The following is a 72,089-nucleotide window of genomic DNA, read 5'->3' as shown; positions in this document are numbered from 1 at the left end:
GTGGTGACAAAAGGCATGCTTGTCTTGTTCCCATTCTCAGGGGGATGCTTTCAGAATCTCTCCATTGAAAACGATGTCAGCTTTTGGTTTTGTATAGATGCCCTTTATTATGTTGAGGAATTTTCCTTCTATTTTATTGTGAATTTTTAATCAGGAATGGGTGTTGGGCTTTATCAGACACCTTTTCTGTGTCAATTGAGATGATCACGTGACTTTTTTTTTTGTCATGTGTATGTGATGGATTACGTTGATTGATTTTCTAATGTTGAACCATCCTTGCATGCCTCATATGAATCTCACTTGGCCGTGGTATATATATATTTTTTTTTTGATATGATGGTGAATTCTTTTGGCTAGAATTTTGTTGAGAGTTTTTGCATCTATGTTCATGAAAGATACTGGTCTGTAGTTTTCTTCTTTTGTGGTGTCTTTGCCTGGCTTTGGTATCAGAGCTAAGTTGGCTTCATAAAATGAATTTGGGAGTATTCTTTTCTTTGCTCTGAAATATTTTGAGTAGTACTCGTGTGAACTCTTCTCTGAAGTTTTGGTACAATTCTCCAGTGAAGACATCTGGACCAGGACTTTTATTTTTTTTAATTACCTCTTCAGTCTCTTCTCTTGTTATGTGTCTGTTCAGATTTTCTATTCCAGTTTGTTTTAGTGTAGGTAGGTAGTGTGTTTCTATAAATTAGTCCATTCCCTCTAGGTTCTCAAATTTGGTTGAGTAGTTTTCATAGTGTTCTGTTTTGATCCTTTTTATTTCAGTTGGTTCCATTGTAATGGCCTCCATCTCATTTCTTATTTGGGTTATTTGCTGCTTCTCCTATTCTTCTTTTGTCAGTTGGCTAATGGTTTATCAATTTTGTTAATCTTTTCAAAGAACCAAGTTTGGTCTTGTTGATTCTTTCCATTGTTTTTCTGTTCTCTATTTACTTCTGTTCTATTTTTTTTTTTTTTTTTCCTTTCTCCTGGTGCGTGTGGGCTCCTTTTGCCATTCTCTTTCTAGTTCTTTGAGTTGTATGGCTAATTTTTTTTATTTTGGCTTGTTGTTTTTTGCTGTGTGTGTTTATTGCTAAAAATTGACCTCTGAGCACTGCCTTAGCTGTGTCCCAAAGGTTTTGGAATGGTGTGTTTTTATTCTTAGTGATTATAGGAATTTTTGATTCTCTCTTTGATTTCTTTTATTACCCAATTGTTTTTAAGGAAGGCATTATTCAGTTCCCAGGTATTTGATTTTTTTCCTTGCCCTTCCTGCTATTGAGTTCTATTTTTATGGCATTATGCTCAGAGAATACTTTTTATTATTTTGATGTTTTGGATTTTATTGGGGGTTGCTTTGTGGTCTAAAATGTCATCTATTCTGGAGAGTGTTCCATGTGTGTTGCTGCTGTTGGGTGGCTTTTGCTATATATGTCTATGAGGTCAAGCTGGTTTATTGTGATCTTTAGATCTTCTATATTTTTACTGAGTTTCTTTCTAGATGTTCTGTCCTTTACCAGTAGTAGTGTGCTGAAGTCTCCTACTATTATTGTGGAACTGTATATATCTGTATATATGCCCTGATCTTCCTAAGTTTGAGCCAGTCTTTTATTATTTGATGTCGCCTTGACTTTCTCTCCATTTGAAAGTTATATACCTACATCACTTATCCCCACTTTTTATTGTTTTGATATTGTCTCCCTGGTTCCCTATTATAAGTCTTTTAGCTTTATTTTATTATTGAGAGTTCTTTACTTGGTTGGTACTTGGCTGATGCTGTCCTTTGTGCCAGACTCAGGTTGTTGTCTGATGGTTCTCTAATAGAATGACGTCCTTTAATATTTCTTGTAAGCTTGGTTTGTATTTTATGAATTCTGTTAATCTGAAAATGTCCTAATTTTGCCATTGTATCTGACAGAGAGTTTTGCAGGGTATATTTTTCTTGGTTGGCACATTTTTTTCTTTCAAGATTTTGTATATGTCATTCCATTGCCTTCTTGACTGCACAGTTTCTTCCAAGTAATCAGAGTTTGCCCTTATTGTTTCTCTTTGTAAGTGACTTTTAGTTTTTGACCTGCTCTGAGGGTTCTTTCTTTGTCTTTGGGTTTGGTTTTGGTAAGAGTGATTGTGATATGTCTAGGTGATGCTCTTTTGGGGTCTATTCTATTTAGGGCTCGTTGAGCTTCTTGGATGGTCAGCTATTCATCTTGCAGGTTATTTGGGAAGTTTTCTGCCAATAAAATCTTCAGCAGTCCTCTCTGTTTTCCATTTTCTCCCCGTTCTGGAACTCTGATCATGTGCAAGTTTTTGCTCTTGATTGTGTCCCACTTAAATCTTAGGTTTTCTTTATTTTTCTTCATTCTTTTTTCTGATTTTTCCTCAAAATGGCGTCCATGGATTTGTCTTTAATGTCACCGATTCTGTCTTCCATTATTTCCAGTTTGCTCCTAAAACCTTCTATAGAGTTGTCCATCTGAAATTTTGTTGTTTATCTTTTGAATTTCCAGTTGCTGTTTTTGTGATTTCTGGTTCATTTATTTTGACGTTTTGTTCTTGTATTATTTTCCTGAAATCTTCTATTGCTTTGTGTTTTCCTTGATTTTGGCTATGTTTTAATTGGTTTTCTCTGTGTGTTCTATGATTTTGTCTGTGTTATCCTCGATTTCTCTCCTAATCTCTTGGAAGGCCCTAAATATTAGTCTTTTGAATTCCATATCAGGTAGATCTGTTGCCTTTTCTTCTACCAGAAGGTTATCCGATTCTTTGTTTTGGTCACTTGTTGAAGCCATCATATTCTGATTTTTCATATATTTTGATACTATATGCTGTCTCTGAGACATTAAAATATTATTTTCTGTATTTATTGAGTGTATGTTCGTTTCATTCTGCTTTTTTTAATATGTCACAGTAGTGAGAATAGGGGAGGTGGTATGTGGTATGTGGGGCTGGATGGGAGGGAGAAATAAAGAAAGAAAAATATAAAAAAAAAAAAGGTAGAGTGGTGGGGACCAGGTAGAGGAATGTTGTAGACCTGGAACAGCAGTGGGCTGGTGTCTTGGTGGCACTCTATCTGGGATCGCACAGCAAAGGCTGGTGGAAAGGAGGTGAGGTGGCATATGGGGATAGATGGGAGGAGAAAGAAAAGTAAGAAAGTAAAAAAGAGAAAAAGATGGTGGCATGGTAAGAGCTGGTGAATATGGGTGGGGTGGACCCAGGGGCCAGTGGGAAGGGTGGGGAGGTATTTTATGGGAGTAGGTGGGAGGGAGAAAGGAAAGAAAAAAAAGAAAAAAAATGGTAGCGTGATGGGAACTGGTAGGTGGGAGTGGGGTGGACCTGGGATCATGGGCTTCTGTGTTGGTGGCTCTCTAGCCACAGTGGCATGGTGGGAGCGGGCAAGAAAGGAAGAAATGTTGTGTATGGGGCTAGGTGGGAGGGAGAAAGAAAAGGAAGAAAGAGAGAGGAAAAAAATGGTGGTATTGTGTGGGCTGTCAAGCGGGGATGGGTTGGACCCAGGGCTTGTGGGAAGGGAGGGGAGGTGACATATGGGACTAGGAGGGAGAGAGAAAGAAAAAAAAAGAGAAAGAAATGATGGCATGCTGAAAGCTAGCAAGAAGTGTGGGGGTAGCGGAGAGCTGCATAGGGGCCTAGGTGGGGGGGTGGTAAAAGAGGAGAAAGAAAGAGAAAAAAAGCCATGTGATGGGAGGTAGTGGGCTTGGCTTCAGGAGCGGGGGGCTTGTATTGCGGGTTCCAGCAGTGGGGGCTGCCAGGATGGGGGTGTTCTTGCTGCTACTTACTTACTGGAAAGGTGAGAGGTGGGCAGGAGTATTTCTCTGGTTACCAGGTGCTCTGTCTTCTGTTGGGAGTTCCACGAAGTTGCCTTCCCATTCTCCCTGTCCAGGGTCATTTTTGGCTGTGTTTCAAGAAGGCCACACAGTGCCACATTAGTTGGCATGGGACCTCCACTCCGTATCTCTCCTTGTTCTCTGTTTTCCATTAATTTCTTCTTCCATTTGGTGTTTGATCTAGTTCTTTATCTCTTCATTTGATGCTTAGGATTCCAGGATTGATGCTTGCATCTGTTTTGCTTAGATTTTTTTGTATCTTCACTGCAGACGGATGGCGTGGTGTGTCTGTCTAGGACACCATGTTGGCTCCACCCCTTCTGAATTGAATTTTTAAGCCCTTTCCTTACTTTGTAACTTTTATGGTATTGCATTGTCAGTTACTTCTCTTAGAAAAAGCCAAGACTTGAAAAGATGTGAAAAGGTCTGAAGTAAGAATGGAAACACTACTTGGACAATGCTATTTTGATGGTCTTTTGCTGCATGAGAAGAATGACTGAAATATACAGCCTTTATTTCATCAAAGTTCTAACACTAACATGTTTCTGGATTTGTACCAATATGAAAGACTGTCTTTCATCTCACTGTTTTTGGGTAGTATTTTTGCTTTGAGGGTAAAGAAAAGCAGCAATGGTCTAAAAACTAACCCATAAAGTTACCTGGAGATGTTAATTGGGCTATGGGGCATTGCAGCTAGGAAGAAACAACGGCTCTGGATGCCTAAATATGGCTGCAGACATAGAAAATCCTGCTAAGGAAAATGAATCTTGGATCTTACATCATCCTCCCTTAGTGGAATGTGGCTAGACTGTAAACATCCCATGGATTTTGTGAATTCTCTGAAAAAAATTTAAAGGAAATATATGGTTTGGCTACTAATACATAAGTTTTTGCTTATTTGAAACCATACTAATGAATTTTTTATCATGCTTACACTGACCATCTACTAGATGTTGCTTTTCTTTTTGGTGGTCTTTATTGATTATTAAAAGCTCATCTAATTTATAGAAGGAAAGACAGTGTTTACTATCTTCCCAAGTTCTCACCAAGAGAAATAAGCACATACAGACATCTGAAATGGTTCTTTTGGGGCTAGAGAATAAACTTCCACAGGCCCATGACAATCTGGGTTCTTTGATTTTCAATAATTATTATAAAAATGGAATCACGAGCACATTTTTTTTCTAGACTGTACACTTCTTGAGAGCAAAGGCCATGTTTTATTCATTTTATAGCCTGAGGGCCAAGGAGAGTGTCTGGAATCCTATAGACTTATAATCATATATATTGAAAGGATTCAATGCTTTAAAGTTAATTATACACCAGCATTTTCTGGCCATGTCTTAATGCTAACTTTCCTAAAATCATGAAAACCTAGAAATAAGGCCACTGAGATTTAGTGGGTATTAATTATTTTCAGTGGGTTTAAGCTCAAATTTATTTTTAGCTCCATGGCAATGTTTTTAATTTTTGCAAAGCCCTAGGAGCTCATTATTTCTAATATTTATCTCTAGACTTAAGCTCTACGCTTAGAGTTAGCGAACTGTGCTAAGGGAAGAATTTCTATCAGCTTGTGAAATCTTAAACTGTTTTTTCTTAATTACTTTTTTGTCAGCTACCTCTTGAGCTATTAAATATTATGTTACTCAGTCAAAACTGTCAAGCTGTCTTTGTGAAGCTTGTGGGATTGTGATTGTACACATTTACAGACAGGATTTACCTCTGCAGAAGAGAGAAAATAACAAGGTGCAGAATTAGGTTAACTTCACTGTGGCAAAATATAAGCAGTTGTCAGCGGGTAAGAGAAATGTTCTTGTCACATTGTAAAAACACCTGGATCACTGGACTGTTTAGAGCAGTTGCGCAGACCCTCCCTACCTGTAAAGAGCACTCAATATTCACAAGTTCCTCATGGCTAAGTATTGTTTTTGCTGTGTCCCAAACGTGACTTCACTCAGCAGGATTCACCTTACACTTTACCTGTTCAGTAGTTATAAACATAAAACATGCAGCTTGTAAAATACCTGTAGTGGTTGGAATTCTTTTTTTTTTTAATTAAAAAAAAAATTGTGCTTTAGTTGAAGGTTTACAGGACAAACTAGTTTCTCATCAAACAGTACACACATTGTTCTATGACATTGGTTAACAACCCCACGACAAGTCAGCACTCTCCCTTCTTAACCCTGGGTTCCCTATAACCAGCTTTCCTGTTCCCCCCTGCCTTCCAGCCCCTACCTCAGGGCTGGTGAACCCTTTAGTCTTGTTTTTTTCTGTGGGCCTGTTCAATCTTTGGCTGAAGGGTAAACCTCAGGAGTGAGTTCATTACTGATTTGAAAGGGTGTTGGGGGCCGTACTCCCAGGGTTTCTCCAGTCGCTGTCAGGCCAGCAAGTCTGATCTTTCTTTTTGAGTTAGAATTTTGTTCTACATTTTTCTCCAGCTCTGTCCCAGATCCTCTATTGAGATCCCTGTCAGAGCAGTCAGCGGTGGTAGCCGGGCACCATCTTGTTGTATTGGACTCAGTCTGGTGGAGGCTGTGATAGATGTGGTCCAGTAGTCCTTTGGACTAATCTTTCTGTTGTATATTTAGTTTTCTTCATTCTTCCTTACTCCCAAAGGGGTGAGATTGGTGGAGTATCCTAGGTGGCTGATCACAGGCTTTTAAGACCCGAGATGCTACTTACCAATGTAGAATGTAGAGCATATTCTTTATAAAACTATGTTATGCTAATTGAGCTACATTTTTCCAAGATCACGGTCCCCACAGCCACCAGTCCAGCAATCCAGTCCCTCAGGGAGTTTGGATGAGTATATGCAGCTACCATGAGCTTGCCTTGTAGAGGTTGTGCTGGCTTCCCCAGTATTTTGTACTGTCTTACCATTCACTAAAGTTGTGGTTGGAATTCTTATGGCTAATTTTTTTAAATTCCTCAAATAAATGTTTATTGAGCACCTAATATGTGCTGCTTACTTTTATAGGTGCTGGGGATAAAAGATATGACATGGTCCCTGCCCTCTAATGGATAGCACAAAACAGGCAATGACAAGACCCAGTGAAACACTGGACTAGGTGCTCTAAAGGTGGTATGTACAAAGTGGAGGGCACCTGAAAGTAAATCAATGTTACTTGGGTAGCTCCAATCATTCCTATGGCAAGTTAGAAGATTTAGTAAAGTATTCTGAAATTGCAACTGGGAGACCCAGGGTTTTTTTTTTAATTGGGTGAAAATATACACACCAAAATATTTGCCAACACAACTTCCACACTTATAATTCAATGACATTTATGATATTTTTCATGTTGTGTCACCATTATCACTATCCTTTTCCAAAATATTTCACCATCCTTGACGTAAACTTGATGCCCCCCCAACAACCCCCTCCTATTTCCCTTCCTTCTCATCCCTGGTAACCATTAATAATCTTTGGTTTCTATATATTTGCTTATTTCATATAAGGGGCATTATACAGTACTTGTCCTTTTAGAACTGACTTATTTCATTCAGCATGATGTTTTCATGGTACATCCGTGTTGTGTGGTATTCATCAGAACTTCATTTCTCTTTATGGCTGCATAATGTTCCATTGTATGTATGTACCACATTTTGTTTATCCATTCATCTGTTGGTGGACATTTTGATTGTTTCCACCTTTTGACTATTATGAAAAGTGCTGAAATGAACATTGGTGTTCAGGTTTCTATTCACATTTCTGCCATCACTTCTCCTGGTATATAGCTAAGATTGGAATTGCTGGGTCATATGGTAATTCTATGTTTAACTTTTTGAGGAACCGCCAAATTGTTTTCCACAGTGGCTACACCATTTTACATTCCCACCACCAATGGATGAGGGTTCCATTTTTTTCCCCACAACTTTGCCAACTCTTGTTGTTTTCAAGGGTTTTGAGCATGGCCATTTTAATGGAGGCGAGGTGATATCTCATGTGATTTCCATTTGCATCTTGCTAATGGCTAATGATGTTGAGCATCTTTTCATATGTTTGTTGGCCATTTGAATATCCTCTCTGGTGAAATGTCTCTTCAAGTCTTTTGCCCATTTTTGATTGGGTTGTTTGTCTCCTTGTTGTTAAGTTGTAGAAGTTTTATGTGTTTTTTGGATATTAGGCCCTTACCTGATACAGGTTTCTCAAAAATTTTCTCCCAGCCTGTAGGTTATCTTTTCACTTTACTGATAAAGTCCTTTGATGTACAAAAGTATTTCGTTTTTACGAGGCCTCATCTATCTATTTTGTCTTTTGCTACTCCAGCTTTTGTTACCCTGTCTAATAACACATTAAACACTGTGCCCCACAGCTTTGCCCCTACATTTTCTTCTCAGAATTTTATGGTTTTAGTTTTCACACTTAGGTCCTTCATTCCTGGCCAATACATCTCATGTGCAGCTACCATGCATTTGTCAGTGAAGGCCTGCTTGTTGTTATGATGCTGAATATGTTTCAGTGAAGCTACCAGACTAAGATGGACTAGGAAGAAAGACCTGGATATCTACTTCCAAAAAACCAGTCAATGAACATCCTGTGGATCACAATGGTCGATCCACAATTGATCATAAGGATGGGACATGACCAGGCAATGTTTTCTTCCATTGTGCGTGGGGTCACCTTGAGTTGTGGAGCTGACTTGACAGCAGCTAACAACAACAAGAAATCATCACATTGTCCCTTTGTTTTTTCAGTTTCTTTAGTATGTGGCATAAAAAAAAAGTTCCTGAGTCAATTCTGACTCATGGTGACCCCATGTATGTTAGAGTAGAACTGCGCTCTATAGGGTTTTCTATATCTGTGATTTTTCAGAAGTAGATCACTAGGCCTTTCTTCCAAGTTGCCTCTGGGTGGATTCGAGCTTCCAAACTCTTGGTTAGCAGCTAAGTGTGTCAACTATTTGCAGCAGTATGTGGAATAAAAATAGCCAAATTCAAAAAAGCCATAAACTTAAAGGACATGCTTCCAACATCATATTTTCCATGATGCATGCTCTCAACCTGATATAGAAGAGTTTGAGCTTCAGCAGTACATACAGGTTATCCAGTGAGCAGTGGATTAACTGCAAAATACCTGTGTGTCACAGAGGAAGTAATGGCATTGGTTCCAGTTCAGGTCCAATCAGGAAGTTACCCTGGAAACTGGGAGCAGAAGAGAGAACACAATGACACCAGGAAAACACAGGCATGGCACGGACAGAGCTTGGGAGACAGAGGCAGTTTTGGGGCCATGCCTGTGAAGAGAGAGCCAATCCTAAGGAAATACATGTAAATATATAGTGACCCTACAGTACAGAGTAGAACTGCCTCACAGGGTTTCCAATGAGAAGCTGGTGGATTCGAGCTACTGACCTTTTGGTTAGCAGCCTGAGCTCTTAATCACTGCACCACCAGGGCTCTGAAGAGAGAGCCAATCCTAAGGAAATATATGCAGATACGTAGCAGAAAATTTCAGTGGAAGAGAGATCTTTTATAAATATAGTTGAAAAGGATTCAGCACTTGAACTTTGAGCAAATGAAAATAGAATAAGAATGTTTGTAATTCTGTTCTAAGGAAGCCACATTTTTGTAGATAGGAAAACTTATTTTTGTCTCTGTGTACTGCACAAAAGTCAGAACTCCTCTATATTCTTTCCTGTGAGCATTTTAGGAAAGAACTGTCCAGCTCTCAGTGACTTTCTTTACTGCTCCTTCTCAATCCATGGGTAGGCTACCAGCAGCATGTGAATATAAAATGACTCAGCCTTCTCCACACACCTGTCAGAGAGAGGAGAGACTGGGGAAGGAGAGGGCCCTGTCTGGGTTTCGAGTAGTTTTCCAGTCTCTGGACCCAGTTCTTCTTGAAGCAATACTTGTCCCTGGCATAGATTAGATAACCCTGCACACTTACCAAAACATCCATTCTTTTGTACTACAGAGGACTTAACAAAAATGGCATTCATGAGTGATTTAACTGCACAGTAAACCCTATTAATGATTTCCTTAATCACATAATAATATCTGTTGCCGTTTATCTATACCAGGCCCTGTGCTCAGTGTTTCACACAGGTTATTTATTCTCACAAAAACCACATGAGGAACTATCGGTGATTATTTCCCTTTTACTGGTAAGAAAACAGGTGCCCAGAAAACCTAGGATCCTCAGCTAGAAAGTGGTAGAGCCAGGATGCAAACCCAGTTCTGTCTGGCTCCAATTTTGTTCCAGTTTCGTCACCACAGAATCCGTCCCACAGCTGGGGAGGGAAATATGCCATAGGGGGTCCCTCTGTTTCCAGCTGAAGCTTTAGTCTGTGCTCTGAGCCACTCCAAAGTCTGCCTTCTCTTCTTTTTCTATTCCAGATTTCTTCATACCAGTAGCTGGTTATTGATATTGGTATTGCTTTTCTTCCCCTGAGTCCTATGGGGTTATTACAGCAGAGGTGCAGTGATACCCTTGGAAATCTGGAGAAGAAGAAGAAGAAGAAAAAAAACTCTTTAAATCTTTCATGCTTTGAAAATCCAAAAACTCAAGACATTGAGTCCTGAAGACAGCAGACAATATCAAAACATACAAAAAAATAGGACAAGATGGTTCCAGTAGGCGTCCAAAGTAAAACACCAGATGACCTCCCAGCAGAAGAAAATGTGCTGGAACTACCTGATATGAAATTCAAATCTCTAATACTCAGGGCTATCCAAGAAAAAAAAAAAAAAAAAATTTTTTTTTTTTTTAGGCGAGGGAAAAAACAGACAAAAATGAGGAAAAAATAGAAAAAATCATGGAAAAGATGGAAGAAACATTGAAAAAATTCAGGAAAATAATACAGAAACAAAATGTCAAAATAAACTCACAACTAGAAATCATACAAAAACAGCAATTAGAAATCCAAAAGTAAACAACAAGATTCAGAAATAGACAGTGTCATAAAAGGTTTGAGGAGGATTTGTCAGCAAAATTGGATACCACTTTGAGGAAAAAATTAGAGAAAAGAAAGATGAAAAAAGAAGAAACCTTCAGAACGATGTGGATACAATCAAAAGCAAAATTTGCTAGTGATTGGAGTTCCAGGAGAGGGGGAGAAAATGGAAAACACAGAGAGGATCATTAAAGAATATCTGACAGAATATTTCCCTAATATTATAAAAGATGAAAAGCTGGCCATCCAAGAAGCTCAATGAACCCCATATAAGATACACCCCAAAAGAAAATCACCAAGACATATAATAATCACGCTTATTAAAATCAGAGACAAAGAAGAATCCTGAGAGCAGCTGAAGAAAAAAAGAAAAGTCACATAGAGAGGGGGAACAATAAGACTAAGCTCTGATTACTTTGCAGGAACCATGAAGACAAGAAGACAATGGCATGACATATATAAAACATTGAAGGAAAAAAGTTGCCAACCAAGAATAACATATCCTGCAAGACTCTTGCTGAAATATATGGTAAAATTTGGAAATTTCCAGATAAATAAAAATTAAGGGGATATATAAAAAAATAAAAAAAACTTATAAAGATTATTAAAGAGAGTCCTTCGGTACAGAGTCAACAACGTCAAACAACAGCCTGAATGTAGGATGCAAGACTGCATCAGCCAGATACAAACCTAGGTAATGAACTCTCAAGGATAAAACAAAACTAAAAGATTTACATCACGGAACCAGAGAGGTTAATCTGTAAATGATAACAACGTCACAACAATAAAAGAGGGAAGTAAATACCATAGGTATAGAACTTTCAAATGGAGAGGAAGTCAAGGCAATATCAAAGACAGGATGAAACTTAGGAAGATAATGGTAAATTTCAAGGTAACCACAAAGAAAGTTAACAAACCTAGTTAACAAAGTAAAGAAGAAAAACATAAAGTCTCAGTAAACACAGAATCTACAAAAATGAAAGAAATTAAAAAAAAAAATCACAAACAAAAGGAATTCAGCACAGGAGAGTAAGAGCAACAAAGGAAATATTGGCACCACAAAAAAATCACAAAAAATGACAGCAATAAACTCACACCTATCAATAATTACACTGAACATAAATGGCCTTAATGCACCCATAAAGAGACAGAGAGTGACAGAATGGATTAAAAAAAAGGATCCATCAATATGCTGTCTACAAGAAACACACCTAAGAAATAAAGACATAAATATATTAAAAATCAAAGGATGAAAAAAAAATAAAGAAAATGGCTACCAGAAAAGAGCAGGAGTGGTAATACTAATCTCAGATAAAATAGATTTTGAAATAAAATTCACCATAAAAGATAAAGAAGGGCATTATATGATAATTAAAGAGACAATCCATCTTGAAGACATAACCATAATAAACCCAGGTGGCGTAGTGGTTAAGAGCTTCGGCTTCTAACGGAAATTTTGGTAGTTTGAATCTACCAGGTGCTCCTTGGCAACTGTATGGGACAGTCCTACTCTGTCCTATAGGGTCACTATGAGTCAAAATCATGGGGTTTGGTTTTTTGTTTTTTATGGACCCAATGACAGGGCTCCAAAATACATAAAACAAACACTACAGCACTGAAAAGAGAAATTGACAGTTCCACAGTAATAGTAGGACACCTCAATACACCACTCTTGGTAAAAGACAGAACATCCAGAGAGAAATTAAACAAAGATACAGAAGATCTAAAGGCCACAATCATCCACTTGACCTCACAGACATATATAGAACACTCCACCCAACAGCTGCAACATACAAGTTCTTTTCCAATGACATAGAACAATCTCCAGAATAGACCACATCTTAGGCCACAAAGCAACCCTCAACAAAATCCAAAACATTGAGATAATAAAAAGTATCTTTGCTAATCACAATGCCATCAAAGTAGAAATTATAAACAGGAAGAAGATGGAAAAAAAAAATCAAATACATGGAAATTGAATAACACCCTGCTTAAAAACCACTGGCTAATAAAAGAAATCAAACATGAGATCAGAAAATTCCTAGAATCAAATGAGAATGAAAACACATCATACAAAAACCTTTGGGACACAGGAAAGGCAGTGCTCAGAGGTCAATTTATACCAATAGATGCACATATCAAAAAAGAAGAAAGGGACAAAGTCAAACATAAGCTACACAACTTGAACAAATAGAAAGAGAACCACAAAAGACACCCACAGCCACCAGAAGAAAGGAAATAATAAAGATCAGGGCAGAAATAAATGAAATAGAGAACAGAAAAACAGTAGAAAGAATCAACAAAATCAAAAGTTTTTTTTTGAAAGGATCAACAAAATCAACAAACCGCTGGCCAAAATGACACAAGAAAAACAAGAAAGGATGCAAATAACCCAAATAAGAAGTGAAATGGGGGACATTAGAAAAGACCCAACTGAAATTAAAAAGGATCTTAACAGAGTACTATGAAACACTATACTCCAACCAATTTGAAAACCTAGAGGAAATGGACAAATTTCTAGAAACACATTACCTACCCAAACTAACGCAAAGTGAAGTTGAAAACCTGAACAGACCCACAATAGAGTTTGAAAAGGTTAAAAAAAAAAACCTTGCAACAAAAAAAACCCCTGGCCCAGTTGGGATCACTGGGGAAGTCTACGAAACATTCGGAGAAGTGCTTACACCAGTCCTACTGAAACTATTTCAGAACATAGAAAATGAAGGGATACTTCGGAATTCACTCTATGAAGCCAGTATAACCCTGATACCAAAACCAGGTAAATACACCACAAAAAAAGAAAATTAGAGATCAATGTCTCTCATGAATATAGATGCAAAAATTCTCAACAAAATTCTAGCCAATAGAATTCAGCATCATATTAAAAAAAATACACCATGACCAAGTTGGATTCATGCCAGGTATACAGGGATAGTTCAACATTAGAAAATCAAAGAACGTAATCCACCACATAAATAAAAAGAAAGAAAAGAATCACATGATCATCTCAATCGACACAGAAAGGACATTTGACAAAGTTCAACACCCTTTTCTGATAAAAACTCAATAAAATTGTTATAGAAGGGAAATTCCTCAACACAATAAAGGGCATCTATATAAAACCAACAGCCAACATCATTCTTAATATACAGAGGCCAAAAACATTCCCCTTGAGAATGGGGTCAAGAGAAGGATACCCTTTAACACCACTCTTATTTAGCATTGTGGTGGAATTCCTAGCTAGAGCAATAAAAAAAAAAAAGGCAAGAAAAAGAATTAAAGGGCATCCAAATTGGTAAGGAAGAAGTAAAACTGTCCCTATTTGCAAATGATATGATACTATACGTAGACAACCCTAAGGACTCCCCAAGAAAACTACTGGAACTAATAGATTCAGCAGAGTAAAAGGATATAAGATAAAAATACAAAAATCAGTGGGATCCCTATACACCAATAAAGAGAGTGATGAAAAGGAAATCAGGAAAACAATACCATTTATTATATCCCCTAAAAAAAAAAAAAGGAATAAATCTAACGAGGGATGTAAAAGATCTATACAAAGAAAACTACAAAACACTACTCCAAGAAACAAAAAGATAACTACATAAATGGAAAAATATACCATGCTCATGGATAGGTAGGCTCAACATTGTGAAAATGTCAATTCTGCCCAAAGCGAACTACAAATACAGTGCAATCCTGATACAAATACCAACAGCATTCTTTAAAGAGATGGAAAAACTAATCAGCTTTATATGGAAAGGGAAGAGTCCCCAGATAAGTAAAGGCCTATTGAAGAAGAATAAAGTAGGAGGACTTGCACTACCTGACCTCAGGACCTACTATACAGCTATAGTAGACAAAACAACCTGGTATTGGTACAACGACAGATACATTGACCAATGGAATGGAATTGAGAACCCAGATGTAAATCCATTCATCTACAGTCACCTGATCTTCAGCAAGGGCCCAAAGTCTATCAAATGGGGAAATGACAGCCTTTTTTTACAAATGGTGCTGGCAAAACCGAATGCCCAGCTGCAAAAAACACGAAACAGGACCCATACCTCATACCATATTAAAAAAAATAACTAATTCGTAAAGAATCAAAGACCTAAATATAAAGCCCAAAAGTATAAAGATCATAGAGGAAAAAAAAAATAGGATCAACGCTAGTGGCCTTAATATATGACATTAACAGTATACAAACAATAACTAACAATATGGAAACTCCAGAAGATAAGCTAGATAACTGGCAACTTCTAAAAATTAAACACGCTCATCAAAAGACATTACCAAAAGAGTAAAAAGAGAACCTACAGACTGGGAAAAAAAAATTTGGCTATGACAAATCTGACAAAGGTCTAATTTCTAAAATCTACAGGAAAATCCAGCACCTCTACAACAAAAAGAGAGATAATCCAATTAAAAAATGGGCAAAGGATATGAATAGACTCTTCACCAAAGAAGACATTCAAGTGGCTAATTGGCATATGAGGAAATGCCCATAATCGCTAGCCATTAGAGAAATGCAAATCAAAACCACAATGAGAGACCATCTCACCCTGACTTTACTGGCCCAAATCAAAAAAAAACAGAAAATCGGTTCAAGATGGCGGACTAGGCAGACGCTACCTCAGATCCCTCTTACAACAAAGACACGGAAAAACAAGTGAATCGATCAAATACATAACAATCTACGAACCCTGAACAACAAACACAGATTTAGAGACGGAGAACGAACTAATACGGGGAAGCAGCGATTGTTTCCAGAGCCTGGAGCCAGCGTACCAGTCAGGTATGGCACAAGCACAGAGAGCGGCTCCACCCCCCTGAACTAACCCCGGGAGGGGGACCAGCCGGTTCCACGGGCGGCGTGGGACGCAGCCGATAGGAGAAGTCCCTGGGAGGCAGTGACTGGTCTTGGAGCAGAAAGAGCAGCGTCCGAGCCGGGGTACCGTCCCGCAGGGATTTGGACTGGACGCAGGTACGGCATAAACACGGAGAGTTGCTCCACCCCCCTGAACTAACCCCGGGAAGGGGACCAGCCGGGTCGCGCGGGCGGCGTGGGACGCAGCCGGTAGGAGAAGTCCCTGGGAGGCAGCGGCTGGTATTGGAGCGGGGAGAACAGCGTCCCAGTCGGGACACTCGGTCACGGCACAAGCACGGGGACCTGCTCCACCCATCTGAACTAACCCCGGGAGGAGGCCCAACTGGTTCTTGGGGGCGGCAGGGCCACGTGGCTGGAGGGACGAGAAGTCCCCGGGAGGCAGCGACTGATTTTGGAGTCGAGAGTGCACCGTCCCAGTAGGGGAGCCTCGACGCTGGGCGTGGGGCTGGAAGCGGAGGATCTGACCGTGACTCCAGCGGGCCAGACCCCCCGGGGGCAATCTCCACACAGCCAGCACACATAGGCGACGCGCCTCGCGGGAGTCTCAGATATAATAGTCATTCCAAGCAAGACAAGCAACTCTGGCTATATTCTGAGGTCCTACTCTCCTATCTCTCTGTTCCCTCCCCCACCCTCCCCAGGCGGCTTCATTAACATCTGAATAGCCTGAGCCAGAGGGAGAACTCTGATAGGGATCTGACTGCATTTTTTTTTAGCGGATTTTCTGGAAAAACTAGTTTCCCAGTGATGGCTAGGAGACAACAATCCATATCAAACCACTTAAAGAAACAGACCATGACAGCTTCTCCAACCCCCCAAACAAAAGAATCAAAATCTTTCCCAAATGAAGATACAATCTTGGAATTATCAGATACAGAATATAAAAAACTAATTTACGGAATGCTTAATGATATCACAAATGAAATTAGGATAACTGCAGAAAAAGCCAAGGAACACACTGATAAAACTGTTGAAGAACTCAAAAAGATTATTCATGAACATACTGGAAAAATTAGTAAGTTGCAAGAATCCATAGAGAGACAACATGTAGAAATCCAAAAGATTAACAATAAAATTACAGAATTAGACAACACACTAGGAAGTCAGAGGAGCAGACTCGAGCAATTAGAATGCAGACTGGGACATCTGGAGGACCAGGGAATCAACACCAACATAGCTGAAAAAAAATCAGATAAAAGAATTAAAAAAAATGAAGAAACTCTAAGAATTATGTGGGACTCTATCAAGAAGGATAACCTGCGGGTGATTGGAGTCCCAGAACAGGGAGGGGGGACAGAAAACACAGAGAAAATAGTTGAAGAACTCCTGACAGAAAACTTCCCTGACATCATGAAAGACGAAAGGATATCTATCCAAGATGCTCATCGAACCCCATTTAAGATTGATCCAAAAAGAAAAACACCAAGACATATTATCATCAAACTCACCAAAACCAAAGATAAAGAGAAAATTTTAAAAGCAGCCAGGGAGAAAAGAAAGGTTTCCTTCAAGGGAGAATCAATAAGAATATGTTCTGACTACTCAGCAGAAACCTTGCGGGCAAGAAGGGAATCGGACGACATATACAGAACACTGAAGGAGAAAAACTGCCAGCCAAGGATCATATATCCAGCAAAACTCTCTCTGAAATATGAAGGCGAAATTAAGATATTTACAGACAAACACAAGTTTAGAGAATTTGCAAAAACCAAACCAAAGCTACAAGAAATATTAAGGATATTGTTTGCTCAGAGAACCAATAATATCAGATATCAGCACAACACAAGGTCACAAAACAGAACATCCTGATTTCAACTCAAATAGGGAAATCACAAAAACAAATTAAGATTAATTAAAAAAAAATACACATAACAGGGAATCATGGAAGTCAATAGGTAAAAGATCACAATAATCAAAAAGAGGGACTAAATACAGGAGGCATTGAACTGCCATATGGAGAGTGATACAAGGTGATATAGAACAATACAAGTTAGGTTTTTACTTAGAAAAATAGGGGTAAACAATAAGGTAACCACAAAAAGGTATAACAACTGTATAACTCAAGATAAAAACCAAGAAAAACGTAACGACTCAACTAACATAAAGTCAAGCACTATGAAAATGAGGATCTCACAATTTACTAAGAAAAACGCCTCAGCACAAAAAAGTATGTGGAAAAATGAAATTGTCAACAACACACATAAAAAGGCATCAAAATGACAGCACTAAAAACTTATTTATCTATAATTACCCTGAATGTAAATGGACGAAATGCACCAATAAAGAGACAGAGAGTCACAGACTGGATAAAGAAACACGATCCATCTATATGCTGCCTACAAGAGACACACCTTAGACTTAGAGACACAAACAAACTAAAACTCAAAGGATGGAAAAAAGTATATCAAGCAAACAATAAGCAAAAAAGAAGAGGAGTAGGAATATTAATTTCTGACAAAATAGACTTTAGACTTAAATCCACCACAAAGGATAAAGAAGGACACTATATAATGATAAAAGGGACAATTGATCAGGAAGACATAACCATATTAAATATTTATGCACCCAATGACAGGGCTGCAAGATACATAAATCAAATTTTAACAGAATTGAAAAGCGAGATAGATACCTCCACAATTATAGTAGGAGACTTCAACACACCACTTTCGGAGAAGGACAGGACACCCAGTAAGAAGCTCAACAGAGACACGGAAGATCTAATTACAACAATCAACCAACTTGACCTCACTGACTTATACAGAACTCTCCACCCAACTGCTGCAAAGTATACTTTTTTCCTAGCGCACATGGAACATTCTCTAGAATAGACCACATATTAGGTCATAAAACAAACCTTTGCAGAGTCCAAAACATCGAAATATTACAAAGCATCTTCTCAGACCACAAGGCAATAAAACTAGAGATCAATAACAGAAAAACTAGGGAAAAGAAATCAAATACTTGGAAAATGAACAATACCCTTCTGAAAAAAGACTGGGTTATAGAAGACATTAAGGAGGGAATAAGGAAATTCATAGAAAGCAATGAGAATGAAAATACTTCCTATCAAAACCTCTGGGACACAGCAAAAGCAGTGCTCACAGGCCAATTTATATCGATAAATGCACACATACAAAAAGAAGAAAGAGCCAAAATCAGAGAACTGTCCCTACAACTTGAACAAATAGAAACTGAGCAACAAAAGAATCCATCAGGCACCAGAAGAAAACAAATAATAAAAATTAGAGCTGAACTAAATGAATTAGAGAACAGAAAAACAATCGAAAGAATTAACAAAGCCAAAAGCTGGTTCTTTGAAAAAATTAACAAAATTGATAAACCATTGGCTAGACTGACTAAAGAAATACAGGAAAGGAAACAAATAACCCAAATAAGAAATGAGAAGGACCACATCACAACAGAACCAAATGAAATTAAAAGAATCATTTCAGATTATTATGAAAAATTGTACTCTAACAAATTTGAAAACCTAGAAGAAATGGATGAATTCCTGGAAAAACACTACCTACCTAAACTAACACATTCAGAAGTAGAACAACTAAATAGACCCATAACAAAAAAAGAGATTGAAACGGTAATCAAAAAACTTCCAACAAAAAAAAGCCCTGGCCCGGACGGCTTCACTGCAGAGTTCTACCAAACTTTCAGAGAAGAGTTAACACCACTACTACTAAAGGTATTCCAAAGCATAGAAAATGACGGAATACTACCCAACTCATTCTATGAAGCCACCATCTCCCTGATACCAAAACCAGGTAAAGACATTACAAAAAAAGAAAATTATAGACCTATATCCCTCAGGAACATTGATGCAAAAATCCTCAACAAAATTCTAGCCAATACAATCCAACAACACATCAAAAAAATAATTCACCCTGATCAAGTGGGATTTATACCAAGTATGCAAGGCTGGTTTAATATCAGAAAAACCATTAATGTAATCCATCACATAAATAAAACAAAAGACAAAAACCACATGATCTTATCAATTGATGCAGAAAAGGCATTTGACAAAGTCCAACACTCATTTATGATAAAAACTCTTACCAAAATAGGAATTGAAGGAAAATTCCTCAACATAATAAAGGGCATCTATGCAAAGCCAACAGCAAATATCACTCTAAATGGAGAGAACCTGAAAGCATTTCCCTTGAGAACGGGAACCAGACAAGGATGCCCTTTATCACCGCTCTTATTCAACATCGTGTTGGAAGTCTTAGCCAGGGCAATTAGGCTAGACAAAGAAATAAAAGGTATCCAGATTGGCAAGGAAGAAGTAAAGTTATCACTATTTGCAGATGACATGATTATATACACAGAAAACCCTAAGGAATCCTCCAGAAAACTACTGAAACTAATAGAAGAGTTTGGAAGAGTCTCAGGTTATAAAATAAACATACAAAAATCACTTGGATTCCTCTACATCAACAAAAAGAACATCGAAGAGGAAATAACCAAATCAATACCATTCACAGTAGCCCCCAAGAAGATAAGATACTTAGGAATAAATCTTACCAAGGATGTAAAAGACCTATACAAAGAAAACTACAAAGCTCTACTACAAGAAATTCAAAAGGACATACTTAAGTGGAAAAACATACCCTGCTCATGGATAGGAAGACTTAACATAGTAAAAATGTCTATTCTACCAAAAGCCATCTATACATTTAATGCACTTCCGATCCAAATTCCAATGTCATATTTTAAGGGGATAGAGAAACAAATCACCAATTTCATATGGAAGGGAAAGAAGCCCCGGATAAGCAAAGCACTACTGAAAAAGAAGAAGAAAGTGGGAGGCCTCACCTTACCCGACTTCAGAACCTATTATACAGCCACTCTAGTCAAAACAGCCTGGTATTGGTACAACAACAGACACATAGACCAATGGAACAGAACTGAGAACCCAGACATAGATCCATCCACATATGAGCAGCTGATATTTGACAAAGGACCAGTGTCAATTAACTGGGGAAAAGATAGCCTTTTTAACAAATGGTGCTGGCATAACTGGATATCCATTTGCAAAAAAATGAAACAGGACCCATACCTCACACCATGCACAAAAACTAACTCTAAGTGGATCAAAGACCTAAACATAAAGACTAAAACGATAAAGATCATGGAAGAAAAAATTGGGACAACCCTAGGAGCCCTAATACAAGGTATAAACAGAATACAAAACATTACCAAAAATGATGAAGAGAAACCCGATAACTGGGAGCTCCTAAAAATCAAACACCTATGCTCATCTAAAGACTTCACCAAAAGAGTAAAAAGACCACCTACAGACTGGGAAAGAATTTTCAGCTATGACATCTCCGACCAGCGCCTGATCTCTAAAATCTACATGATTCTGTCAAAACTCAACCACAAAAGACAAACAACCCAATCAAGAAGTGGGCAAAGGATATGAACACACATTTCACTAAAGAAGATATTCAGGCAGCCAACAGATACATGAGAAAATGCTCTCGATCATTAGCCATTAGAGAAATGCAAATTAAAACTACGATGAGATTCCATCTCACACCAATAAGGCTGGCATTAATCCAAAAACACAAAATAATAAATGTTGGAGAGGCTGTGGAGAGATTGGAACTCTCATACACTGCTGGTGGGAATGTAAAATGGTACAACCACTTTGGAAATCTATCTGGCGTTATCTTAAACAGTTAGAAATAGAACTACCATACAACCCAGAAATCCCACTCCTCGGAATATACCCTAGAGATACAAGAGCCTTCACACAAACAGATATATGCACACCCATGTTTATTGCAGCTCTGTATACAATAGCAAAAAGTTGGAAGCAACCAAGGTGTCCATCAACGGATGAATGGGTAAATAAATTGTGGTATATTCACACAATGGAATACTACGCATCGATAAAGAACAGTGACGAATCTCTGAAACATTTCATAACATGGAGGAACCTGGAAGGCATTATGCTGAGCGAAATGAGTCAGAGGCAAAAGGACAAATATTGTATAAGACCACTATTATAAGATCTTGAGTAATAGTAAACCTGAGAAGAACACATACTTTTGTGGTTACGAGGCGGGGAGGGAGGGAGGGTGGGAGAGGGTTTTTTATTGATTAATCAGTAGATAAGAACTGCTTTAGGTGAAGGGAAAGACAACACTCAATACATGGAAGGTCAGCTCAATTGGACTGGACCAAAAGCAAAGAAGTTTCCGGGATAAAATGAATGCTTCAGAGGTCAGCGGAGCAAGTGCGGGGGTCTGGGGAACATGGTTTGCGGGGACTTCTAAGTTAATTGGCAAAATAATTCTATTATGAAATCATTCTGCATCCCACTTTGAACTGTGGCGTCTGGGGTCTTAAATGCTAACAAGCGGCCATCTAAGATGCATCAATTGGTCTCAACCCACCTGGAGCAAAGGAAAATGAACAACACCAAGGACACACGACAACTAAGAGCCCAAGAGACAGAAAGGGCCACATGAACCAGAGACCTACATCATCCTGAGACCAGAAGAACTAGTTGGTGCCCGGCCACAATCGATGACTGCCCTGACAGGGAGCACAGCAGAGGACCCCTGAGGGAGCAGGAGATCAGTGGGATACAGACCCCAAATTCTCATAAAAAGACCAAACTTAATGGTCTAACTGAGACTGGAGGAATCCCGGCGGCCATGCTCCCCAGACCTTCTGTTGACACAGGACAGGAACCATCCCCGAAGACAACTCATCAGAAATGAAAGGGACTGGTCAGCGGGTGGGAGAGAGACGCTGATGAAGAGTGAGCTAATTATATCAGGTGGACACTTGAGATTGTGTTGGCAACTCTTGTCTGGAGGGGGGATGGGAGGATAGAGAGAGAGGGAAGCCGGCAAAATTGTCAAGAAAGGAGAGACTGAAAGGGCTGACTCAAGAGGGGGAGAGCAAGTGGGAGTAGGGAGTGAGATGTATGTAAACTTATATGTGACAGACTGATTGGATTTGTAAACGTTCACTTGAAGCTTAATAAAAGTTATTAAAAAAAAACAGAAAATAATAAATTTTGGAAAGGCTGTGGTGAGATTGGAAGTCTTATGCACTGCTGCTTGTGGGAATGCAAAATAGTACAACCATTTTGGAAAATGATATGGTACTTCCTTAAAAAGCTAGAAATAGAAAGACTATATGATCCAGCAATCCTACTCCTAGGAATGTATCCTAGAGAAATAAGAGGCATCACACGAATAGACATATGCACACCTATGTTCTTTGCACAATAGCAGAAAGGTGAAAACAACCTAGGCTCCCATCAACTGGTCAATAAATAAACAAACTATGGTACATATACACGATGGAGTACTATGCAATGATAAAGAACAATGATGAATCTGTGAAGCATCTCACAACATGGATGAATCTGGAGGGCACTATGCCGAGTGAAATAAGTCAATCACAAAAGGACAAATGTTATATGAGACCATGAGTATAAAAATTCATGAGAAGGTTTACACGCAAAAAGAAACAATCTTTGATGGTTATGAGGGAGGGGAGGGGTAGGAATGGAAAAACACTAAATAGACAATAGATATGTGGTGACTTTGGTGAAGTGTAAGACAGTACACAATAGAGGGGAAGCCAGCACAAGAAAAAAAAACTCAAAACATTGAGATACAATAAAGGAAATATTTTGATGTAGTCTCTGCAATCCCCTGAAACAGTCTCAGGCAATATCTTTCACAATATTTTGCTTCAGCTGACCTGGTAGCTGCCATTGTTCCCACTGGGCACCTTGTCAGGCAACATGCTGCTCAGTGCACTCGAACACAAGTTTGAACTTCATTCAGGGTCGTGGATGGCCCTGGATGCTCAGCAGATTTCAGTGGCTTTAATATGTGAATATATGTGTTTTTTTTCCTTGAATTTCTAAAACACTTTAATGAACACACTCCAACAACTTACTGAAGTGTTTCCTGGTCTTGGGTAATAAATGCACTACTTTTATTTTTTGTTTGTAAATTTCATTTTAGTTTTTCAATGCTCAACACTTCCATATGGCTCAGACATTGAACCTATATCACAAGGCATATAGTGAGAAGTCTTACATCACTCCAGTCCCTGTCCACTCCATTCCTCCACCGCTGTTCTCATATCTACCTACTTTCATTAGTTTTTTGAGTATCCTCCCAGTGTTTCTTTATGAAACCTCTTTCTTACTCATAAAACAGCATACTATTTACGCAGTTCTGTACTTTTTTTCTGCTTAACAAATAGCCTAAAGATTGCTCCGTATCAGTAAATAGAGGGTTCTCTCATGCATTTTTTGCAATTACATCATATTCCATTGTGTGGCTATACCATCATTATTTAATCAGTGTTCCATATAGACAGATACTTAGGATTTTCCAACCGCTCACAATTAAAAACAATCCTGCAATAAATAATCTTGATGGGGCTTCTTTAAATGAGAAATGATTCCTGAGGATCTTCAGTATAGACAAATTATTTTTATTATATGGTTACTTACAAATGTGCAAACATCAGGTATACATTTTTTTTTAACTTTTTATTTGAATATTTTAAAATTGTGCGTTTCAGTAATTAAAATCATTTGAACAATCAAAAATAAACACCCTTAAAATGTGTTTCATAGTCTGCGGCTTTGCCTTTGGTCTGTGTATTTGCTGTCGTCCCACCCAGCTTCTTCCTTCACCAGCATGCAAGTTCTTTTGCTTCTCTGCCAGCCAGACAGGCCAGAGGGAACGAGTGAGCGGCAGATGTGGCCTTTGTCCTTAGTTGTTTGTGATTCTTCGATGTGAAAAGAGGCAGCACAGCCATTTACACTTGATTCAACCTCTTTGCAGCTTACAAAGTTAAACAGCTAAAAGTAGTAAAATAAGAAAGCAATGCGTATTGGCGACACCTGCCTCGTTACGGGTCTCTTGCATATTTCTCCTGTTTGATCATCTCTTTTTTTTTAATTTTTTTAATAACTTTTATTAAGCTTCAAGTGATCATTTACAAATCCAATCAGTCTGTCACATATAAGTTTACATACATCTTACTCCGTACTCCCACTTGCTCTCCCCCTATTGAGTCAGCCCTTTCAGTCTCTCCTTTCGTGACAATTTTGGCCAGCTTCCCTCTCTCTCTATCCTCCCATCCCCCCTCCAGACAAGAGTTGCCAACACAATCTCAAGTGTCCACCTGATATAATTAGCTCACTCATCATCAGCATCTCTCTCCCACCCACTGACCAGTCCCTTTCATTTCTGATGAGTTGTCTTCGGGGATGGTTCCTGTCCTGTGCCAACAGAAGGTCTGGGGAGCATGGCTGCCGGGATTCCTCTAGTCTCAGTCAGACCATTAAGTATGGTCTTTTTATGAGAATTTGGGGTCTGCATCCCACTGATCTCCTGCTCCCTCAGGAGTTCTCTGTTGTGCTCCCTGTCAGGGCAGTCATCGATTGTGGCCAGGCACCAACTAGTTCTTCTGGTCTCAGGATGATGTAGGTCTCTGGTTCATGTGGCCCTTTCTGTCTCTTGGGCTCCTAGTTGTCGTGTGACCTTGGTGTTCTTCATTTTCCTTTGCTCCAGGTGGGTTGAGAACAATTGATGCATCTTAGATGGCCGCTTGTTAGCATTTAAGACCCCAGACGCCACAGTTCAAAGTGGGATGCAGAATGTTTTCATAATAGAATTATTTTGCCAATTAACTTAGAAGTCCCCTCAAACCATGTTCCCCAGACCCCCGCCCTTGCTCCGCTGACCTTTGAAGCATTCATTTTATCCCGGAAACTTCTTTGCTTTTGGTCCAGTCCAATTGAGCTGACCTTCCATGTATTGAGTGTCGTCCTTCCCTTCACCTAAAGCAGTTCTTATCTACTGATTAATCAATAAAAAACACTCTCCCTCCCTCCCTCCCTCCCCGCCTCGTAACCACAAAAGTATGTGTTCTTCTCAGTTTTTACTATTTCTCAAGATCTTATAATAGTGGTCTTATACAATATTTGTCCTTTTGCCTCTGACTCATTTCGCTCAGCATAATGCCTTCCAGGTTCCTCCATGTTATGAAATGTTTCAGAGATTCGTCACTGTTCTTTATCGATGCGTAGTATTCCATTGTGTGAATATACCACAATTTATTTAACCATTCATCCGTTGATGGACACCTTGGTTGCTTCCAACTTTTTGCTATTGTAAACAGAGCTGCAATAAACATGGGTGTGCATATATCTGTTTGTGTGAAGGCTCTTGTATCTCTAGGGTATATTCCGAGGAGTGGGATTTCTGGGTTGTATGGTAGTTCTATTTCTAACTGTTTAAGATAACGCCAGATAGATTTCCAAAGTGGTTGTACCATTTTACATTCCCACCAGCAGTGTATAAGAGTTCCAATCTCTCCACAGCCTCTCCAACATTTATTGTTTTGTGTTTTTTGGATTAATGCCAGCCTTGTTGGTGTGAGATGGAATCTCATCGTAGTTTTAATTTGCATTTCTCTAATGGCTAATGATCGAGAGCATTTTCTCATGTATCTGTTGGCTGCCTGAATATCTTCTTTAGTGAAATGTGTGTTCATATCCTTTGCCCACTTCTTGATTGGGTTGTTTGTCTTTTTGTGGTTGAGTTTTGACAGAATCATGTAGATTTTAGAGATCAGGCACTGGTTGGAGATGCCATAGCTGAAAATTCTTTCCCAGTCTGTAGGTGGTCTTTTTACTCTTTTGGAGAAGTCTTTAGATGAGCATAGGTATTTGATTTTTAGGAGCTCCCAGTTATCGGGTTTCTCTTCATCATTTTTGGTAATGTTTTGTATTCTGTTTATGCCTTGTATTAGGGCTCCTATGGTTGTCCCAATTTTTTCTTCCATGATCTTTATCGTTTTAGTCTTTATGTTTAGGTCTTTGATCCACTTAGAGTTAGTTTTTGTGCATGGTGTGAGGTATGGGTCCTGTTTCATTTTTTTGCAAATGGATATCCAGTTATGCCAGCACCATTTGTTAAAAAGACTATCTTTTCCCCAATTAACTGACACTGGTCCTTTGTCAAATATCAGCTGCTCATATGTGGATGGATTTATATGTGGGTTCTCAATTCTGTTCCATTGGTCTATGTGCCTGTTGTTGTACCAGTACCAGGCTGTTTTGACTACTGTGGCTGTATAATAGCTTCTGAAATCAGGTACAGTGAGGCCTCCCACTTTCTTCTTTTTCAGTAATGCTTTGCTTACCTGGGGCTTCTTTCCCTTCCATATGAAATTGGTGATTTGTTTCTCTATCCCCTTAAAATATGACATTGGAATTTGGATCGGAAGTGCGTTATATGTATAGATGGCTTTTGGTAGAATAGACATTTTTACTATGTTAAGTCTTCCTATCCATGAGCAAGGTATGTTTTTCCACTTAAGTATGTCCTTTTGAATTCCTTGTAGTAGAGCTTTGTAGTTTTCTTTGTATAGGTCTTTTACATCCTTGGTAAGATTTATTCTTAAGTATTTTATCTTCTTGGGGGCTACTGTGAATGGTATTGATTTGGTTATTTCCTCTTCGATGTTCTTTTTGTTGATGTAGAGGAATCCAAGTGATTTTTGTATGTTTATTTTATAACCTGAGACTCTTCCAAACTCTTCTATTAGTTTCAGTAGTTTTCTGGAGGATTCCTTAGGGTTTTCTGTGTATAAGATCATGTCATCTGCAAATAGTGATAACTTTACTTCCTCCTTGCCAATCTGGATACCCTTTATTTCTTTGTCTAGCCTAACTGCCCTGGCTAGGACTTCAAGTACGATGTTGAATAAGAGCGGTGATAAAGGGCATCCTTGTCTGGTTCCTGTTCTCAAGGGAAATGCTTTCAGGTTCTCTCCATTTAGAGTGATATTTGCTGTTGGCTTTGCATAGATGCCCTTTATTATGTTGAGGAATTTTCCTTCAATTCCTATTTTGGTAAGAGTTTTTATCATAAATGGGTGTTGGACTTTGTCAAATGCCTTTACTGCATCAATTGATAAGATCATGTGGTTTTTATCTTTTGTTTATGTGATGTATTACATTAATGGTTTTTCTGATATTAAACCAGCCTTGCATACCTGGTATAAATCCCACTTGACCATGGTGAATTATTTTTTTGGTGTGTTGTTGGATTCTATTGGCTAGAATTTTGTTGAGGATTTTTGCATCTATGTTCCTGAGGGATATAGGTCTATAATTTTCTTTTTTTGTAATGTCTTTACCTGGTTTTGGTATCAGGGAGATGGTGGCTTCATAGAATGAGTTGGGTAGTGTTCCGTCATTTTCTATGCTTTGAAATACCTTCAGTAGTAGTGGTGTTAACTCTTCTCTGAAAGTTTGGTAGAACTCTGCAGTGAAGCCGTCCGGGCCAGAGCTTTTTTTTGTTGGAAGTTTTTTGATTACCGTTTCAATCTCTTTTTTTGTTATGGGTCTATTTAGTTGTTCTACTTCTGAATGTGTTAGTTTAGGTAGGTAGTGTTTTTCCAAGAATTCATCCATTTCTTCTAGGTTTTCAAATATGTTAGAGTACAATTTTTTGTAGTAATCTGAAATGAGTCTTTTAATTTTATCTGGTTCTGTTGTGATGTGGTCCTTCTCGTTTCTTATTCGGGTTATTTGTTTCCTTTCCTGTATTTCTTTAGTCAGTCTAGCCAATGGTTTATCAATTTAGTTAATTTTTTCAAAGAACCAGTTTTTGGCTTTGTTAATTCTTTCAATGAACCAGCTTTTGGCTTTGTTAATTCTTTCAATTGTTTTTCTGTTCTCTAATTCATTTAGTTCAGCTCTAATTTTTATTATTTGTTTTCTTCTGGTGCCTGATGGGTTCTTTTGTTGCTCACTTTCTATTTGTTCAAGTTGTAGGGACAGTTCTCTGATTTTGGCTCTTTCTTCTTTTTGTATGTGTGCATTTATCGATATAAATTGGCCTCTGAGCACTGCTTTTGCTGTGTCCCAGAGGTTTTGATAGGAAGTATTTTCATTCTCGTTGCATTCTATGAATTTCCTTATTCCCTCCTTGATGTCTTCTATAACCCAGTCTTTTTTCAGGAGGGTATTGTTCATTTTCCAAGTATTTGATTTCTTTTCCCTAGTTTTTCTGTTATTGATCTCTAGTTTTATTGCCTTGTGGTCTGAGAAGATGCTTTGTAATATTTCGATGTTTTGGACTCTGCAAAGGTTTGTTTTATGACCTAATATGTGGTCTATTCTAGAGAATGTTCCATGTGCGCTAGGAAAAAAGTATACTTTGCAGCAGTTGGGTGGAGAGTTCTGTATAAGTCAATGAGGTCAAGTTGGTTGATTGTTGTAAGTAGGTCTTCTGTGTCTCTATTGAGCTTCTTACTGGATGTCCTGTCCTTCTCCGAAAGTGGTGTGTTGAAGTCTCCTACTATAATTGTGGAGGTGTCTATCTCACTTTTCAATTCTGTTAAAATTTGATTTATGTATCTTGCAGCCCTGTCATTGGGTGCATAAATATTTAATATGGTTATGTCTTCCTGATCAATTGTCCCTTTTATCATTATATAGTGTCCTTCTTTATCCTTTGTGGTGGATTTAAGTCTAAAGTCTATTTTGTCAGAAATTAATATTCCTACTCCTCTTCTTTTTTGCTTATTGTTTGCTTGATATATTTTTTTCCAACCTTTGAGTTTTAGTTTGTTTGTGTCTCTAAGTCTAAGGTGTGTCTCTTGTAGGCAGCATATAGATGGATCGTGTTTCTTTATCCAGTCCGTGACTCTCTGTCTGTTTATTGGTGCATTTAGTCCATTTACATTCAGCGTAATTATAGATAAATAAGTTTTTAGTGCTGTCATTTTGATGCCTTTTTATGTGTGTTGTTGGCCATTTCATTTTTCCACATACTTTTTTGTGCTGAGACATTTTTCTTAGCAAATTGTGAGATCCTCATTTTCATAGTGTTTGACTTTCTGTTAGTTGAGTCGTTACATTTTTCTTGGCTTTTATCTTGAGTTATGGTGTTGTTATACCTTTTTGTGGTTACCTTATTATTTACCCCTATTTTTCTAAGTAAAAACCTAACTTGTATCGTTGTATATCACCTTGTATCACTCTCCATCTGGCAGTTCAGTGCCTCCTGTATTTAGTCCCTCTTTTTGATTATTGTGATCTTTTACCTATTGACTTCCATGATTCCCTGTTATGTGTATTATTTTATTCATTTATTTATTTATTTTGAATTAATCTTCATTTGTTTGTTTTTGTGATTTCCCTATTTGAGTTGATATCAGGACGTTCTGTTTTGTGACCTTGTGTTGTGCTGGTATCTGATATTATTGGTTTTCTGACCAAACAATATCCTTTAGTATTTCTTGTAGCTTTGGTTTGGTTTTTGCAAATTCTCTAAACTTGTGTTTATCTGTAAATATCTTAATTTTGCCTTCATATTTCAGAGAGAGTTTTGCTGGATATATGATCCTTGGCTGGCAGTTTTTCTCCTTCAGTGCTCTGTATATGTCGTCCCATTGCCTTCTTGCCTGCATGGTTTCTGCTGAGTAGTCTGAACTTATTCTTATTGATTCTCCCTTGAAGGAAACCTTTCTTTTCTCCCTGGCTGCTTTTAAAATTTTCTCTTTATCTTTGGTTTTGGCGAGTTTGATGATAATATGTCTTGGTGTTTTTCTTTCTGGATCAATCTTAAATGGGGTTCGATGAGCATCTTGGATAGATATCCTTTCGTCTTTCATGATGTCAGGGAAGTTTTGTGTCAGGAGTTCTTCAACTATTTTCTCTGTGTTTTCTGTCCCCCCTCCCTGTTCTGGGACTCCAATCACCCACAGGTTATCCTTCTTGATAGAGTCCCACATGATTCTTAGGGTTTCTTCATTTTTTTAAATTCTTTTATCTGATTTTTTTTCCAGCTATGTTGGTGTTGATTCCCTGGTCCTCCAGATGTCCCAGTCTGCATTCTAATTGCTCGAGTCTGCTCCTCTGACTTCCTATTGCGTTGTCTAATTCTGTAATTTTATTGTTAATCTTTTGGATTTCTACATGCTGTCTCTCTATGGATTCTTGCAACTTATTAATTTTTCCACTATGTTCTTAAGTAATCTTTTTGAGTTCTTCAACAGTTTTATCAGTGTGTTCCTTGGCTTTTTCCGCAGTTTGCATTATTTCGTTTGTGATGTCTTGAAGCATCCTGTAAATTAGTTTTTTACATTCTGTATCTGATAATTCCAGGATTGTATCTTCATTTGGGAAAGATTTTGATTCTTTTGCTTGGGGAGTTGGAGAAGCAGTCATGGTCGGCTTTTTTATGTGGTTTGATATGGACTGCTGTGTCCGAGCCATCACTGGGAAACTAGATTTTCCAGGTAGTTGGCTAAAAAAAAATGCAGTCAGATCCCTATCAGAGTTCTCCCTCTGGCTCAGGCTATTCGGATGTTAATGAAGCCGACTGGGGAGGGTGGGGGAGGGATCAGAGAGAAAGGAGAGTAGCACCTCAGAATATAGCCAGAGTTGCTTGTCTTGCTTGGCATGACTATTATATCTGAGATTTCCGTGGGGCGCGTCGCCTATGTGTGCTGGCTGTGTGGAGATTGCCCCCGGGGGGTCTGGCCCGCTAGAGTCATGGTCAGATCCTCCGCTATCAGCCCATGCCCAAGGTTAAGGTTCCCCTACTGGGACAGTGCACTCCCGACTCCAAAACCAGTCACTGCCTCCCAGTGACTTCCCGTCCCGCCAGCCACGTTGCCTCGCTGCCCCCACGAACCGGCTGGGCTTCTCCCCGGGGTCAGCTCAGGATAGCGGAGCAGCTCCCCGGGCCTGCGCCGTGACCGCGCGTCCCGGCTGGGACGCCGCTCTCCTCACTCCAAGACCAGTCACTGCCTCCCAGGGACTTCTCCCACCGGCTGTGCCGCCACGCCGCCCGCGCTAACTGGCTGCCCCCTCCACGGGGTCAGTTCAGGGGGATGGAGCTGCTCTCCGAGCTTATGCGGCTCCCGCGCCCTGCCCAAATCCCGGCAGGACGGCTCCCCGGCTGGAACGCCGCTCTCCCCGCTCCAAGACCAGTCAGTGCCTCCCGGGGACTTCTCCCACCGGCTGCGGAGCCACGCCACCCGTGCGAACCGGCTGTGCTCCCTCCCGGAATGAGTTTGGGGGCTAGGGCTGGGCCCCTTGTTTGTGCCGTCTGTCCCCCTGGGCTCTGCCCCAAATCGGGCGCCGAAGGTCACCTGACTGGTACGCTGTCTCCAGGCTCTGAAAACAATCGCTGCCTCCCCGCATTTGTTCGTTCTCTGTCTCTAAATCTGTGTTTGTTGTTCAGAGTTCGTAGATTGTTATGTATGTGATCGATTCACTTGTTTTTCTGAGTCTTTGTTGCAAGAGGGATCCGCGGTAGCGTCCACCTAGTCCGCCATCTTCTAAGTGGTTTTCTATTTCTAGCTTTTTAAGGAAGTGCCATATCGTTTTCCAAAATGGTTGTGTCATTTTACATTCCCACCAGCAGTACATAAGAGTTCCAATCTCCCTGCAGCCTCTCTATTTGTTATCTTCTGTTTTTTTTTTTTTTTTTTATTCGTGCCAGTAATGGTATTTCATTGTAGTTTTGATTTGCATTTCTCTAGTGGGTAGTGATCGCGAACATTTCCTCATGTGTCTGTTAGCTGTCTGAACATCTTCTTTGGCGAAGTATTGTTTCATATCCTTTTCCCATTTTTTAACTGGATTATTTGTCTTTTTTTTGTAGAGGTGTTGGATTTTCCTATAGATTTTAGAGATTTTTTTTTTTTTTTTTTTTAGAGATTAGACTTTTGTTGGATACCATAGCCAAAATTTTTTCCCAGTCTGTAGGTTATCTTTTTACTCTTTTGGTGAAGTCTTTTGATGAGCATAAGTATTCAATATTTAGGAGATCTCATATATCTGGCTTATCTTCCAGTGTTTGTGTATTGTTAATTTTGGTTTGTATGCTGTTAATGCCATGTATTAGGGCCCTTAGTGTTGACCCTATTTTTTTCTTCCATGATTTTTATAATTTTTGGTTTTATAGTTAATTCTTTGATACATTTTTAATTAGTTTTTGTTTTATAATGTGAAGTATGGGTCCCGTTTCATTTTTTTTGGAGAGGGACATCCAGTTTTGCCAGCACCATTTGTTAAAAAAACCCATTTAATGGACTTTGGACATTTGTCAAAAATCAAGTGGCCATAGGTAGATGGATTTACATCTGGGTTCTCAAGTCTGTTTCATTGGTCAGTGTGTCTGTTGTTGTACCAGTACCAGGCTGTTTTGACTACCATAGCTGTATAGTAGGTTCTGAGGTTAGATAGAGCGAGGCCTCCTACTTTGTTCTTTTCCTTCAGTAATGCCTGGGGCCTCTTTCCATTCCATATAAAGTTAATGATTAGTTTTTCCATATCATTAAAGAATGCTGTTGGTATTTGGATCAGGATTGCATTGTATTTGTAGACTGTTTTGGGTTTTTTTGGGTAGAAATAGCATTTTCACAAAATTGAGTCTACCTATCCGTGAGCATGGTATGTATTTCCATTTATGTAGTTAGTTCTCTTTTAGTTTCTTAGAGTAGTGTTTTGTAGTTTTCCTTGTATAGATCTTTCACATCCCTGATTGGATTTATTCCTAAGTATTTTACTTCTCCAGGGGCTATTATAAATGGTATTGCTTTCCTGATTTCCTATTCGTAGTTCTCTTTGTTGATGTATATGATTCCAACTGATTTTTGTATGTTTACCTTGTATTCTGCTACTCTGCTGAATGTTACTATTAGTTCCAGTAGTTTTCTTATGGAGTCTTTAGGGTTCTCTATGTATATTATCATATCATCTGCATATAGGGATAATTTTAATTCTTCCTTACTAATTTGGATGCCTTTATTTTTCTTGGCTTATTGCTCTAGCTAGGACTTTCAGCCCAATGTTAAATAGGAGTGGTGATAACAGGCACTCTCATCTTGTTCCTCTTCTCAAGAGGAATGTTTTCAGCCTCTCTCCTTTGAGAATGATGTTGGTTGTTGGTTTTGTATAAAAAAATTGTATAGATGCCCTTTATTATGTTGAGCAATTTCCCTTCTATTCCTATCTTATTGAGAGTTTTTATCAGGAATGGGCATTGAATGACTTTGTGTTGAGATAATCATGTGATTCTTTTATTATATTTATGTGGTGGATTAAGTTGATCGATTTTCTAATGTGGAACTATCCTTGCATACCTTGTATGAATCCCACTTGGTCATGGTGTATTATTATTATTATTTTTTTATATGGTGCTGAATTCTCATTGGCTAGAATTGTGTTGAAAATTTTTGCGTCTATGCTCATGAGAGATATTGGCCTGTAATTTTCTTTTTTCGTGGTGTCTTTGCCTGGCTTTGGTATCAGGGTTATGCTGGCTTCATAGAATAAATTCAGAAATATTCCTTCCATTTCTATGTTCTGAAATAGTTTGAGTAGTACTGGTGCATGCTCTTCTCTGAATGTTTGGTCGAATTCTCCAGTGAAGCTATCTGGGCCAGGACTTTTTGTTGGGAGTTTTTAAAATTAACTCTTCAATCTCTTCTCACGTTATGCATCTGTTCAGGTTTTCTACCTCAGCTAGTGTTAGTTTATGTAGGTAGTGTGCTTTTAGAAATTTGTCCAATTTTCTCTAGGTTTTCAAATTTGTTGGAGTACAGTTTTTCATAGTATTCTGTTATGATCCTTTTTATTTCAATTGGGTCTCTTGTAATGTCCCCATTTCATTTCTTATTTGGGTTATTTACTTCCTCTTTCATTTTCCTTTGGTTGGTTTGGCCATTGATTTGTCGATTTTGTTGATCCTTTCAAAAAACCAACTTTTGGTTTTGTTGATTCTATTATTTTTCTATTCTCTATTTCATTTATTTCTGCTCTGACCTTTATTATTTCCTTTATTCTGGTGGCTGCAGACTTCTTTTGCTGTTCTCTTTCTATTTGTTTGAGTTGTAGGACTAAGGTTTTGATTTTGTCCCTTTTTTGATGTTTGCATCTATTGCTATAAATTGACCTCTGGGCACACCTTGGATGTGTCCCATAGGTTTTAGTATGAGATGTTGTCGTTCTCAATTGATTTTAGAAATTTTTTGATTCCATCTTTGATATCTTCTGTTACCCAGTGGTTTTTAAGCAAGATGTTATTCAGTTTCCATGTATTTGAATTTTTTTCCCTTGTTCTTCCCATTATTAATTTCTACTTTGATGGCATTCTGATCAGAGAAGATGCTTTGTATTATCTCAGTGTTTTGGATTTTGTTGAGGGTTGCTCTATGGCCTAAAAAAGATGTGGTCTATTCTGTAGAATGTTCCATGTGCATTAGAAAAGAACTTATACTTTGCTGCTGTTGGGTGGAGTGTTCTATATATGTCTATGAGGTCAAGTTTGTTGACTATGGTCTTAAGATCTTCTGTAGCTTTACTGGGTTTCTTTCTAGATGTTCTGTCCTTTAACGAGAGTAGTGTGTTTAAGTCTCCTACTGTTATTGTTGAACTCTTAACTTCTCTTTTCAGTGCTGTTAGAATTTATGTATTTTGGAGCCCTATCATTGGGTACATAGATATTTATTACGGTTATGTCAACATGGTACACTGTTCCTTTAATCATTATATAATGTCCTTCCCTTTCGTTTATGGTGGATTTTGCCTTAAAGTCTATTTTACCTGAGATTAGTATTGTCACTCCTGCTGTTTTTTGGCTGCTGTTTGCTTGATGTATTTTTTTCTATTATTTGACTTTTAATATATTTATGTCTTTGTTTCTAAGGTGTGTCCCCTGTAGACAGCATACTGATGGGTCATTTTTTTAAATCCAATCTGTCACTCTCTGTCTCTTCATGGGTGCATTGAAATCATTTATGTTCAGTGTGATTATCCATAGGTACGAGTTTATTGCTGCCATTTCGTAGTGCCTTTTGTGTGTGTGTGTGTGTGTGTGTGTGTCATGCTGATATTGTCTTTGTTCCTCCTTCTCTCCTGTGCTGAATTCCTTTTGTTTGTGAAATTTCGTTTCTTTCATTATTATAGATTCTGTGTTTACTGAGACTTTGTTTTTCTTCTTTATTTTGTTGAGTAGGCTTATTAACTTTCTTTGTGGTTATCTTGAAATTTACCCTTATCTTTCTAAGTTTGAACCAGTCTTTTATTACTTGATATGGACTTCCTCTCCATTTGAATGTTCTAGGTCTATACCATGTGTTTGCCCTTTCCTTGGGGGTGTGGTCTGCTTCCAATATAGGTGGACTTTTCTGCAAGGCATGAGAGCTTTTGCTCGCTCTGGATCCTGCAGCTGCCTCCTGTTTGTCTGAACTCCGGGCCTTGGGACTTGAGCTAGCAGCTTACCTGTGGTCTTGCCTGTCAATCTTGGGATTTGTCAGTCTTCAAGGCCCACGAGCAAGAGCCCTGCTATCTGACCTACCAATGTGGGTATGAGCAAGGGCCCCTGCAGCTACATGAATTAGAAGATGTCTCCAGCCTGACCTATGGGACTTTCCGGCTTCTACAACCACGTGAGCCGTTTCCTAGAAGTAAATCTCTTTATATAGATTATTTATATGCTTTACTGGTTTTGCTTCTTTAGAGAATCCAGCCTGAGACATAGAGGGACAGGGTTCAGCAGGAAAGGCCCAGGATTGTGCCTTTAGCTGTGTTTTCTAACCATCTGTAAGCCTCTGTATTTTTTTTCTCACAAGGTTGTTGTTCAAAAAGTAGATTAGCTTAAAAAGCACTTTTTATCCACCTACTGTATAACTTAAGCCAGATAGTACATATTTTTTAATGCTTTGTAACTTGCTATATTAAATTAGTTATCTATTTTTAATTCTGGAGAAAAGCATTATGCATATTACTCGATATGAGGTTACTGACCAGTGTGTTGATGATTATGAAATCCAGGTTAAAGAAAAGTTGTTAATGAGCCATAAAGGAAAAGCACAAAACTAAATAATTTTAAGGTTTTTTATTTTTGAAGTTAAGGCACTTTCTTTAGAGTCACTAAAACACAATTATATTAAGAAAATATATTTAGCAAGTGTTTTATTTAATTGAGTAAAGCAAATGAACAGTGCTGATAAATCCCATGCATTGTTGTTGTCAGTCACTGTAGAGCCAATTCCGACTCATGGCGACCCCATGTGTGCAGAGTAGAACTGCTCCATAGGGTTTTCAAGGCTGCCTTTCAGAAGCAGGTTGCCAGGCCTGTCTTTTGAGGGTGCCTCTAGGTGGGTTCGAACCAGCAACTTTTTGGGTAGTAGTTGAGTACTTAACTGTTTGTGCCACCCACATGGCCTAGTCCCAAGTGTACAGATTAATATTTGGTTTTGGGTGGTGTATTTGGTTCTGATATATTTCAGAGCCAGAGACTAAAGTTTATAAACATGGCATTGCTTTTTAAAAAACAAATTCTTAATATTTTTGTTCCTTTTTTTTTAACTAATGACTGTCTGTACTTAGAAGATTGTCTTAGTTTCTTACCACTGCTGTAATAGAAATAGCACAAGGGAGTGGCTTTAATGAACAGAAATTTATTTCCTCACAGTTTAGGAGGCTAGAAGTCCGAATTTAGGGTACTGGCTCTAGGTGGAGGCTCTCTTTCTGTATCAGCTCTGGGGAAGGTCCTTACCTGTTTTCAGCTTCTGTTCCTGGGCTCCTTGGTGATCTTCATGTGGTATGGCATCCATCTTCCCCCATCTGTGCTTGCTTCTCAGTGCCTAATCTCCTCTTTTATACCTCAGAAGTGATTGGTTTAAGACACATCCTACACTGATATGGCCTCATTAACATAACAAAAAACCTATTCTGAAATAGAATTATATCCATAGGTATATGGGTTAGGATTTACTGCACATTTTTTGAGGGGGGGCACAATTCAATACATAACAAAGGTGTATTACTTTTTTTTTAATAGTTGTAACAAATTACCACAAACTTAGTGGTTTACACATTAAAATTTATTATCTTAGCATTCTGGAGGTCAGAAGTCACACGGGGGCTAAAACCAAGGTGTGGGCAGGGTTGTGTTCCTTCTGGAGGCCATAGGGAAGAATCCATTCTCTACCTTTTCCAGCTTCCAGAAGCTGCCTCCATTCCTTGGCTTGTGGCCCGCATTCATCTTCATAGCCAACAGTTGCATCCTTCTGACCTCTTCTTCCACTGTTGCATTTCCTTCTCTGAATCTCCTGCCTCCTTCTTTCCCTTATGAGTACCTTCGTGATTATATTGGGCCCACTTGGATAATCCAGGATAATCTCTCCATCACAAATCCTTACCCATATCTGCAAAGCCTCTTTTGCTGTGTGAATCAACATATTCACAGACTCCAAGGATTAGTTATGCAGTTGTCAGTAATACTACTGTTAGTAGTAGTGCTATTGTTATTCTGAGTTGATTGTGTGTGTATTGTGGGGTACAGCAGCTGCCATGCCATTCAAACTACTAGGAGAGATACAGGAAGATTTTAACTTCTGCTGTACATAACAAAAGAAATTCCAGTTTATCTTCAGTCAACTTCAGCGAATATTTAAATGTCTTTATGAAGTTTTTAGGAGCCCCAGTGGCACTATGGCTAAGTGCTTGGCTGCTAACCAAAAGGTTAGTGGTTTGAACCCATCCAGCGGCTCCACAGGAGAAAGACCTCGTGATCTGGTTTCATAAAGATTGTAGTCAAGTAAGCCCTATGGGGCAGTTCTACTCTGTCTCATGGCGTTGCTATGAGTTGAAATCTACTTGACAGCACTTAACAACAACAACATGAAGCTTCTGAGATGCATGACAGATGTTTCTTCTTAATGATACAGCCAAAGACAGAACACAGGCTGCTTAAGTACACCTCCCCTCTCTCCACACCCTGTTCCTCTCTACTATGCCTTTCCTTGGGCACAGGTACACACATACACACACACTCACTCAGCATGATGTGCTAAGATAAAGTTATGTGCCAGGTGCTATTGAAGTAAGGAAGTCAGAGAAGGCTGTCTAGAAGAGCTTTTCCCTAGTTTGTGTCTTCACAGATGAACAGGGCAAAGCTGACAAAGTGAGAGAAGCGATTCCAAGTAGAGTGAGGAGTGTGTGCAAAGGAGAAGATGGCTCCTTCGGGCAACCTGCAAATAGGTTAGGATGTCTGATGCTCAGAGAGTTCAGAGATGTGGTTAGAAAGATAAACAAGGGAAACGTTATGGAGGGCACTTGATGGCGTGTTGAGATTTGGGCTTCATTCTGAAAGCTGTTGGCAGCCTTTGAAGGGAAAGTTTGTTATTATTATAGGCAGTATTTAAATAACATTTTCAGTAAAAGAAACAAAGCCTTCTTGGATAAACGATTGATTCCAGGTCAGGGGAAGAAAATATATAAGATGAGCCTGGTGTATCATATCATGTTAGAATGCAAAGCGGGCTCTCCAAGACTACTAGGGAGATATCAGGAGGAGACCAGAGCCAAGGTGAGAGCCTGCCACTGTTCCAACTTTCATTTTAAAATGTCTTTCTCTCTTTTAAAATTCATCCCTTCACACACACACACACACACACACACGCACAAACTGCAGATGACTTCCCAAGCCTATCCCTACCCCTTACCTGGGATTAGCTCACTGACCTTTCTAATGTAAATGAGTCTGACCTCTCCAATGTCTCCAGTTTCAGTGCCACAGATACTCAGACAAAAGACCCTGAAAACAGAAGAGCGGCGTAAAGAGGGCCATGGAGCTATGAATTATTGTTGTTGGGTGCCATGGAGTCAATTCCAACTCATAGTGACCCCATGCGACAGAGTAGAAGCACCGCATAGGGTTTCCCAGGCTATAATCTTTACAGAAGCAGGTTGGTAGGTCTTCAGTTTTCTGCTCACAGCCAAGCACTTAACTCTTTTGCCACAAGGGCTCCTTGAAGCTATGAATATTCATACTGTAATATTTTTGTCTCATTCATATTTAATATGTTTATTTGGCTGTCTCTAAGCTGTAAGCTCCCTGAAGAGGGTGGCCATATTTTTATATATCTTCTATTCCTATTTCTTAGCACAACAGGTTACCCAAAGCAGTCACCCAGGAAATATTTATTGAATGAATGGGGGTATAGCAAGCAGGTAGTTAACATCAGGCAGGCCCAGTAGGTTGGAGCAGGAATCCAATCATGAACAGTGGGTTAGAAGCAAAATCGTAGTTCTTGAAAAGGTATGTGGTTGGGTTGGAGATGGGGCAGAGGAAGGATGGTAAGCCAAGAATTCACACCAGAGAAGTTGGTACACAGCAAAGGAAACTGAAGAAAGGAATGAGGCACATGAGAGCTGGTTGTTACTGTTTCTGGGGTATGAGACTAAAACTTTTTCAAAGAGGAAGGCAAGCTTTCCAATGTCAGACACTGTAGAAGATTAGGGTTGGGTTTGGTAAATGCAGTTGGTGAGTTTCTGGTTTGTAGCTTCTTACATTTTCTCCTGCCTAGGAACAGGATACAGAGCCCTGGTGGGGTAGTTAAGTGCTTGGCTGCTAACCGAAAGGTTAGTGGTTCAAACCCACCCAGTGGCCCTATAGGAAAAAAGACCATTACAGTCAAGAAAACCCTATGGGACAGTTCTACTCTGTCACATGGGGTCGTTATAAGCCAAAATGGACTTGACGGCACCCAACAACAAGGATAGGAAAGGAGTCCCTGGGAGGCGCAAACGGGCTTGGCTGCTAACAGAAAATTTGGCAGTTGAGTCTGTCAGATGCTCCTCAAAAGAAAGGCCTGGCATCTGCTTTCAAAAAATCAACCTTATGGAGTGCAGTTCTATTCTGACACACATAAGTTAGAATTGACTTGATGACAACTGGATTTTAGGGATAGGATTGATTCAAGAGTTCCGGACCCATCTAACCTTGAGGATTAGATGAGATTGTAGGGTCAGTGAGCCAAGCAGACCATTGCGCTTGAGGGTAGGTCTTCAGGGATGGTTAGAATTCTGTCAGGTGATGATCTGCCTTTGGAAGGTTGTCCTGACAGGCAGGTTTCACTCTGAGAAGAATTCTTAAATAGGAGATATTTGCCTTCAATGCTTCCAGTCTGACTCTCCACTTTTTGGTCTTTCCTGTTTCCCTTAGGGTCTAATCTCCTTATCTTCTTTCCCATTTTTTTTTCTAACAGAACTTTTTCACAGGTTAAAAACAAAAACAAAAACCCTGAAATTAATTAAATTTAAGATGTAAATGGTTTAATACAGCTTTCAGACTCTCATTTCATGGTGGTTTTGAATTTAACAGGGAGACACGGGTCCAACTAAAGGAAAGAGTGCAGTATATTTCAGAAGTTATGATGAGTTACTCTACACTTTTAGTGTTTAGAAATAAGCAGTCACTCCTGGTGGCGCAGTAGTTGAAACTTGGCTGCTAAGCAAAAAGTTAGCAGTTTGAATCCAGCAGCCTTTCCTTGGAAATCCTATGGGACAGTTCTACTGTGTCCTGTAAGGTTACTATGAGTCAGAATTGACTCGATGGCAATGGGTTTGCTTGTTTTTTTTCTTTAGTTGTTTCTGCAAAACACAAAAATTGTTAGCAAATGAGCTTAATAAAGGAAAAGTGTTTTTAGGCTTTTTAGTTTCTAATTAATTGAAGTCTAGCATGTTTTTACTTGTGTCTTTTAACCTCTATGCTATAAACTAAAACTTTCATGTCTGGGTGAGAATTTGATGGAACTACTTCAAAGGAAGGAAGCATAATATGGAAGATTAGGTCAATGATAAAATAAAATTTTATTTATAAATTCCGATAAGAAGAATCTAGCGTTGTGAAAGCAATTTAGTCACACTTTTTTTTTTTTTATGTTGCAAAAGCGTTCTTAGTGTCATCTCCTTCCAATTATTCAAGGGCATGACACTTGAATTTTCTCAATCAATGATGCTCTCTGGGATGTAACTTTTTCAAAACATTATGAAGTGGGGTGGGTTAATGGGAATGCATTTCATTTATTTATATAAACACTCACACATATACATTAAAGTCTTCAGAATCTTGAAACAAAAAATGTGGCAAGATAATTTATTAAGATAATAATTTGTTTCTGTCTATATCCTTATCCCCCACCATTCTACAAAAATGACCAAGCCTTTTGTGTTCCCTTGTTTCAGGGAAATTTTTTGTTTCATGACCAAAGAAATGCCTTACTTACAAGATGCTTCCCCTTCTAGCTTTTGTTTCCTTAAATTCTGAGCTCTTGGAAGAGAAGATAATAAATATCATTGAGGCAACAAGACAGGAGAAGGAGTGACTTCACCCCACAGTGCATGATATAGAAATCTGGTCTGAAAGAGTCTAGAGAGCCCTGGCAAGACTTCAGCGAGAATGGCTGTGTCGTGTTCCTGGGAAGCCCATCTCTGCTGGAGCCCTCATCTTCAGCAATGATTCTTTAGCCTACACAAGGCAGGGAAGCCAAAAGCCTCCAGATTTTAAGAGAGTGCTTTTCTTTTTTTTTTTTTTTAGACTTAAGCAATGAGGTTGTCAGTAAGAAACATGATGGAGTGGAAATCAGACTATTCCTCCATTTTGGGTAATCACATAAGCTTCCTGTACTCTGGGGAAATCCTGGGAAGAAACCCTAGTAATGACTGAGATGGAACTCCCTGATTTTAGCAGGTTGAGGGTTGAAATTCTGATTTAATATGCCATAAAGAAAATAAAAAAGTGATTACTTCCTGGATAGTTGATTCAGAGGACTAAGATTCATACTTGTTTTTGTGCATAATAGCAAAATGTAGGAAATGTTGCCATTGAGTTGATTCTGACTCATAGCACCCCTACAAGACAGAGTAGAATTGCCCCATAGGGTTTCCCAGGAGTGGCTGGTGGGTTGGAACTGCCAACCTTTTGGTTAGCTGCCGATCTCTTAATGACTGCACCACCAGGGTTACCCTAGGAAATGTCTATAGTTCCTTGCAAATAAGGAGAAAAAAACAAAACACATAATTGAGTGAGATAAAGTAAGGAGTTAGGAATTCCATGATCCTATGAGGATCTCCAACTAATCGTTATAATGATTTACCTACCATTTTTCTATTGTTCTTTTCCCCTGGGCAATACCTGCCCTCATGTTCTTCACTGAGGGCAATTTTCTCAGCCCTAGAAGAGAAAATTCAGAGTCTGACAGGGTTCCAAGAAATGCGAGGGGAACACTTTACTGAAAGGAGAGAACAACTGTCAAAAAAAAAAAAACCTGAGGATTTAATTTAGCCAATATATTGGCCTTTCTCCAGAAAACTGGGTTTTTATTTTTTTTATTGGCCTTTCTCCAGCATTTACTCACATACCTTTGAATACTTGTGTAGCCTAGGGAGACTAGAGTTCTGTGATAGTTAGGATGATACCCAGTGTCTGGATAAGACTGATAACAGCCAGTGTTGGCTTCTCCAGGTTAGAAGAGAACATAAGTTTTTACAGGGGCACCTCATTATAAGTAACTCTGATCAGAACATTAAGGAAGGGAAAAGAAAAGTATATCCTGTAGCAAAGATGACAACATCAATCTTTTCTTCTATGGTGCCATCATCAAAAATGGCATCTGACTCCATGAATTCCTTCACGTTGGGCTTCAAATGGACTCTTCCAGAAATTATGTGATTGGGCAGGTCATCACTGACTGTTGGATGCTGACTTAAAAGTCTGTATATAAACATAAAAAAAGCCCAAGTAAGTGAATATACAAAAAGAAAGATTTTTTTTTTTTTTTGCACTTGATCTCCCAGGCCACTAACTCAGTTCTTAAAAGTAACCATTTCCTCCCTCCATCTATCTACTCTTGTCTTTGGTTGAGAAATGATACTTTTAAGCTCCAAAGAATATTTTGTGCCACACTCGAATGTCCTTAAGTTCTCTTTATATTTTTATTCAGGTCGACTTCTCTTTCCTCCTCTATTTCCCCAGGCTTGTGTTCTGACTTTCTAACTAATCTTATTCTCTCTGGATGCTGACTTCATTTACATGGGATGGCATTTTTCTTTGCCAGCTCACTGGAGCTAAGGTCTGGTTACTGGAGTACCCTTTGTGGCAGCTGTTCTGCAGGTGGTAAATGTGAAGTGGTCCACTTTGATGGCCCCAAGATAGAGAAACATGCAAACAGCCCTTCCCTTGATGAGGCAACTGGAGGGAACCTTTCTGTCCTCTGGTAACAAGGATTCTTAGCCATGGAGAGGATGCAGCTCACTCATTCATCACTTTTCTTAACCTCAGTGCTACGAAGACCAGGCATTCTTCATGCAGAGCTGATGTTGACCTTCACCAAAGAGTTTTACACTAAGTCCTTCCCAGGACCTACCACTCTGACTGCCAGTTGGAATAAAAATAATATGACTGAATAATTTCTGTTTGGTTCACTCAAATACAATCTCATGATTATTGCAGATGTCCCGAGGCACTTACCTGGCCCATGGGGGAGAAAGACTTTCATAGAACCCAAAGCTTTGTTTCATGCCTGTTGCCCTTAGGCCCCAGCAACTGTTTAGCTCAGGGGAGGAGGATGAATAGAGTGGGATTTGGAAGGAAAAGGAGTCATATTCCTGGTGTTCTGTTTCCAGAGTAGTCCTTTCTGCTTTATCCTTGTAATCAAGGATTTTTAAAGAACAGACTACAATAGTCATGAGATTGTGTTTGAGTGAATCGAACAAATTATTCAGTCAAATTATTTTTATTCTTACTGATTTGTAGCTCTAATGCAGATCTCTCTTCTGGCTTCCAGACCCAGCTTTTTATTCATCTCCATTTGATTGTCTCATAGGCACCTCAAACATAACATGGACAAAACAGAACTCTCAGTTTTCACCTCTGAACTTGCTCCTTCCTTGACTACTTCCCACTCCCAGTGCAGTAAATCTCCCATTGTTGTTGTGTGCCAGATACTGGATGCTGACTCCTAGTGACCTTATATGACAGAGTAGAACTGCCCCATACGGTTTCCTAGACTGTAATGTTTATGGGAGCAGATCGCCAGGTCTTTCCTCTTGTGGAGCAGCTGGTGGGTTAGCAGCTGAGTACTTAACCATTTCACCACCAGGGTGCAATGTCCCACTAGTTAACCCAATTATTCATCAAATACCTGAGAGTACTTGATTCTTTTCTTTCCTCCATTCCCTTTTCATATTCAATACATCTGCAAGCACCCTAGGTTTTATTCTCAAAGCACCTCCTCACTCTATCCACTTTACTTCTTCTCCTTTCCTATCATAGTAATTCATGCCACCTTAATTACTTTCCTAAAACCAAAATCAAACCCACTGCCATCCAGTCGATTCTGACTCATAGTGACCCTGTAGGACAGAGTAGAATATCCAAGGCTGTAACCTTTTTTTTTAAATTGTGTTTTAAGTGAAAGTTTACAAGTCAGTCTCTCATACAAAAGCTTATACACCCCTTGCTTATGTACTTCTATCTGCTCTTCTCCTAATGAGGCAGCACACTGCTCCTCTATACCCTGTATTCCTCATGACCATTCAACCAGCTCCTCTGCCTTCTCATCTCTCCTCCAGACAGGAGCTGCCCACGTAGCCTCATGTGTCTGTCTACTGGAGCCAAGAAGGTCACTCCTCACCAGTCTCATTTTATGTCTTATAGTCCAGTCCAATCCCTGTTTGAAGAGTTGGCTTCATGAATGGTTCCAGTCTTGGGTTAAGAGGGTCTGGGGACCATGACCTCTAGGGTCCCTCTAATCTCAGTCAGATCATCAAGTCTGGTCTTCTTACGAGAATTTGAGGTCTGCATCCCACTGTTCTTCTGCTCCATCAGGAATTCTATGCTGTACTCCCTGTCAGGGCAGTCATCGATGGTAGTCAGGCACCATCTAGTTCTTCTGGTCTCAGGCTGATATAGTCTCTGGTTTCTGTGGCCCATTCTGTCTCTTGGGCTTATATTTACCTTGTGTCTTTGGTTCTTCATTCTCCTTTGCTCCAGGTGGGTTGAGACCAATTGATGCATCTTAGAGGGCCACTTGCTAGCGTTTAAGACCCCAGGCATCAAGTCTGTAATATTTACAGAAGCAGATTGCCACATCTTTCGTGAAGTGGTTGGTGGGTTCGAACCGCTGACCTTTTGGTTAGTAGCTGAGTGCTTAATCACTGAGCCACCAGAGCTCCATAATTACTCTTCTAGGCTCCTCTTTTTTCTTCTTGATCTCACCCCTGACCTCTAGACTTCCCATTTCCCACACAGCAGCCTGAGTAGTTCTTAAAAAATGTGCATCAAATCAGCACCTTCCCATGTTTAAAATACTTAACAGTTTCCCACTCTTCTTAGAATAAAAATCCAAACTCTGCCTCGTGGCACAGAGGCATCTGACCTGGCTCCTGCCTCTCTCTGGAGGTTTTTCTCATGCCATTCTCTCCTCTTTGACTTTGTCCCAGTCATAATTTTCTCCTTTCTGCTCTTCAGTTTGCACCAAGCCCCTTCCTAGTGCAAGAATTTAGTACTTGCTGATCCTTCTATTGGAACCCTTGTCTTCTGACTCTTCTTATTGTGGCTCCTTCTTGTTGTTTACCTTAGCTTAAGCATCACCTCCTCAAAAATAAATGCCTTTTTGACCATTCCATTAAATTAGCCATCCCCGACATGTTACTTTATCACATGATCCTATTCATTTCCTTAATAGCTCTCATCACATTCTGGAATTGCTTTTTTTTTTTTTTAAATTGTCTATCTCCAAGTAGAATACAGTTTCATTCTGCATTTGGAATATTTGGTAGATGCTCATTAAATATTTTTAATGATTGAATAAATAAATGCCAGTTTCCTTTATCTCATTTGCTAAAATACTTCAGGAATTTCTCTCTTAGAATTGCTTTTAGAAACAATTAAGTAGTCATATATGAAAAAAAAAATATTGTTTTATAATCTGAGACCAGTATCTCTTAGGTTGATACTTTCATTTTAATCTTCTTCATTCTGTTCTTTTTCTTTTCTTAACTCAGCTTTGTATTGATTGCCACTTCTATCTTTTGTCCTTTCATCAGAAGTTGTGGGTGGCTTCTGAACCAAGGCATCTGCAGGAGAAAGACCTGGAATCATAAGAGTACTCAAGGAAAGGAGGGGGCCCTTAGGTATTGCCACTTCCACGTGGCTTTCTTGACGTTTCCACCCCCACCCTCAGTTAAATTAATGACTGTCTACTTTGAGTTTCACTGTATCCTACATTGACATCTGTCTTAGCTCCAATCACACTTTCTTGTTCAACTATGTTTTCATATTCATCTCTCTCCTCTAGACTTGAAGCTTAGTTGAAGGGAGAAACAATGCATTATTTATTGTTGTGCTTGACATAATGAATAACTGTTGAATGAATAAGATTAAATGGCATCAAAAAACAAATCTACATTTATGTACTAGTATAAGTGCTTTATAGTAATAAATGTGTGAGATTAATAGACCAACATAAATGTAAATTGCCAGAAGCTGAAGGTGAATTCTCTTTTACATGTGCATATAATTACATAAATTAAGACAAATTACCACCTGTGCTGAGGCTGCAGGCCGTACGGTGCGTGATTGAATCTTGAGTTCAATGTTTTCTTAAGAGGGTTATTTGTTAGTGCTGTAGTTGCTGTTTTCTGGAGAAAACTATTGAACCAAGTGAAGAAGGAACTGTCCATGGGACATTCATTTTCTCAAACACAATGTAAAATCCACGCTCCTCGTCTAGTGCTAAGGAATACCTGAGGAAAAGAGAGAGAAAGCAAACCAGCAAAGGAGAGAGAGAACCCTGTAAATGAGAGGATTTTTATTCCTATTTTGCCCTTTACCCACTTTTAGGAGTGTTGGCTAGTAGGAGGTAAAATACCATCCAATGGTCACCATTCAGTGCTTTGCCAGAGCTCTCTACCGATTTCCAGAAAAAGGCTGCATATATGATATCAAATTTCTGGATGAAAAAAAATTCATTAATATGATTGCTTCTGAATTACTCTTTTAAAAAGTATTCTTGGATTTTGATATAACTGTGTTTTATATATAAATAAGGATTTGAACTTAGAAGTGAATGACTATATTAACTATGATAGAGTTCTACTCTATAGTTTGCATTAAAATAAAAACATAGAGGCAAGGCCAAGATGGCAGAGCAGTCAGAGGCTTCCCGTGGTCCCTCTTACAACAAAGGCCTCAGAAAACAAGTGAATCGATTATATATGACAATATAGGAGTCCTGAACAACAAAGACAAATTTGAGGAGTTGGACTGAGCAGCAGGAGCACGGAGAGATAGTTGAGAAGCAGTGAGGAATTTTCAGACTTGGCCTGGCTGGCGCCCTGCAGGCTGGATCAGCCAGCATGAATGTGCTGAGGCAAGTAGTAGCACTCAGAACATATTCTCCACACTGGAAGAAACCGAGCAGCAGAGAGTCTGCACGAGCCTGCAAAACCAGGGGAAAATGGTGCTAGATCTGCCAAAGTTAAGTGCCAGTGTCTAACCTACCTTGAGGGGTAAAAAAATCCTTTCCACCCTGGGAAGTACCTCTCTCCCATTTACCTACCCCTTTCCAGGTCTGCTCCGGTCCTGATCAGCTTCAGTGATTGCCTTGCCCCCTGGGCTGGAAGTGGGTCCTGTCATATGCCTCAAGCCATTCTTTTAGTTTTGAAGGGGGGAACAAATTAATGAGAAACAGGAAAAAATAATCTGCCAGCTTTCCTAAGCCGGGACCTCAGGGTAGGCACAGCCCCTTTGCCTAGGCACAGGCATAAGGGGCCCACAGACTTTGAATGCCTTCCACCCCTGCATAAACCTGTGTGGGCCCATTTCAACAGCATAAGCCCTTGTTAGCAAAGTACAACAGGGTATGTACCTGAAGCCTGTTTTCGACTACAACAACTAAGGGGGAATAGCAGATTCATGACATTGGACACTGCCCTGCCCATTAAGTAGGGTCCTCACCTACCCACATCAGGGGCCTGAGAACTGGTGGCTCCACCCACTCCACCTAGCCACCCACAACAAGGGTCCAAGAATAAGTAGTGCCTCCCAGTGCTTGCAGACAACAGCACTGGGTACTTAAAGTCCGGCGGCAAAACCCACCCACCTACAAGCTCTAGGGAACGGGGACACACCTTCCACCCAGGCACTCAGGGGCAGCCATCGGCCCCCTATCTTGTTCAGTACATAGCCCCCTACTGCAGCCAGATACCTGTGCCTGCTCCAATCACCCCTACATAGCGCTGCCCATCTAGGACTATAGGTGAGAGCCTGCACCACACGCTCGGAGACTGATGACCTGGACACCTGAGCTGAATCCACACAAGAAAAGTAAACAGACTCGTGGGCTCACATATCTAGCAGCAGCTCTAAACACCTGGTGAAAGGATGTGACAGCTTCAAAGACACTAATAATCAAATTAGCTCACATGACCAGCCTATATGGGCACATCAAAACAAAAAGCTAGGACACAGTAAGCAAACATAAATATGTATAATAAATTATTGATGGCTCAGAGACAATAGTCAACATCAAATCACATAAAAAGGTAGACCATGATGGCTTCAACAAGTGGCCAAAACAAAGAACCAAAAAAAAGAAAACCATCCTGGAGGAAGAGAAGGTCTTGGAATTACTGGAGGTAAAATTCAAAAGATTAATATACAGAGTTCTTCAAGAAATTAGGAAGGAGATCAGGCAAAATGCAGACCAAGCCAAGGAACACACAGACAAAGCAACAGAAGAGCTTAAGAAGGTTACACAAGAACATAAAGATAAATTTAACAGGCTACAAGAATCCATAGAGAGACAACAAATAGAAATTCAAAAGAGTAACAATAAAATTTCAGAATTACACAACTCAACAGAAAGTCATAGGAGCAGAATTGAGACAATGAAAGTCAGAATTAGTAAGTTTGAAGATAAAGCACTTGACACCAGCTTATTTGAGGAAAAATCAGATAAAAGAATTTTAAAAATGAAGAAACCCTAAAAATTATGTGGGGCTCCATCAAGAGGAATAACCTACGAGTGATTGGAGTACCAGAACAGGGAGGATAACAGAAAATACAGAGAGAATTGTTGAAGATTTGTTGGCAGAAAACTTCCCTGATATTGTGAAAGACGAGAAGATATCTACCCAAGAAGCTCATCGAACCCCAAACAGGGTAGATCTCAAAAGAAAGTCACCAAGACATATAATCAAACTTGCCAAAACCAAAGATAAAGAGAGAATCTTAAAAGCAGATAGAGATAAACGAAAAGTCACCTACGAAAAAGAGTCAATAAGACTAACTTCTGACTATTCAGCAGAAACCATGCAGGCGAGAAGGCAATGGAATGACATATATAAAGCCTTGAAGGAAAAAAATTGTCAGTTAAGAATTATGTATCCAGCAAAGCTGTCTCTCAAGTATGACAGTGAAATTAGGGCATTTGCAGATAAACAGAAGTTTAGTGGATTTATAAAAAACAAACCAAAATTACAAGAAATACTAAAGGGTGTCCTCTGGTTGGAAAATCAATAACATCAGATAACAACCCAAGACTGGAACACAGAACAGAACAACCAGATATCAACCCAGACAGGGAAGTCACAAAAATAAATCAAAGCTAAAACACTGAAAAGAGGGAAACAGAGATGTCGATATGTAAAAGACAATAACATTAAAACAAAAAAGAGGGACTAAATAATGTAGTCATAGAACTTTCATATGGAGTGGAAGTCAAGGCAATATCAAGAAATAAAAGATTGCTTCAAACTTAGAAAAATAGAGGTAAATACTAAGGTAACCACAAAGGAAACTAACAATCTTACAGATCAAAATAAAAAAGAGGAAAAACATAACAACTCAGCAAATACAAAATCAACAACAATGAAAACACATACAGAAAAACGACTCAGCACAGAAAACTGAGTGGAACAAAGAAACTGTCAAACACACACACACACAAAATACATCAAAATGACAGCACTTAACTCATACCTATCAATAATTATCATGAAAGTAAATAGACTAAATGCATCAATAAAGAGGTAGCATGGATAAAAAAAAGGTCTGTCTATATGCTGCCTACAAGAGACACACCTTAAACTTAAAGACACAAAAAAACTAAAAGGATAGAAAAAAATATATCAAGCAAATAACAGTCAAAAAAGAGCAGGAGTGACAATATTAATCTCTGACAAAATAGACTTTAAAGCAAAATCCATCACAAAGGACAAGGAAGGATACTATATAATGATTGAAGGGCCAATACACCAGGAGCACATAACCATAATAAATATGCACCCAATGACAGGGCTCCAAAATACATAAAACAAACTCTAACAGCATTGAAAAGAGAAATAGACAGCTCCATTACAATAGCAGGAGACTTCAACACACCATTTTCGGTGAAGGACAGAACATCCAGAAAGAAGCTCAGTAAAGATGCAGAAGATCTAAATGCCACAATCAACCAACTTGACCTTATAGACATATACAGAACACTCCACCCAACGGCAGCCAAATATACTTTCTTTTCCAAACACATGGAACGTTCTCCAGAATAGACTACATATTAGGCCACAAAGCAAGCCTTAACAGAATCCAAAACATTAAAATACTACAAAGCATCTTTTCTGACCATAAAGCTACAAAAGCAGAAATCAATAACAGAAAAAGCAAGAAAAAAGAATCCAATACATGGAAATTGAACAATACCTTGCTCAAAAAGTACTGGGTTATAGAAGAAAACAAAAAAGGAATAAAGAAATTCACAGAATCAAATGAGAATGAAAACATGTCCTACCAGAACGTTTGGAACACAGCAAAAGCAGTGCTCAGAGGTCAACTTATTGCAATAAATACATCCAAAAAGAAGAAAAGGCCAAAATCAAAACTCAACCCTACAACTCAAACAGAAAGAGAGCAACAAAAGAAGCCCAAGGGCACCAGAAGAAAGGAAATAATAAATATTAGAGGAGAATTAAATGAAATAGAGAATTAAAAAAACAATTGAAAGAGTTAGCAAGACCAAAAGCTGGTTCTTTGAAAAGATCAACAAAATTGATAAACCACTGGCCAAAATGATTAAAAAAAAACCAGGAAAGGGAGCAAATAACCTGAATAAGAAATGAGATGGGTGATATCACAACAGACTGAAATGAAATTAAAATAATCATAGAAGATTACTATGAGAAATTGTACTTTAACAAATTTGAAAACCTAGAAGAAATGGATGAATTTCTAGAAACACTCTACACACCCAAACTAACACAAACAGAGGTAGAACAACTACATAAATCCATAACAAAAGAAGAAATTGAAAAGGTAATCAAAAAACTTTCAACAACAACAACAAAAAAGCCCTGGCCCAGACTCTGCTTCACTGCAGAGTTCTACCAAACGTTCAGAGAAGAGTTAACACCACTACTACTAAAGGTATTTCAGAGCACAGAAATGGATGGAATACTACCAAACTCGTTCTATGAAGCCAGCATATCCCTGATACCAAAACCAGGTAAAACCCCAAAATGAAACCAAACCCAGTGCCGCTGAGTTGATTCCGACTCCTAGAGACCCTACAGGACAGAGTAGAACTGCCCCGTAGAGTTTCCAAGGAGCGCCTCATGGATTTGAACTGCTGACCCTTTGGTTAGCAGCCGTAGCACTTAACCACTAGGCCACCAGGGTTTCCAAACCAGGTAAAAAAAAGACACCACTAAAAAAGAAAATTACAGACCTTTACCCTTCATGAAGTTAGATGTAAACGCCCTCAACAAAATTCTAGTCAATAGAACAACATGTCAAAAAAACAATTCACCATGACCAAGTGGGATTCATACCAGGTATGCTGGGATGGTTCAACATTAGAAAAGCAGTTAATGTAATCCATCATACAAATAAAATGAAAGACAAGAACTACATGATCTTATCAACTGATGCAGAAAAGGCATTCGACAAAGTCCAACACCCATTCATGATAAAAATTCTCAACAAAATAGGAATTGAAGGAAAATCCTCAACGTAATAAAGGGCATTTATAGAAATTTTTTTTATAGAACAGCCAACATCATCCTGAATTGAAAGAGTCAGAAAGCATTCCCTGTGAGAATGGGAACTAGACAAGGATACCCTTTATCACCACTCTTACTTGGCATTGTGCTTGACGTCCTAGCCAGGGCAATTAGGCTAGATAAAGAAATAAAGGGCATACGGATTGGTAAGGAAGAAGTAAAAGTACCTCTATTTGCAAATGACATGATCTCCTACATAGAAAACCCTAAAGAATCCTCAAGAGAAATACGGAAACTAACAGAAGAGTTCAGCAGAGTATGAAGATACAAGATAAACATACATAAATCAATTAGATTCCTCTACACCAACAAAGAGAATGTTGAAGAGGAAATCACCAAGTCAATACCATTTACAATAGCACCCAAGAAGACAAAATACTTAGGAATAATCTAACCAGAGATATAAAAGACCTATGCAAAGAAAACTACAAGACGCTATTACAAGAAACCAAAAGAGACCTACCCAGACCCAAAAACACCCAGAGACCTACGTAAGTGGAACAACACCTTTCTCACGCATAGGAAAACCCAACACAGTAAAAATGCCAACTCTACCAAAAGCAATCCATAGATACAATGCAATCCCAATCCAAATTCCAATGACATTTTTTAATGAGATGGAGAAACAAATCACCAAATTCATATGGAAAGGAAAGAGGCCCTGGATAAGTAAAAAAAAATATATAAAAATAAAGCATTACTGAAAAAGAAGAACAAAGCGGGAGGCCTCACACTATCTGATTTTAGAACCTATTATACCACTGCAGTAGTCAAAACAGCCTGGTACTTGTACAACAACAGACACACAGACCAATGGAGCTGAATTGAGCATCCAGACATAAATCCATCCACATATGAGCAGCTGATATTTGACAAAGGGACAAAGTCAGTTAAATGGGGAAAAGACAGTCTTTTTAACAAATGGTGCTAGCATAACTGGATATCCATCTGCAAAAAAGTGAAATAATACCCATACGTCACACCACGCACAAAAACTAACTCAAAATGGATCAAAGACCTAAATATAACATCTAAAATGATAAAGATCATGGAAGAAAAAATAACAGCAACAGTAGGAGCCCTAATACATGGCATAAACAGTATACGAAACATTACTAGCGATGCAGAGACATCAGAAGAGAAACTAGATAACTGGGAGCTCTCCAAAATCAAACACCTACGCTCATGTGAAGACTTCATCAAAAGAGTCAAAAGATTACCTACAGACTGGGATAAATGTTTTTAGCTATGACATTTCCGATCAGTGTCTGATTTCTAAAATCTACATGATACTGCAAAAACCCAACAACAAAAAGACAAATAAACAAATTAAAACATGGGGAAAGGATATGAACAGACACTTCACCAAAGAAGATATTCAGGTGGCTAACAGATACATGAGGAAATGCTCATGATCATTAGCCATTACAGGAATGCAAATCAAAACTACAATGAAATTCCATGGCACTCCAACCAGGCTGGCATTAATTCAAAAACCAGAAAATAATAAATGTTGGAGAGGTTGTGGAGTGACTGGAGCACTTATACCCTGCTGGTGGGGATGTAAAATGGTATCACCACTTTGGAAATTGATTTGGCACTTCCTTAAAAAGGTAGAAATAAAACTACCATAGGATCCAGTAATCCCACTTCTTTACAGGAACAGATACACGCACGCCCATGTTCATTGCAGCACTGTTTACAATAGCAAAAAGATGGAAGCAACCAAGGTGTCCATCAATGGATGAATGGATAAATAAATTATGGTATATTCACACAATGGAATACTATGCATGGATAAAGAACAATGATGAATCAGTGAAACATTTCATAACTTGGAGGAATCTGGAAGGCATTATGTTGAGTGGAATTAGTTGCAAAAGAACAAATATTGTATGAGACCACTATTATAAGAACTCAAGAATTAGTTTAAACACAGAAGAAAGTATTCTTTGCTGGTTATGAGGGTGGGGACGGAGGAAGGGAGGGAGGGGAGGGGTATTTACTAATCAGATAGTAGACAAGAACTATTTTAGGTGAAGGGAAAGACAACACGCAATACAGGAGAGGTCAGCACAACTGGACGAAACCAAAAGCAAAGAAGTTTCCTGAATAAACCGAATGCTTCAGAGGCCAGAGTAGCAGGGGCAGGGGTCTGGGGACCATGGTTTCAGGGAACATCTAGGTCAACTGGTAGAATAAAATCTATTAAGAAAACATTCTGCATCCCACTTTGAAGAGTGGTGTCTGGGGTCTTAAAAGCTAACAAATGGCTTTCTAAGATGCATCAGTTTGTCTCAACCCACTTGGAGCAAAGGAGAATGAAGAACACAAAAGACACAGGTAATTACAAGCCCAAGAGACAGAAAGGGCCACATAAACCAGAGACTACATCAGCCTTAGACCAGAAGAACTAGATAGTTCCTGGCTACCACTGATGACTTCCCTGAGAGGGAACAAAACAGAGAATCCCCGATGGAGCAGGAGTGCAGTGGGATGCAGACCTCAAATTCTCATAAAAATACCAGACTTAATGGCCTGACCGAGACTAGAAGCTCCCTGCAAGTCATGGTCCCCAGATCTTTCTGTTGGGAGTACTCAAAGAAATATTAATTTGACCCCCCACGTGTCTGTCAGTTTGTTATACTGTGGGGCTTGCATGTTGCTGTGATGCTGGAAGCTATGCCACTGGAGGACAGGTTTCAGATGAGCTTCCAGACTCAGACAGACCAGGAAGAGGACCCAGCAGTCTACTTCTGAAAAGCAAGAAAACCTTATGAAATAGCAGTGGAACCTTGTCTGATATAGTGCCGGAAGATGAGCCCTCAGGTTGGAAGGCACTCAAAAGATGACTGGGAAAGAGCTGCCTCCTCAAAGTAGAGTCGATCTTAATGACGTGGATGGAGTAAAGCTTTCGGTACCATCATTGGCTGATGTGGCACGACTCAGAATGAGAAGGAACAGCTGCAAACATCCATTAATAATCGGAACCTGGAATGTATGAAGTATGAATCTAGGAAAATTGGAAATCATCAAAAATGAAATGGGATGCATAAGCATCAGTATCCTAGGCATTAGTGAGCCGAAATGGACTGGTATTGGCCATTTTGATTCGCACAATCATATAGTCTACTATGCTGGGAATGACAACTCGAAGAGGAATGGTGTTGCATTCATCATCAACAAGAACATTTCAAGATCTATCCTGAAGTACAATGCTGCCAGTGATAGGATAATATCCATACACCCACAATGACGACCAGTTAATATGACTATTATTCAAATTTACACACCACCCACTAGGGCCAAAGATGAAGAAATAGAAGATTTTTATCAGCTGCTACAGTCTGAAATTGATCGAACATGTAATCAAGATGCATTGATAAGTACTGGGGTTTGGAATGTGAAAGTTGGAAACGAAGAAGAAGGATCAGTAATTGGAAAACATGGCCTTGGTGATAGAAACAATGCCGGAGATCGAATGATAAAATTTTGCAAGACCAACGACTTCTTCATTGCAAATATCTTCTTTCACTAACATAAATGGCGGCTATACACACAGACCTCGGCCAGATGGAACACACAAAAATCAAACTGACTACATCTTTGGAAAGAGACAATGGAAAAGCTCAATATTATCAGTCAGAACAAGGCCAGGGGCCAACTGTGAAAAGACCATCAATTGCTCATACGCAAGTTCAAGTTGAAACTGAAGAAAACCGGAGAAAGTCCATGAAAACCAAAATATGACCTTCAGTATTTCCCATCTGAATTTAGAGACCATCTGAAGAATAGATTTGATGCCTTGAACACTAGTGACCGAAGACCAGATGAGTTGTGGAATGACATCAAGGACATCATCCATGAAGAAAGCAGGAGGTCATTGAAAAGACAGGAAAGAAAGAAAAGACCAAGAGGGATGTTGGAGACTGAAACCTGCTCTCAAACATCGAGCAGCTAAAGCAAAAGGAAGAATTGATGAAGTAAAAGAGCTCAACAGAAGATTTCAAAGGGCAGCTTGAGAAGACAAAGTAAAGTATTATAATGACATGTGCAAAGAGCTGGAGAAGGAAAACCAAAAGAGAAGAACACGCTTGGCGTTTCTGAAGCTGAAAGAACTGAAGAAAAAATTCAAGCCTCGAGCTGCAATAGTGAAGTGTTCTACAGGGAATAATATATTAACAACGCAGGAAGCATCAAAAGAAGGTGGAAGGAATACACAGAGTCATTATACCCAAAAGAATTAGTCGATGTTCAACCATTTCAAGAGGTAGCATATGATCAGGAACCGATGGTACTGAAGGAAACAGTCCAAGCTGCTCTGAAGGCATTGGTGAAAAACAAGGCTCCAGGAATTGATGGAATATCAATTGAGATGTTTCAACAAACAGATGCAGTGCTGGAGATGCTCACTTCTCTATGCCAAGAAATATGGAAGACAGCTTCCTGGCCAACTGACTGGAAGAGACACATATTTATGCCTAGTCCTTTTTTTTTTTTCCCCAAGAAAGGTGATCTAACTGAATGTGGAAACTATAGAACAATATCATTAATATCACATGCAAGCAAAATTTTGCTGAAGATCATTTAAAAACGCCTGCAGCAGTATATCATTAAGGAACTGCCTGAAATTCAGGCCAGTTTCACAAGAGGACGTGGAACCAGAGATATCATTGCTGATGTATGATGGATCCTGGCTGAAAGCAGAGAATACCAGAAGGATGTTTACCTGTGTTTTCTTGACTATGCAAAGGCACTCGACTGTGTGGATCATAACAAACTATGGATAACACTGCAAAGAATGGGAATTCCAGAACACTTAATTGTCCTCATGAGGAACCTTTGCATAGATCAAGAGGCAGTTGTTTGGACAGAACAAGGGGATTCTGATTGGTTTAAAGTCAGGAAAGGTGTGCGTCAGGGTCATGTTCTTTCTCCATACCTATTCAATCTGTGCACTGAGCAAATAATCGGAGAAGCTGGACTATATGAAGAAGAACGGGGCATCAGGATTGGAGGAAGACTCATTAACAACCTGCGTTATGCAGAGGACACAATGTTGCTTGATGAAAGTGAAAAGGACTTGAAGCACTTACTAATGAAGATCAAAGACCACAGCCTTCAGTATGGATTGCACCTCAACATAAAGAAAACAAAAATTCTCACAACGGGGCCAATAAACAACATCATGATAAACGGAGAAAAGATTGAAGTTGTCAAGGATTTCATTTTACTTGGATCCACAATCAACAGCCATGGAAGCAGCAGTCAAGAAATCAAAAGACGCATTGCATTGGGTAAATCTGCTGCAAAGGACCTCTTTAAAGTTTTGAAGAGTAAAGATGTCACCTTGAGAACTAAGGTGCACCTGACCCAGACCATGGTATTTTCAATTGCATCATATGCATGTGAAAGCTGGACAGTGAATAAGGAAGACCAAAGAAGAATTGATGCCTTTGAATTGTGGTGTTGGCAAAGAATATTGAATATACCATGGACTGCCAAAAGAACGAACAAATCTGTCTTAGAAGTGCAACCAGAATGCTCCTTAGAAGCAAAGATGGCAAAACTGCATCTTACATACTTTGGACATGTTGTCAGGAGGGATCAGTCCCTGGAGAAGGACATCATGCTTGGCAAAGCACAGGGTCAGCGGATAAATGGAAGACCCTGGACGAGGTGGATTGACACAGTGGCTTCAACAAGGAAGGCACAGGACTGGGGAGTGTTTTGTTCTGTCGTGCTTAGGGTTGCTATGAGTCAGAATTGACTCGACGGCACCTGACAGCAACAAGGACATTAATTTGACAGTGAGGATTTCTTTGAGAATTGCTGTTACAATCGCTGTATTATCATTATGTCTTTCCCCTGGTTCCAGTTCCAGCACCACCACCAGCACTGCTCTGTGCCTCCCTCCATTTAGATAGTCTTCTCTGAGTGTATACACTTAACACTCACCTGGGATATGTTTTATTTCACAGTATTTTTAAATTCCTCTGTATTTTTTTTTTTACCTGTTTAGCTCCTATACCACAGAATGAAATTCTTACAGAGCCTATATCATTCATCTGTGTAATGAGGATACCAAAAAACAAACTAAACCCATTGTCATCAATTTGATTCTGACTCACAGCAACCCTCTAGCACACAGAAGAACTGCCCCATAAGGTTTCCAAGGCTGCGATCTTTACAGAAGCAGACTGCCACATCTTTTCCCCAAGTTGCAGCTGGTGCGTTCAAACTTCAGCCTTCCAGTTAGTAGCCATGTGCTTAACCACTGTACCACCAGGGCTCCTTGTAATAAGGAGAAGGGGACAGAATGAGACTAGAGGGAAAGGATTTCAAAGTGTTGCTTCTGATGCCTAAAAAGAGTGGGCCAGTATTTAGGGCCTCTAAAAATCAGTAGTCAGTAGGTTTTCTATTCATATTTCCTATACCATTAGCATGATGTAGCACTTTATGTCTACTCATGGGAAATAAACCCACTAAGCCCTTGAAGACCCTGGTGGTATAGTGGTTAAGAGCTACGTCTGCTAACCAAAAGGTCGGCAGTTCAAATCCACCAGGTGCTCTTTGGAAACTCTATGGCACAGTTCTACTCTGTCCTTTAGGGTTGCTATGAGTCAGAACAGACTCAATGGCAATGGGTTAAGGAGCCCTTGGGTATCATAAACGGTTAAGCGCTGGACTACTAACTGGAAGACTGACAGTTCAAACCCACCCAGAGGACGAAAGACTTGATGATCAGCTTTAAGACCCTATGGAGCACAGTTCTATTCTGACACAGATGGGATCATCTAGAGTTGGAATCCACTCAAGGGCAACTGTTTTGGTTTTTGTTGAAGCGTTGGAGGTATATTAAAGAAGTAGAACAGGTTCCAAGTCTTTGCAGTCAAGGGCTTGAACATTTCCTTTTCCGTTACTACAATTGGAATACACCCCCATCCTTCCTCTGGTCTCTTTGTCTGTGGCTGTCTGCATTGTCAAACATTACCGTGGAAATGTACTTCCATCCCCCACTCAGTGCAGCTGAAACTCCACCAGGATTTCCATAAAGCCTTAAAGGAGTAGAAACTACACCATGTTGGCTTTATCCTGCTTAGGAAGAGATGGTATTGTTGAATCCCTTCTGTCTAACCTATTTTGTTTGGAATCTTCTACTGAGGTACCTGAGAAGTATATCTTTTCTTCCAATCTTCTTTTGCATAGCTCAAACCTACAGAAAAATAGAACAAAAATAATGTAAAGCAGAGCTTCCCAAGTGTGTATAGACTGGCCCTGGTGTGTGGCAGCTGGGTTATAGGTGTTCTGGGATGTTATGAGTTCCCCTGTCTCTGTGGTGACTAGGAGTGTCCTGGAGCTTCTGACTCCCCCGGGCTGATCATACTGAGCTATAAGCAGCCTCATATGTTGACCCTCTGCGCCATAAAGATTTTATTATTTCAGTGTATGCCGTGAAGTAGAAAGGATTGGGAAACGCTGATGTAAGGCTTTTGTGTATGCACCATACTGAATTAATATATATTGCCATTTTGCCAAGTTGGCTTTAGAATACTGTTGGAAGGAATAAAACACTAGGGACACAGCACCTCTCACCGTCACTCCTTTCTAACCCTCTCCAGTGGTAACCGTCACAGCTGAGTGATGTGCATCCTTCATGTGCACGTGTAACGCTGTAGTTACCCATTTATGCAAATTAATAATCTGCACTGAAGTGTATTTGTAAATTTTACCCACATTATCTCACACTGTAAGCCTTATTTCACAGTTTATTTTTAAATTAGGCATCATATTTTTATAATTAAAGTTTGATTCATTTGCATAATTTAGAATTACTGATAAATTCTGGTTTATTGCTACCCTACTAGTTTGTTTTCTATTTAATGTGTCTTTTCTTTAATTTTTTCCCATTTACCTTTCAATATTACTGGCTGCATTACTTCTTTGCGACCTATGCTCCTTCCTTCTACTGATTTGGAAGTTACATACAGGCATACCTTGTTTTATTACAGTTCACTTTATTGCATTTTGCAATATGGCGTTGTTTACGAATTAAAGGTTTGTGGCAACCATGTGTCGAGCAAGTCTATTGGCTCCATTTTTCCAACATCATATGCTCACTTCGTGTCTCTGTGTCACATTTTGGTAATTCTTGCAATATTTTGAACTTTTTCATTATTAATATATCTGTTATGGTGATCTGTGATCAGTGATCTTTGGTGTTACTATTGTAATTGTTTTGGGGTACCATGAACTGTGCCCATATAAGATAGTGAACTTAATAAATGTTGTATGTGTTCTGACCGCTCCACCAGCAGGTGGTTCCCCTGTCTCTCTCCCTCTCCTCAGGCCTCCCTAATTCCTTGAGACAAGACAATATTGAAATTAGACGAATTAATAGCCTTACAATGGCCCTCTAAGTGTTCAAGTGAAAAGAAGAGTCACACTTCTCTCAACTTAAATCAAAAGCTGGAAATGATTAAGCTCAGTGAGGAAGGCATGTCAAACCCAAGATAGGCAGAAAGCTAGGCCTTTTGTGCCAGTTAGCCAAGTTGTGAATGCAAAGGAAAAGTTCTTGAAGGAAATTAAAACTGCTGCTCAGTGAACACATGAACGATAAGAAAGTGAAACAGCCTTATTGCTGACATGGAGAAAATTTTGAGGGTCTGGACAGATGATCAAACCAGCCATAACATTCCCTTAAGCCAAAGCCCAATCAAGAGGAAGGTTCTAACTCTTCAATTCTTTGAAGGCTGAGAGAGGTGAGGAAGCTGAGGAGGAAAAGTTGGAAGCTGGCAGAGGTTGGTTCATGAGGTTTAAGGAAAGAAGTGCAAGGTGAAGGAGCAAGTACGAATGTAGAAGCTGCAGCAAGTTGTTCAGAAGATCTAGCTAAGACAATTGATGAAGGGGGCCACACTAAACAACAGATTTTCAACGTAGATGAAACAGCCGTATCCTGGAAGAAGATGCCATCCAGGACTTTCATGGCTGGAGAGAAGTCAATGCCTGGCTTCAAAGCTTCAAAGCTCAGGTTGACTCTCTTGTTAGGGGCTAATGCAGCTGGTGACTTTAGTTGAAGCCAATGCTTATTTACCGTTCTGAAAATCCTATGGCCCTTAAGAATTACGCTAAATCTATTCTGCCTGTGCTCTATAAACAGAACAACAAAGTATGAATAATAGCACATCTGTTTTCAACGTAGTTTACTGGATATTTTAAGTCCACTGCTGAGAAACACAAAAAATCAAACCTGTTGTAGTTGATTAGATTCCGATTCATAGCAACCCTATAAAACTGCCCCATGTGGTTCCCAAAGAACAGCTGGGGAATTCATTCTGTCAACCTTTTTGGTTAGTAGCCAAGCTCTTAACCACTGTGCTACTAGGGCTCTGTATTGAGACCTATTGCTCAGAAAAAAAGATTCCTTTCAGAATATTACTGTTCATTGACAATGCACCGGGTCACCCAAGAGCTCTGATGGAAATGTACAGAAGATTAATATTTTCATGCCCGCTAACACAACGTCCATCCCATGGATCAAGGAGTAATTTTGACTTTCAAGTCTTATTATTTAGGAAGTACATTTCTTAAGCTGCCATACATAGTGATTCCTCTGATGGATCTTGACAAAGTAAATTGAAAACCTCTGGAAAGAGGCATTCTAGGTGCCATTGAGAACATTCATGATTCATGGGAGGTGGTCAAAATATCAACATTAACAGGAGTTTGGAAGAAGTTGATTCCAACCCTCATGGATGACTTTGAGGGTTCAAGACTTCTGTGGAAGAAGTAACTGCAGATGTGGTAGAAATAACAAGAGAAATTGAATTAGAAGTGGAGCCTGAAGATGTGACTGAATTGCTGCAATCTCTTGATAAAACTTTAATGGATGAGGAGCTGCTTCTAATGTATGAGCAAAGAAAGTGGTTTCCTGAGACGGAATCTACTCCTGGCGAAGATGATGTGAACATTGTTGAAATAACAACAAAGGATTTAGGATACTACATAAACTTAGTTGATAAAGCAGTGGCACGGTTTGAGAGGACTGACTCCAATTTTGAAAGAAGTTCTACTGTGAGTAAAATGCTGTCAAACAGCATCGCCTGCTACAGAGAAATCTTCTGTGAAAGGAAGAGTCAATCTATGCGGCAAACTTTATTGTTGTCTTATTTTAAGAAATTGCCACAGCCATCCCAACCTTCAACAACCACCATCCTGATCAGTCAGCAGCTGTCAACATTGAGGCAAGACCCTACACCAGCAAAAAGATTACGAGTCTCTGAAGGCTCAGATGATGGTTAGCCTTTTTTAGCAATAAAGTATTTTTAATTAAGGTATGTACATTGTTTTTTAGACATAATGCTATTGCAGAGTTAATAGACTACAGTATAGTGTAAACATAACTTTTATATGCACTGGGAAACCAGAAAAATTTGTGTGACTTCCTTTATTGTGATACTCACTTTATTGTGGTGATCTAGAACCAAACTCGCAATATCTCCAAGTTATTTCTGTATTTTACTTCTGTTCTTTTAGCGGTTACTCTTAAATTTTAATACGCATACTTGACTAACCATGACTAAACTAAAACCAAACCTGTTGCAGTTGAGTCAATTCTGACTCATAGTCACTCTATATGACAGAGTAGACTTGCCCCATAAGGTTTCCAAGGCTGTAAATCTTTTTTTTTCCTTTCTTTTTTTATTGTACTTTAGATGAAGGTTTTCAGAGCAAACTAGCTTCTCATTAAACAATTAATACATATATTGTTTTGTGATGTTGATTGCCAACCCCATGACATGTCAACACTCTCCTCTTCTCAACCTTTGGTCCCCCATTACCAGCTTTCCTGTCCCCTCCTGGCTTCTCATCCTTGCTGCTGGGGATGGTGTGCCCATTTAGTCTCATTTTGTTTTATAGGCCTGTCTAATCTTTGGCTGAAGGGTGAACCTCAGGACTGACTTTATTACTGAACTGAAAGTGTGTCTGGGGGCCATGCTTTTGGAGTTTCTCCAGTCTCTGTCAGATCAGTAAGTCTGGTCTTTTTTTGTTTTGATGAAATATTTCTGCTTTTCAACAGTTCCTCATATCCCACAATTTTAAATACCATTACTGCCCTCATTATTTTCTTCTTGACCTGCTCCAAGTCTTTAAGAATGTTCACAAGATGTTGTGCTCAGTGCATAGTATTCCACATAACAAATGACAGCACAGGGCAAGACCACAGATGAGCTCCTACATTTATTTTCCTAGAAGAGCTTTTGTTGAATGTTGGGGATTTAGTAAGAGTCATTAATACACAATTACTGTGAGATGGACAGAATTTTTAAAAATTTACCGGCAATTTTATCAATCTCCATAATTATATTTTGATAATTATGACTGAAGAAAATTTAATAAATTGGAGTTTTTAAGAAAACAACTTGGGAGCTTGATGGTAATAGGATATAAACTACAACAGAAATGTTTGTGTGTTAATCATTCATTCACTGTGTTTCTTGTTGTTTTTAGCTGCCCATGAGTTGATTCTGACTCATGGCAACCCCACATGTGCAGAGTAGAACTCCGCTTATAGGGTTTTCAAGGCTGTGATCTTTTGGAAGCAGATTGCCAGGACTGCCTTCCAAGGAGCCTTTGAGCGAGGCTGAGCTGCCAACCTTTCAATGCATCACATTTTATTTTATGCTAACCCAATATTTGTACAAATGGGTCTATACAAAAAAGAGATACCATGTGATGGAGAAACAAATCAGCAACTTCATATGGAAGGGAAAGAAGCCCTGGATAAGTAAAACATTACTGAAAAAGAAGAAGAAAGTGGGAGGCCTCACTCTACCTGATTTCAGAAGCTATTATACAGCCACAGTAGTCAAAACAGCCTGGTACTGGTACAACAACAGGCACATAGACCAATGGAACAGAATTGAGAACCCACATATAAATCCATCCACATATAAGCAACTGATATTTGACAAAGGCCCAGTGTCAGTTAACTGGGGGAAAAGATAGTCTTTTTAACAAATGGTGCTGGCATAACTGGATATCCATTTGCAAAAAAATGAAACAGGACCCATACCTCACACCATGCACAAAAACTAACTCCAAGTGGATCAAAGACCTAAACATAAAGACTAAAACGATAAAGATCATGGAAGAAAAAATAGGGACAACGTTAGGAGCCCTAATACAAGGCATAAACAGAGTACAAAACATTACTAAAAATGACGAGGAGAAACCAGATAACTGGGAGATCCTAAAAATCAAACACCTATGCTCATCTAAAGACTTCACCAAAAGAGTAAAAAGACCACCTACAGATTAGGAAAAAATTTTCAACTATGACATCTCTGACCAGCACCTGATCTCTAAAATCTATATGATTCTGTTAAAACTCAACCACAAAAAGACAACCCGATCAAGAAGTGGGCAAAGGATATGAACACGCACTTCACTAAAGAAGATATTCAGGCAGCTAACAGATACATGAGAAAATGCTCTTGATCATTAGCCATTAGAGAAATGCAAATTAAAACTACGATGAGATTCCATCTCACTCCAACAAGGCTGGCATTAATCCAAAAAACACAAAATAGTAAATGTTGGAGAGGCTGCGGAGAGATTGGAACTCTTATATACTGCTGGTGGGAATGTAAAACGGTACAACCACTTTGGAAATCTGGCATTTTCTTAAAAAGTTAGAAATAGAATTACCATACAACCCGGAAATCCCAGTCCTCGGAATATACCCTAGAGAAATAAGAGCCTTTACACGAACAGATATATGCACACCCATGTTTATTGCAGCACTGTTTACAATAGCAAAAAGCTGGAAGCAACCAAGGTGTCCATCAACTGATGAATGGTTAAATAAATTATGGTATAGTCACACAATGGAATACTACACATCAATACGGAACAGTGAGGAATCTGTGAAACATTTCATAACATGGAGGAACCTGGAAGGCATTATGCTGAGTGAAATTAGTCAGATGCAAAAAGACAAATATTGTATAAGACCACTATTATAAGATCTTGAGAAACAGCACAAACTGAGAAGAACACATTCTTTTGTGGTTATGAGAGGGGGGAAGGAGGGAGGGTGGGAGAGGGTTATTTACTGATTAGATAGTAGATAAGAACTACTTTAGGTGAAGGGAAAGACAATACTCAATACATGGAAGGTCAGCTCAACTGGACTGGAGCAAAAGCAAAGAAGTTTTTGGGATAAACTGCTTCGAAGGTCAGCAGAACAAGGGCGGGGGTTTGGGGACTATGGCTTAAGGGGACTTCTAAGTCAATTGGCAAAATAATTCTATTGAGAAAACATTCTGCATCCCACTTTGAAGTGTGGTGTCTGGGGTCTTAAATGCTAACAAGTGGCCATCTAAGATGCATCAATTGGTCTCAACCCACCTGGATCAAAGGAGAATGAAGAACACCAAGGTCACACAATAACTATGAGCCCAAGAAACAGAAAGGGCCACATGAACCAGAGACTTACATCATCCTGAGACTAGAAGAACTAGATGGTGCCCGGCCACAACCGATGACTGCCCTGACGGGGAGCACAACAGAGAATCCCTGAGGGAGCAGGAGAACAGTGGGATGCAGACCCCAAATTCTCATAAAAAGACCAGACTTGCTGGTCTCACTGAGACTAGAAGAATCCCAGCAGTCATGGTCCCCAAACCTTCCGTTGACCCAGAACAGGAACCATTTCTGAAGACAACTCATCAGACATGGAAGGGACTGGACAGTGGGTTGGAGAGACATGCTGATGATGAGTGAGCTACTTGTATCAGGTGGACACTTGAGACTGTGTTCGCATCTCCTGTCTGGAGGGGAGATGGAAGGGTAAAGAGGGTTAGAAACTGGCAAAACGGTCACGAAAGGAGAGACTGAAAGGAGGGAATGGGCTGACTCATTAGTGGGAGAGTAAATGCGAGTATGTAGTAAGATGTATATAAGTTTATATGTGACGGACTGACTTGATCTGTAAACTTTCACTTAAAGCACAATAAAAATTATTAAAAAAAAAAGATACCAATAGAAGTTAAATTCATAGCAAGGTTATCTGGGTCTCAAAGAAAAAGCACCTCTCTACTGGCCTGCTAGCATGCTGTTCTTGTTAGGTGCCACTGACTCATAGCAATCCTATAGGACAGAGTAAAACTGCCCCATATGATGTCAAAGGCTGTAATTTTACAGAAACAGACTGTCACATCTTTCTCCTGCAGAGTGTCTCATGGGTTTGAACCTCCGACCTTTCGGTTAGCAGCCAAGTACTTAACCACTGCACCACCAAGGCTTCTGCTGGCTATATAGTGGAGACCAAATCAATGAAGATTAGTTTAAGCTTATGAGTTTTATTGAGAAAATCTCCTAGCGATCCAAAATATCTGGATTTTTTGTTTCAAGAAAAAGGCAAAGCACGTTTAATGATAAACATCATTTTCGTATTGTAGGAATTTTGTCCAGTGAGCAGAACATGACACCTAATGGTTCTAGGTGGCCAAGATTCAAATGCAGACAGGCATGGGATAAAATAGTTCTGAGTGATGGACCCATCCATTTGGGACAATACTGAGGTATGGGCAGTAGAAAGCAGCTCCCTGGATGTGTGCCCCCAGCAGAGTATCTTGTCTTAGCATCAGTCAGGAGGAGCCGGATTTAGGCCATCTCCACTTCTTGTGGGAAACTGAATCACTGAGCAGAAAATCCAGCCATCCTTCTATATTTAGTTCAGTAGTCATTTTTGAGTTATCCATTGGGTTAGGCACTTGGTAAAGTACCGGGTCAGCGAAAAGGAAGACCCTCAGTGAGAAGGATTTACACGGTGGCTGCAACAAAAGGCTCAAGCATAACAACAATTGTGAGGATGATGCAGGACCTGGCAGTGTTTCGTTCCATAGTACCCAGGGTCACTACGAGTCTGAACCCGGTCGATGGCACCTAACAACAACTACATTTGGTTAGGCAGGCATTGGGTGAGGCGATGGAGTAGAAGCACGAGTGAGATACAAGCCATATCCTCAAGGAGCTTGTTTTAGTGGCAAATACAGTCATATAAATAAATATGGCATGATAAAGGTACAGCAAGCTGCTGCAGGGAGAGTGGTGATCATGGAGGCCAGCAGATGTGGCAATCAGGGAAGGAAGACGGTGCCTTCGGTTTGGGGTGTGTGTCTAGCAGGCAGTTGGGTATATGAATCTGAAGATGTACAGAATGATTGGAGCTAGGGATGTAGATTTAGGATTCAAGAACATATGTACCTGTGATAGTTGAAAACACCAGGCGGGTCAAATTGCTTAAACAGAGAATGTCTATTGAAAAGAGCAGTGGGTCAGTGTTTAAGGGGTGGGAGAAGGTGGAAAAGGAATGGTCAGAGTGATGGGAGGAAAACCACGCAAGTAATAATAATAGCAGCAAATTCTGATCATGTTTTAGATTCTGCCCTCAATGCTTTTAGTTAACAATTTAATTCACTTCTCCAATAGCAAAATTATTACCCAAATTTAATAACTGGTGAAATTGGGCCAGTCACAGCTAGTGGAGGACACAGCCAGCATTAAATTCCAGGAGGCTCTTGAGTTTGTACTGTTCACCAGGCACCCTCCTTTCTCTGAGAGTTAGAAATTTCACAGGTACAGGAGGGGCAGTCCACACTGTTAGAAACAGCAGAGGTAAAGTGTGAACAAGACTGCTTTCCTGGGTCCCAAACTTGTTTTAATTTGCTGCTGTCACTGTCTTGAAATTCTTAATTTTTGAACAAAGGGCACTGCATTTTCATTTTACATGGAGGTCCCAAAATTATGTAGCCAATCCTGGATCTGAGTTAGGTAATTTTTTTTTTTTTTTAAGGCTTCAGCACGAGCAGTTCCAATGATGTAATGAGTGAAGTTATAGATGTGGGAAGCCACATTTCTGTGAGTGCATGTGTGAATGGAAAGTGAGGAAGAGGCTCCTGGGAATGAAGACAATTGTTTGAAAGAGGGAAATGGGATAATCCAGAGAAGGGTTTGCAGGTTAAAGAGAGAGTGGTTTTAGGATGGGAGAGCTGGATTCTGTTCATGGACTGAGGAGAATTCCCTAAAGAAGTGAGACAGGTTGAAGATATAAAGGATGGACCAAGGAGTCCCTGGGTGGTGCAAACCAGTAGAAGATTGGAAGCAGATGGAGAGGAACGGGAGAAGGCACCAACAAAGGTCGAGTACACATTCCCCATGAGGCTGATCCCAATGGCCCTACCTGATGTTGCAGCCTCGTGCACAACCTGGCCTGCTTTGTCACTTTGGATCCTCACTTGTTTTTTAATTCACTCTATTTTTTCCCCATAGCATTTATCATCTTTGAATGTACTCTATAATTTATTTACTGTGTTCAGTTTGTCATCAGTTTTCCACCATGAGAATTTAAGCTACATGATTGTCTGTTTTGTTTACTGATGGGTTCCCAGTACCCAGAACTGGCGCAGAGTAGGCACGGATATCTATTTAATGAATACCTTGCCAAGCAGCATTGAGAATGGAACCTGGAGCTATATGCAAGACAGCGATATTCCCAGAGCTGTGGTATTCTCCAGCAGAACTTAGGAGGAAAAGGTTGGGATGGGGCTGAATCTTGGGTAGAGATTGTGCTAAGCAGATTTTGTAGAAGTACGGGATGCGAGGAGAGTGGAAATGTTCTGAGATAAGCAATCTTAGGTGAATGAGCGTGCAGTTGCCCAAGTTCAGCCTAGTCCAGGCTCACAACAAAAACACATTCTCATCACCACCCATTGATGGCATTGGGGCTTTAGTGCACTTTAGTCCTTTTCAGGGTGGACTGAGGACCCAGGAAGGGCTGTGCTTGCAGGTGACACCCTTTAATGACCACAGCTCAGCAGGGGAAGGACCATAGGAGGTGATGTAGGAAGGTGGATAATCTAATTAATTAGGGTAGTTTATACACCAGTATGGAAACCTGGTGGTGTAAGTGGTTAAGAGCCCTGGCTGCTAACCAAAATGTCGGGAGTTCGAATCCACCAGGTGCTCCTTGGAAACCCTATGGGGAAGTTCTACTCTGTCCTATAGGGTCACTGTGAGTTGGGATAGACTAGATGGCAGTGGTTTTTTTTATATATATATGTATATATACCGGTACCAGTTGCCGGTTGAGTCAACGCTGACTCCTGGTGACCTCATGTGTGTCAGAGTAGACCTGTGCTCCATAAGGTTTTCATTGGCCGATTTTTCAGAAGTAGATTGCCAGGTCTTTCTTCTAAGATGCCTTTTTGCTTAGCAGCCAAGTGCATTAACTGTTTGCACCACCCAGGGACTCCTAATTCAGGTGGTTTGAAATGGGGAATGCCTCTGGTTTTTTGTAGAGTGCGGTTTTATGGATGCCTGTTAGGTAATCCTATGCCACATTTGTGGTCTTCAAAGAGAAAAGGTCCTGGGAAAGAATGTCCAGGGACCTACCAAAGAGAGATCCAGAGACTACCCACAGGAATGCAAGAAAAAAAAATATTATATTTCTACTATTTTTATTTTTAAAGTAAGAGATGCGTTAACCTTATTGTGTTTGATACATGGGTTGGTACTGAATATGGCCCATTTGAAAAGGTCTGAGGCGCATGTCATTTGTGATGAGCCCAGTGGAATGTGGGGAGGTGACGGAGGCGCCCTCACTCAGCGGTTTGCTAAGCATATTCTGACCTGTGGAGTTCACCTGAGGTGGATTACATGGATTTATAGATTACATTATTCAAGTTTAACTAAACCAACCTCTGAAAAAAGGACAAGTAGCTTAAAAAGATAATTGAAAAGAAATCCTCAACTGAAGACGGGAATTTAAGCGCCAGTTAACAAAAAGTCTGAGCTGATCCTTCTCTGATTACTGGCATTAGCTCTTCATCTGCCTCACCGAGAAGCAAAAAATATCGCTGACCTCATCACATTTGTCAAGTTCTCTTGTCTGTCAGTGTGGAGAGGCACTCAGGTGACATTTACCCCACCCCTTATCTTTGACAGACTCCTAACGTATGTCCCTGGCTTCCCTTTTTCATTTACAGCATGATTTGATTTGCGAAGACTGGTTTATAACAGGGGTTGTCAAACTACGGCCCATACCCATGGGCCAAATTCAGCCCATGAGCTAAGAACGGTCTTCACATTTTAAATAGGTGGAAAAAAAAATCAAAAGAAAAATATTTTGTAACATGTGGAAATTATATAAAATTCAAAATTCAGTGTCCATGAATAAAGTTGTATTGGAGATCAGCCGTGCTTATTTAAAAGAAAAAAATATTGTCCATGGATGCTTTTGCGTTGTAAGGGCAGAGGTAAGTAGTCGGGTCAGAGACTGCATGGCCTACAAAGACTGAAGTATTTTCTACCTGGTCCTTCACAGAAAAAGTTTAGGAGTCCCTGGGTGGCACAAAGAGTTAAGTGCTGGGCTAGTAACCAAAAATTTGGCAATGCCAACCCACCCAGAAGTGCCTCAGAAGAAAGGCCTGGTGATCTACTGCCAAAAAATCAGCCACTGAAAACCCTGAGGATCATATTTCTACTCTGACACACATGGCTTTGCCATGAGACAGGATCTGCTTGACAGTAACTGAAAACAAAAGAAAAAAAGTTTCTTCATAAAAAATTTGCCAACCCTGGTTTACACACAACTGTTCTAGAAGTGGTTAAGAGCTATGGCTGCTAATCAAAGGGTCGGCAGTTTGAATCCACCAGGCGCTCCGTGGAAACTCTATGGGGCGGTTCTACTCTGTCCTGTAGGGTTGCTATGAGTTGGAATCAACCTGATGGCAGTGGATTTGGTTTTTTTTTTTTTTTTTGGTTCTAGAACTGATATATTATGTAAAATAAAAATCCCAATATAAATTTTTTGGTAGTTGCAGGAGTATTACATGAAACTGATTCCATGAGTAAGGGGAGTGTGGCCGACCTTGTTATGAAACCAAAGCTGTTGCCACTTTGGGCAGCCGTCAAGTCAATTCTGACTCATTGTAACCCTATAGGACAGGGTTTCCAAAGCTATAAAGCTTTACAGAAGCAGACTGTCACATCTTTCTCCCACAGAGTGGCTGGTGGGCTTGAACCCCCGACCCTTGGGTTAGCAGTCAAGCATTTAACCATTGCGCCACCAGGGCTCCGACATTTTTCTAGGCACCTGGAACATGTGAGTGAAGAAAACAAAGGCACTTGCCCTTGTGGAGCTTGCCTTCTAGCGGGGGAGACCATCAATTAACACCCAACACAATAAATAAGTATACAGCGTGTTGGAAAGTGATAGGTGCTATGGAAAAAGAAAAGGTAGTGGGATTGAGAGTACAGCTAGTGGGGGTGGGAGGTGGGTGTGCCTTTCTTTTAAGTTTGTTTTCTTAACCTTAGTAATTTATTATCACCCCACCACCACCCCTTCCAAAACTTCTGTTATAAATTCAGGACCAATCAATCACCTCCCTTAAGTATTTTCTGGATCAAGATAACATATAAATTACAAAATGAATTAAAGGTGTGCAAGGCTAATGTGTTCCTCC

General features: G+C 39.5%; 1 pseudogene; it reads right to left on the bottom strand.

Moving 5' to 3' along the window:
• Positions 1-31,439: 31,439 nt before the first annotated feature.
• LOC111751920 (flavin-containing monooxygenase 5-like) lies at positions 31,440-58,150 on the bottom strand (annotated as a pseudogene).
• Between the last annotated feature and the right edge of the window lie 13,939 nt (positions 58,151-72,089).

This window comes from Loxodonta africana, chromosome 3 (assembly GCF_030014295.1).
Source record: "Loxodonta africana isolate mLoxAfr1 chromosome 3, mLoxAfr1.hap2, whole genome shotgun sequence".
Taxonomy (NCBI): Eukaryota; Metazoa; Chordata; class Mammalia; order Proboscidea; family Elephantidae; genus Loxodonta; species Loxodonta africana.
This window is presented reverse-complemented; position numbering and strand designations above follow the sequence as displayed.